Raw genomic sequence first — 71,279 nt, 5'->3', positions numbered from 1 at the left:
GACTGCCGTAAATACGGCCGTAAAGCGCGACTGCCGTAAATACGGCCGTAAAGCGCGACTGTCGTAAATACGGCCGTAAAGCGCGACTGTCGTAATACGGCCGTAAGCGCGACTGCCGTAAATACGGCCGTAAAGCGCGAGTGCCGTAAATACGGCCGTAAAGCGCGACTGTCGTAAATACGGCCGTAAAGCGCGACTGTCGTAAATACGGCCGTAAAGCGCGACTGTCGTAAATACGGCCGTAAAGCGCGACTGCCGTAAATACGGCCGTAAATCGCGACTGGCGTAAATACGGCCGTAAAGCGCGACTGCCGTAAATACGGCCGTAAAGCGCGACTGCCGTAAATACGGCCGTAAAGCGCGACTGTCGTAAATACGGCCGTAAATCCCGACTGTCGTAAATACGGCCGTAAAGCGCGACTGTCGTAAATACGGCCGTAAAGCGCGACTGTCGTAAATACGGCCGTAAAGCGCGACTGCCGTAAATAGGGCCGTAAAGCGCGACTGCCGTAAATACGGCCGTAAAGCGCGACTGCCGTAAATACGGCCGTAAAGCGCGACTGTCGTAAATACGGCCGAAAAGCGCGACTGTCGTAAATACGGCCGTAAAGCGCGACTGCCGTAAATACGGCCGTAAAGCGCGACTGTCGTAAATACGGCCGTAAAGCGCGACTGCCGTAAATACGGCCGTAAAGCGCGACTGTCGTAAATACGGCCGTAAAGCGCGACTGTCGTAAATACGGCCGTAAATCGCGACTGTCGTAAATACGGCCGTAAAGCGCGACTGCCGTAAATACGGCCGTAAAGCGCGACTGCCGTAAATACGGCCGTAAAAGCGCGACTGCCGTAAATACGGCCGTAAAGCGCGACTGCCGTAAATACGGCCGTAAATCGCGACTGCCGTAAATACGGCCGTAAAGCGCGACTGCCGTAAATACGGCGTAAAGCGCGACTGTCGTAAATACGGCCGTAAATCGCGACTGTCGTAAATACGGCCGTAATCGCGACTGTCGTAAATACGGCCGTAAAGCGCGACTGCCGTAAATACGGCCCGTAAAGCGCGACTGCCGTAAATACGGCCGTAAAGCGCGACTGCCGTAAATACGGCCGTGAAGCGCGACTGTCGTAAATACGGCCGTAAAGCGCGACTGCCGTAAATACGGCCGTAAATCGCGACTGTCGTAAATACGGCCGTAAAGCGCGACTGTCGTAAATACGGCCGTAAAGCGCGACTGCCGTAAATACGGCCGTAAAGCGCGACTGTCGTAAATACGGCCGTAAAGCGCGACTGTCGTAAATACGGCCGTAAAGCGCGACTGTCGTAAATACGGCCGTAAAGCGCGACTGCCGTAAATACGGCCGTAAAGCGCGACTGCCGTAAATACGGCCGTAAAGCGCGACTGTCGTAAATACGGCCGTAAAGCGCGACTGCCGTAAATACGGCCGTAAAGCGCGACTGCCGTAAATACGGCCGTAAAGCTCGACTGCCGTAAATACGGCCGTAAAGCGCGACTGTCGTAAATACGGCCGTAAATCGCGACTGTCGTAAATACGGCCGTAAAGCGCGACTGTCGTAAATACGGCCGTAAATAGCGACTGCGTAAATACGGCCGTAAAGCGCGACTGCCGTAAATACGGCCGTAAAGCGCGACTGCCGTAAATACGGCCGTAAATCGCGACTGCCGTAAATACGGCCGTAAAGCGCGACTGTCGTAAATACGGCCGTAAAGCGCGACTGCCGTAAATACGGCCGAAAAGCGCGACTGCCGTAAATACGGCCGTAAAGCGCGACTGTCGTAAATACGGCCGTAAATCCCGACTGTCGTAAATACGGCCGTAAAGCGCGACTGTCGTAAATACGGCCGTTAAAGCGCGACTGCCGTAAATACGGCCGTAAAGCGCGACTGCCGTAAATACGGCCGTAAAGCGCGACTGCCGTAAATACGGCCGTAAAGCGCGACTGCCGTAAATACGGCCGAAAAGCGCGACTGTCGTAAATACGGCCGTAAAGCGCGACTGCCGTAAATACGGCCGTAAAGCGCGACTGTCGTAAATACGGCCGTAAAGCGCGACTGCCGTAAATACGGCCGTAAAGCGCGACTGTCGTAAATACGGCCGTAAAGCGCGACTGCCGTAAATACGGCCGTAAATCGCGACTGCCGTAAATACGGCCGTTAAAGCGCGACTGCCGTAAATACGGCCGTAAAGCGCGACTGCCGTAAATACGGCGTAAAGCGCGACTGCCGTAAATACGGCCGTAAAGCGCGACTGCCGTAAATACGGCCGTAAAGCGCGACTGTCGTAAATACGGCCGTAAAGCGCGACTGTCGTAAATACGGCCGTAAAGCGCGACTGCCGTAAATACGGCCGTAAAGCGCGACTGTCGTAAATACGGCCGTAAAGCGCGACTGTCGTAAATACGGCCGTAAAGCGCGACTGCCGTAAATACGGCCGTAAAGCGCGACTGTCGTAAATACGGCCGTAAATCCCGACTGTCGTAAATACGGCCGTAAAGCGCGACTGTCGTAACTACGGCCGTAAAGCGCGACTGTCGTAAATACGGCCGTAAAGCGCGACTGTCGTAAATACGGCCGTAAAGCGCGACTGCCGTAAATACGGCCGTAATGCGCGACTGCCGTAAATACGGCCGGTAAAGCGCGACTGCCGTAAATACGGCCGTAAAGCGCGACTGCCGTAAATACGGCCGAAAAGCGCGACTGCCGTAAATACGGCCGTAAAGCGCGACTGCCGTAAATACGGCCGTAAAGCGCGACTGTCGTAAATACGGCCGTAAAGCGCGACTGCCGTAAATACGGCCGTAAAGCGCGACTGCCGTAAATACGGCCGTAAAGCGCGACTGTCGTAAATACGGCCGTAAAGCGCGACTGCCGTAAATACGGCCGTAAAGCGCGACTGCCGTAAATACGGCCGTAAAGCGCGACTGCCGTAAATACGGCCGTAAAGCGCGACTGCCGTAAATACGGCCGTAAATCGCGACTGTCGTAAATACGGCCGTAAAGCGCGACTGCCGTAAATACGGCCGTAAATCGCGACTGCCGTAAATACGGCCGTAAAGCGCGACTGCCGTAAATACGGCCGTAAAGCGCGACTGTCGTAAATACGGCCGTAAATCGCGACTGGCGTAAATACGGCCGTAAATCGCGACTGTCGTAAATACGGCCGTAAAGCGCGACTGCCGTAAATACGGCCGTAAAGCGCGACTGCCGTAAATACGGCCGTAAAGCGCGACTGTCGTAAATACGGCCGTAAAGCGCGACTGCCGTAGATACGGCCGTAAATCGCGACTGTCGTAAATACGGCCGTAAAGCGCGACTGTCGTAAATACGGCCGTAAAGCGCGACTGCCGTAAATACGGCCGTAAAGCGCGACTGCCGTAAATACGGCCGTAAAGCGCGACTGTCGTAAATACGGCCGTAAAGCGCGACTGCCGTAAATACGGCCGTAAAGCGCGACTGTCGTAAATACGGCCGTAAAGCGCGACTGCCGTAAATACGGCCGTAAAGCGCGACTGTCGTAAATACGGCCGTAAAGCGCGACTGCCGTAAATACGGCCGTAAATCGCGACTGTCGTAAATACGGCCGTAAAGCGCGACTGCCGTAAATACGGCCGTAAAGCGCGACTGTCGTAAATACGGCCGTAAAGCGCGACTGTCGTAAATACGGCCGTAAAGCGCGACTGCCGTAAATACGGCCGTAAAGCGCGACTGCCGTAAATACGGCCGTAAAGCGCGACTGCCGTAAATACGGCCGTAAAGCGCGACTGCCGTAAATACGGCCGTAAAGCGCGACTGTCGTAAATACGGCCGTAAAGCGCGACTGTCGTAAATACGGCCGTAAAGCGCGACTGCCGGAAATACGGCCGTAAAGCGCGACTGTCGTAAATACGGCCGTAAAGCGCGACTGTCGTAAATACGGCCGTAAAGCGCGACTGCCGTAAATACGGCCGTAAAGCGCGACTGTCGTAAATACGGCCGTAAATCCCGTCTGTCGTAAATACGGCCGTAAAGCGCGACTGTCGTAACTACGGCCGTAAAGCGCGACTGCCGTAAATACGGCCGTAAAGCGCGACTGTCGTAAATACGGCCGTAAAGCGCGACTGCCGTAAATACGGCCGTAAGCGCGACTGCCGTAAATACGGCCGTAAAGCGCGACTGTCGTAAATACGGCCGTAAATCCCGTCTGTCGTAAATACGGCCGTAAAGCGCGACTGTCGTAACTACGGCCGTAAAGCGCGACTGCCGTAAATACGGCCGTAAAGCGCGACTGCCGTAAATACGGCCGTAAAGCGCGACTGCCGTAAATACGGCCGTAAAGCGCGACTGCCGTAAATACGGCCGTAAATCGCGACTGCCGTAAATACGGCCGTAAAGCGCGACTGTCGTAAATACGGCCGTAAAGCGCGACTGCCGTAAATACGGCCGTAAAGCGCGACTGCCGTAAATACGGCCGTAAAGCGCGACTGCCGTAAATACGGCCGTAAAGCGCGACTGCCGTAAATACGGCCGTAAAGCGCGACTGCCGTAAATACGGCCGTAAATCGCGACTGCCGTAAATACGGCCGTAAAGCGCGACTGCCGTAAATACGGCCGTAAATCGCGACTGCCGTAAATACGGCCGTAAAGCGCGACTGCCGTAAATACGGCCGTAAAGCGCGACTGTCGTAAATACGGCCGTAAATCGCGACTGGCGTAAATACGGCCGTAAATCGCGACTGTCGTAAATACGGCCGTAAAGCGCGACTGCCGTAAATACGGCCGTAAAGCGCGACTGCCGTAAATACGCCGTAAAGCGCGACTGTCGTAAATACGGCCGTAAAGCGCGACTGCCGTAAATACGGCCGTAAAGCGCGACTGTCGTAAATACGGCCGTAAAGCGCGACTGTCGTAAATACGGCCGTAAAGCGCGACTGCGTAAATACGGCCGTAAAGCGCGACTGTCGTAAATACGGCCGTAAAGCGCGACTGTCGTAAATACGGCCGTAAAGCGCGACTGTCGTAAATACGGCCGTAAGCGCGACTGCCGTAAATACGGCCGTAAAGCGCGACTGCCGTAAATACGGCCGTAAAGCGCGACTGTCGTAAATACGGCCGTAAAGCGCGACTGCCGTAAATACGGCCGTAAAGCGCGACTGCCGTAAATACGGCCGTAAAGCGCGACTGTCGTAAATACGGCCGTAAATCGCGACTGTCGTAAATACGGCCGTAAAGCGCGACTGTCGTAAATACGGCCGTAAATAGCGACTGCCGTAAATACGGCCGTAAAGCGCGACTGCCGTAAATACGGCCGTAAAGCGCGACTGTCGTAAATACGGCCGTAAAGCGCGACTGCCGTAAATACGGCCGTAAAGCGCGACTGCCGTAAATACGGCCGTAAATCCCGACTGCCGTAAATACGGCCGTAAGCGCGACTGTCGTAAATACGGCCGTAAATCCCGACTGTCGTAAATACGGCCGTAAAGCGCGACTGTCGTAAATACGGCCGTAAAGCGCGACTGCCGTAACTACGGCCGTAAAGCGCGACTGCCGTAAATACGGCCGTAAAGCGCGACTGCCGTAAATACGGCCGTAAAGCGCGACTGCCGTAAATACGGCCGAAAAGCGCGACTGTCGTAAATACGGCCATAAAGCGCGACTGCCGTAAATACGGCCGTAAAGCGCGACTGTCGTAAATACGGCCGTAAAGCGCGACTGTCGTAAATACGGCCGTAAAGCGCGACTGTCGTAAATACGGCCGTAAGCGCGACTGCCGTAAATACGGCCGTAAAGCGCGACTGCCGTAAATACGGCCGTAAAGCGCGACTGCCGTAAATACGGCCGTAAAGCGCGACTGTCGTAAATACGGCCGTAAAGCGCGACTGTCGTAAATACGGCCGTAAAGCGCGACTGTCGTAAATACGGCCGTAAATAGCGACTGTCGTAAATACGGCCGTAAAGCGCGACTGCCGTAAATACGGCCGTAAAGCGCGACTGCCGTAAATACGGCCGTAAATCGCGACTGTCGTAAATACGGCCGTAAAGCGCGACTGTCGTAAATACGGATGTAAAGCGCGACTGCCGTAAATACGGCCGTAAAGCGCGACTGCCGTAAATACGGCCGTAAAGCGCGACTGTCGTAAATACGGCCGTAAAGCGCGACTGTCGTAAATACGGCCGTAAAGCGCGACTGTCGTAAATACGGCCGTAAATAGCGACTGTCGTAAATACGGCCGTAAAGCGCGACTGCCGTAAATACGGCCGTAAAGCGCGACTGTCGTAAATACGGCCGTAAAGCGCGACTGTCGTAAATACGGCCGTAAAGCGCGACTGTCGTAAATACGGCCGTAAAGCGCGACTGTCGTAAATACGGCGTAAAAGCGCGACTGTCGTAAATACGGCCGTAAAGCGCGACTGTCGTAAATACGGCCGAGATCGAAAGCGCGACTGCGTAAATACGGCCGTAAAGCGCGACTGCCGTAAATACGGCCGTAAAGCGCGACTGTCGTAAATACGGCCGTAAGCGCGACTGCGTAAATACGGCCGTAAAGCGCGACTGTCGTAAATACGGCCGAAAAGCGCGACTGCCGTAAATACGGCCGTAAAGCGCGACTGCCGTAAATACGGCCGTAAAGCGCGACTGTCGTAAATACGGCCGTAAAGCGCGACTGTCGTAAATACGGCCGTAAAGCGCGACTGCCGTAAATACGGCCGTAAAGCGCGACTGCCGTAAATACGGCCGTAAAGCGCGACTGTCGTAAATACGGCCGTAAAGCGCGACTGCCGTAAATACGGCCGTAAAGCGCGACTGCCGTAAATACGGCCGTAAATCGCGACTGCCGTAAATACGCCGTAAAGCGCGACTGTCGTAAATACGGCCGTAAGCGCGACTGCCGTAAATACGGCCGTAAAGCGCGGACTGCCGTAAATACGGCCGTAAAGCGCGACTGTCGTAAATACGCCGTAAAGCGCGACTGCCGTAAATACGGCCGTAAAGCGCGACTGTCGTAAATACGGCCGTAAAGCGCGACTGTCGTAAATACGGCCGTAAAGCGCGACTGCCGTAAATACGGCCGTAAAGCGCGACTGCCGTAAATACGGCCGTAAAGCGCGACTGCCGTAAATACGGCCGTAAAGCGCGACTGTCGTAAATACGGCCGTAAAGCGCGACTGCCGTAAATACGGCCGTAAAGCGCGACTGCCGTAAATACGGCCGTAAAGCGCGACTGTCGTAAATACGGCCGTAAAGCGCGACTGCCGTAAATACGGCCGTAAAGCGCGACTGTCGTAAATACGGCCGTAAAGCGCGACTGCCGTAAATACGGCCGTAAAGCGCGACTGTCGTAAATACGGCCGTAAAGCGCGACTGCCGTAAATACGGCCGTAAATCGCGACTGTCGTAAATACGGCCGTAAAGCGCGACTGCCGTAAATACGGCCGTAAAGCGCGACTGCCGTAAATACGGCCGTAAAGCGCGACTGTCGTAAATACGGCCGTAAAGCGCGACTGCCGTAAATACGGCCGTAAAGCGCGACTGCCGTAAATACGGCCGTAAAGCGCGACTGCCGTAAATACGGCCGTAAAGCGCGACTGCCGTAAATACGGCCGAAAAGCGCGACTGTCGTAAATACGGCCGTAAAGCGCGACTGCCGTAAATACGGCCGTAAAGCGCGACTGTCGTAAATACGGCCGAAAAGCGCGACTGTGGTAAATACGGCCGTAAAGCGCGACTGCCGTAAATACGGCCGTAAAGCGCGACTGCCGTAAATACGGCCGTAAAGCGCGACTGTCGTAAATACGGCCGTAAAGCGCGACTGTCGTAAATACGGCCGTAAATCGCGACTGTCGTAAATACGGCCGTAAAGCGCGACTGCCGTAAATACGGCCGTAAAGCGCGACTGCCGTAAATACGGCCGTAAAGCGCGACTGCCGTAAATACGGCCGTAAAGCGCGACTGTCGTAAATACGGCCGTAAAGCGCGACTGCCGTAAATACGGCCGTAAAGCGCGACTGCCGTAAATACGGCCGTAAAGCGCGACTGTCGTAAATACGGCCGTAAAGCGCGACTGCCGTAAATACGGCCGTAAAGCGCGACTGTCGTAAATACGGCCGTAAAGCGCGACTGCCGTAAATACGGCCGTAAAGCGCGACTGTCGTAAATACGGCCGTAAAGCGCGACTGCCGTAAATACGGCCGTAAATCGCGACTGTCGTAAATACGGCCGTAAAGCGCGACTGCCGTAAATACGGCCGTAAAGCGCGACTGCCGTAAATACGGCCGTAAAGCGCGACTGTCGTAAATACGGCCGTAAAGCGCGACTGCCGTAAATACGGCCGTAAAGCGCGACTGCCGTAAATACGGCCGTAAAGCGCGACTGCCGTAAATACGGCCGTAAAGCGCGACTGTCGTAAATACGGCCGTAAAGCGCGACTGTCGTAAATACGGCCGTAAAGCGCGACTGTCGTAAATACGGCCGTAAAGCGCGACTGCCGTAAATACGGCCGTAAATCGCGACTGTCGTAAATACGGCCGTAAAGCGCGACTGTCGTAAATACGGCCGTAAAGCGCGACTGCCGTAAATACGGCCGTAAAGCGCGACTGTCGTAAATACGGCCGTAAATCCCGACTGTCGTAAATACGGCCGTAAAGCGCGACTGTCGTAAATACGGCCGTAAAGCGCGACTGCCGTAAATACGGCCGTAAAGCGCGACTGCCGTAAATACGGCCGTAAAGCGCGACTGTCGTAAATACGGCCGTAAAGCGCGACTGTCGTAAATACGGCCGTAAAGCGCGACTGTCGTAAATACGGCCGTAAAGCGCGACTGCCGTAAATACGGCCGTAAATCGCGACTGGCGTAAATACGGCCGTAAGCGCGACTGCCGTAAATACGGCCGTAAAGCGCGACTGCCGTAAATACGGCCGTAAAGCGCGACTGTCGTAAATACGGCCGTAAATCCCGACTGTCGTAAATACGGCCGTAAAGCGCGACTGTCGTAACTACGGCCGTAAAGCGCGACTGCCGTAAATACGGCCGTAAAGCGCGACTGTCGTAAATACGGCCGTAAAGCGCGACTGCCGTAAATACGGCCGAAAAGCGCGACTGTCGTAAATACGGCCGTAAAGCGCGACTGCCGTAAATACGGCCGTAAAGCGCGACTGTCGTAAATACGGCCGTAAAGCGCGACTGCCGTAAATACGGCCGTAAAGCGCGACTGTCGTAAATACGGCCGTAAAGCGCGACTGTCGTAAATACGGCCGTAAATCGCGACTGTCGTAATACGGCCGTAAAGCGCGACTGCCGTAAATACGGCCGTAAAGCGCGACTGCCGTAAATACGGCCGTAAAGCGCGACTGTCGTAAATACGGCCGTAAATCGCGACTGCCGTAAATACGGCCGTAAAGCGCGACTGCCGTAAATACGGCCGTAAAGCGCGACTGTCGTAAATACGGCCGTAAATCGCGACTGTCGTAAATACGGCCGTAAATCGCGACTGCCGTAAATACGGCCGTAAAGCGCGACTGCCGTAAATACGGCCGTAAAGCGCGACTGCCGTAAATACGGCCGTAAAGCGCGACTGCCGTAAATACGGCCGTGAAGCGCGACTGTCGTAAATACGGCCGTAAAGCGCGACTGCCGTAAATACGGCCGTAAATCGCGACTGTCGTAAATACGGCCGTAAAGCGCGACTGTCGTAAATACGGCCGTAAAGCGCGACTGCCGTAAATACGGCCGTAAAGCGCGACTGTCGTAAATACGGCCGTAAAGCGCGACTGCCGTAAATACGGCCGTAAAGCGCGACTGCCGTAAATACGGCCGTAAAGCGCGACTGCCGTAAATACGGCCGTAAAGCGCGACTGCCGTAAATACGGCCGTAAAGCGCGACTGCCGTAAATACGGCCGTAAATCGCGACTGTCGTAAATACGGCCGTAAAGCGCGACTGTCGTAAATACGGCCGTAAATAGCGACTGCCGTAAATACGGCCGTAAAGCGCGACTGCCGTAAATACGGCCGTAAAGCGCGACTGCCGTAAATACGGCCGTAAATCGCGACTGCCCGTAAATACGGCCGTAAAGCGCGACTGTCGTAAATACGGCAGTAAAGCGCGACTGCCATAAATACGGCCGTAAAGCGCGACTGCCGTAAATACGGCCGTAAAGCGCGACTGTCGTAAATACGGCCGTAAATCCCGACTGTCGTAAATACGGCCGTAAAGCGCGACTGTCGTAAATACGGCCGTAAAGCGCGACTGCCGTAAATACGGCCGTAAAGCGCGACTGCCGTAAATACGGCCGTAAAGCGCGACTGCCGTAAATACGGCCGTAAAGCGCGACTGCCGTAAATACGGCCGAAAAGCGCGACTGTCGTAAATACGGCCGTAAAGCGCGACTGCCGTAAATACGGCCGTAAAGCGCGACTGTCGTAAATACGGCCGTAAAGCGCGACTGCCGTAAATACGGCCGTAAAGCGCGACTGTCGTAAATACGGCCGTAAAGCGCGACTGCCGTAAATACGGCCGTAAATCGCGACTGCCGTAAATACGGCCGTAAAGCGCGACTGCCGTAAATACGGCCGTAAAGCGCGACTGCCGTAAATACGGCCGTAAAGCGCGACTGCCGTAAATACGGCCGTAAAGCGCGACTGCCGTAAATACGGCCGTAAAGCGCGACTGTCGTAAATACGGCCGTAAATAGCGACTGTCGTAAATACGGCCGTAAAGCGCGACTGCCGTAAATACGGCCGTAAAGCGCGACTGCCGTAAATACGGCCGTAAAGCGCGACTGCCGTAAATACGGCCGTAAAGCGCGACTGCCGTAAATACGGCCGTAAAGCGCGACTGTCGTAAATACGGCCGTAAAGCGCGACTGCCGTAATACGGCCGTAAAGCGCGACTGTCGTAAATACGGCCGTAAAGCGCGACTGTCGTAAATACGGCCGTAAATCGCGACTGTCGTAAATACGGCCGTAAATCGCGACTGCCGTAAATACGGCCGTAAAGCGCGACTGCCGTAAATACGGCCGTAAAGCGCGACTGCCGTAAATACGGCCGTAAAGCGCGACTGTCGTAAATACGGCCGTAAAGCGCGACTGTCGTAAATAGGGCCGTAAATAGCGACTGTCGTAAATACGGCCGTAAAGCGCGACTGCCGTAAATATGGCCGTAAAGCGCGACTGTCGTAAATACGGCCGTAAATCGCGACTGTCGTAAATACGGCCGTAAAGCGCGACTGCCGTAAATACGGCCGTAAAGCGCGACTGCCGTAAATACGGCCGTAAAGCGCGACTGTCGTAAATACGGCCGTAAAGCGCGACTGCCGTAAATACGGCCGTAAAGCGCGACTGCCGTAAATACGGCCGTAAAGCGCGACTGTCGTAAATACGGCCGTAAAGCGCGACTGTCGTAAATACGGCCGTAAAGCGCGACTGTCGTAAATACGGCCGTAAAGCGCGACTGCCGTAAATACGGCCGTAAATCGCGACTGGCGTAAATACGGCCGTAAAGCGCGACTGCCGTAAATACGGCCGTAAAGCGCGACTGCCGTAAATACGGCCGTAAAGCGCGACTGTCGTAAATACGGCCGTAAATCCCGACTGTCGTAAATACGGCCGTAAAGCGCGACTGTCGTAACTACGGCCGTAAAGCGCGACTGTCGTAAATACGGCCGTAAAGCGCGACTGCCGTAAATACGGCCGAAAAGCGCGACTGTCGTAAATACGGCCGTAAAGCGCGACTGCCGTAAATACGGCCGTAAAGCGCGACTGCCGTAAATACGGCCGTAAAGCGCGACTGCCGTAAATACGGCCGTAAAGCGCGACTGTCGTAAATACGGCCGTAAATCCCGACTGTCGTAAATACGGCCGTAAAGCGCGACTGTCGTAAATACGGCCGTAAAACGCGACTGCCGTAAATACGGCCGTAAAGCGCGACTGCCGTAAATACGGCCGTAAAGCGCGACTGCCGTAAATACGGCCGTAAAGCGCGACTGCCGTAAATACGGCCGAAAAGCGCGACTGTCGTAAATACGGCCATAAAGCGCGACTGCCGTAAATACGGCCGTAAAGCGCGACTGTCGTAAATACGGCCGTAAAGCGCGACTGTCGTAAATACGGCCGTAAAGCGCGACTGTCGTAAATACGGCCGTAAAGCGCGACTGCCGTAAATACGGCCGTAAACCGCGACTGCCGTAAATACGGCCGTAAAGCGCGACTGCCGTAAATACGGCCGTAAAGCGCGACTGTCGTAAATACGGCCGTAAAGCGCGACTGTCGTAAATACGGCCGTAAATAGCGACTGTCGTAAATACGGCCGTAAAGCGCGACTGCCGTAAATACGGCCGTAAAGCGCGACTGCCGTAAATACGGCCGTAAATCGCGACTGTCGTAAATACGGCCGTAAAGCGCGACTGTCGTAAATACGGCCGTAAAGCGCGACTGCCGTAAATACGGCCGTAAAGCGCGACTGCCGTAAATACGGCCGTAAAGCGCGACTGTCGTAAATACGGCCGTAAAGCGCGACTGTCGTAAATACGGCGTAAAGCGCGACTGTCGTAAATACGGCCGTAAATAGCGACTGTCGTAAATACGGCCGTAAAGCGCGACTGCCGTAAATACGGCCGTAAAGCGCGACTGCCGTAAATACGGCCGTAAAGCGCGACTGTCGTAAATACGGCCGTAAAGCGCGACTGCCGTAAATACGGCCGTAAAGCGCGACTGTCGTAAATACGGCCGTAAAGCGCGACTGTCGTAAATACGGCCGTAAAGCGCGACTGTCGTAAATACGGCCGAAAAGCGCGACTGCCGTAAATACGGCCGTAAAGCGCGACTGTCGTAAATACGGCCGTAAAGCGCGACTGCCGTAAATACGGCCGTAAAGCGCGACTGTCGTAAATACGGCCGAAAAGCGCGACTGTGGTAAATACGGCCGTAAAGCGCGACTGCCGTAAATACGGCCGTAAAGCGCGACTGCCGTAAATACGGCCGTAAAGCGCGACTGTCGTAAATACGGCCGAAAAGCGCGACTGTCGTAAATACGGCGTAAAGCGCGACTGTCGTAAATACGGCCGTAAATCGCGACTGTCGTAAATACGGCCGTAAAGCGCGACTGCCGTAAATACGGCCGTAAAGCGCGTACTGCCGTAAATACGGCCGTAAAGCGCGACTGTCGTAAATACGGCCGTAAAGCGCGACTGCCGTAAATACGGCCGTAAATCGCGACTGCCGTAAATACGGCCGTAAAGCGCGACTGTCGTAAATACGGCCGTAAAGCGCGACTGCCGTAAATACGGCCGTAAAGCGCGACTGTCGTAAATACGGCCGTAAAGCGCGACTGCCGTAAATACGGCCGTAAGCGCGACTGTCGTAAATACGGCCGTAAAGCGCGACTGCCGTAAATACGGCCGTAAATCGCGACTGTCGTAAATACGGCCGTAAAGCGCGACTGCCGTAAATACGGCCGTAAAGCGCGACTGCCGTAAATACGGCCGTAAAGCGCGACTGTCGTAAATACGGCCGTAAAGCGCGACTGCCGTAAATACGGCCGTAAAGCGCGACTGCCGTAAATACGGCCGTAAAGCGCGACTGCCGTAAATACGGCCGTAAAGCGCGACTGCCGTAAATACGGCCGTAAAGCGCGACTGTCGTAAATACGGCCGTAAAGCGCGACTGTCGTAAATACGGCCGTAAAGCGCGACTGTCGTAAATACGGCCGTAAAGCGCGACTGCCGTAATACGGCCGTAAATCGCGACTGTCGTAAATACGGCCGTAAAGCGCGACTGTCGTAAATACGGCCGTAAAGCGCGACTGCCGTAAATACGGCCGTAAAGCGCGACTGTCGTAAATACGGCCGTAAATCCCCGACTGTCGTAAATACGGCCGTAAAGCGCGACTGTCGTAAATACGGCCGTAAAGCGCGACTGCCGTAAATACGGCCGTAAAGCGCGACTGCCGTAAATACGGCCGTAAAGCGCGACTGTCGTAAATACGGCCGTAAAGCGCGACTGTCGTAAATACGGCCGTAAAGCGCGACTGTCGTAAATACGGCCGTAAAGCGCGACTGCCGTATATACGGCCGTAAATCGCGACTGGCGTAAATACGGCCGTAAAGCGCGACTGCCGTAAATACGGCCGTAAAGCGCGACTGCCGTAAATACGGCCGTAAGCGCGACTGTCGTAAATACGGCCGTAAATCCCGACTGTCGTAAATACGGCCGTAAAGCGCGACTGTCGTAACTACGGCCGTAAGCGCGACTGCCGTAAATACGGCCGTAAAGCGCGACTGTCGTAAATACGGCCGTAAAGCGCGACTGCCGTAAATACGGCCGAAAAGCGCGACTGTCGTAAATACGGCCGTAAAGCGCGACTGCCGTAAATACGGCCGTAAAGCGCGACTGTCGTAAATACGGCCGTAAAGCGCGACTGCCGTAAATACGGCCGTAAAGCGCGACTGTCGTAAATACGGCCGTAAAGCGCGACTGTCGTAAATACGGCCGTAAATCGCGACTGTCGTAAATACGGCCGTAAAGCGCGACTGCCGTAAATACGGCCGTAAAGCGCGACTGCCGTAAATACGGCCGTAAAGCGCGACTGCCGTAAATACGGCCGTAAAGCGCGACTGCCGTAAATACGGCCGTAAAGCGCGACTGCCGTAAATACGGCCGTAAAGCGCGACTGTCGTAAATACGGCCGTAAATCGCGACTGTCGTAAATACGGCCGTAAATCGCGACTGCCGTAAATACGGCCGTAAAGCGCGACTGCCGTAAATACGGCCGTAAAGCGCGACTGCCGTAAATACGGCCGTAAAGCGCGACTGCCGTAAATACGGCCGTGAAGCGCGACTGTCGTAAATACGGCCGTAAAGCGCGACTGCCGTAAATACGGCCGTAAATCGCGACTGTCGTAAATACGGCCGTAAAGCGCGACTGTCGTAAATACGGCCGTAAAGCGCGACTGCCGTAAATACGGCCGTAAAGCGCGACTGTCGTAAATACGGCCGTAAAGCGCGACTGCCGTAAATACGGCCGTAAAGCGCGACTGCCGTAAATACGGCCGTAAAGCGCGACTGCCGTAAATACGGCCGTAAAGCGCGACTGCCGTAAATACGGCCGTAAATCGCGACTGTCGTAAATACGGCCGTAAAGCGCGACTGTCGTAAATACGGCCGTAAATAGCGACTGCCGTAAATACGGCCGTAAAGCGCGACTGCCGTAAATACGGCCGTAAAGCGCGACTGCCGTAAATACGGCCGTAAATCGCGACTGCCGTAAATACGGCCGTAAAGCGCGACTGTCGTAAATACGGCAGTAAAGCGCGACTGCCATAAATACGGCCGTAAAGCGCGACTGCCGTAAATACGGCCGTAAAGCGCGACTGTCGTAAATACGGCCGTAAATCCCGACTGTCGTAAATACGGCCGTAAAGCGCGACTGTCGTAAATACGGCCGTAAAGCGCGACTGCCGTAAATACGGCCGTAAAGCGCGACTGCCGTAAATACGGCCGTAAAGCGCGACTGCCGTAAATACGGCCGTAAAGCGCGACTGCCGTAAATACGGCCGAAAAGCGCGACTGTCGTAAATACGGCCGTAAAGCGCGACTGCCGTAAATACGGCCGTAAAGCGCGACTGCCGTAAATACGGCCGTAAAGCGCGACTGCCGTAAATACGGCCGTAAAGCGCGACTGCCGTAAATACGGCCGTAAAGCGCGACTGCCGTAAATACGGCCGTAAATCGCGACTGCCGTAAATACGGCCGTAAAGCGCGACTGCCGTAAATACGGCCGTAAAGCGCGACTGCCGTAAATACGGCCGTAAAGCGCGACTGCCGTAAATACGGCCGTAAAGCGCGACTGTCGTAAATACGGCCGTAAATAGCGACTGTCGTAATACGGCCGTAAAGCGCGACTGCCGTAAATACGGCCGTAAGCGCGACTGCCGTAAATACGGCCGTAAAGCGCGACTGCCGTAAATACGGCCGTAAAGCGCGACTGTCGTAAATACGGCCGTAAAGCGCGACTGCCGTAAATACGGCCCGTAAAGCGCGACTGTCGTAAATACGGCCGTAAAGCGCGACTGCCGTAAATACGGCCGTAAAGCGCGACTGTCGTAAATACGGCCGTAAAGCGCGACTGCCGTAAATACGGCCGTAAAGCGCGACTGCCGTAAATACGGCCGTAAAGCGCGACTGTCGTAAATACGGCCGTAAAGCGCGACTGCCGTAAATACGGCCGTAAATCGCGACTGCCGTAAATACGCCGTAAAGCGCGACTGTCGTAAATACGGCCGTAAAGCGCGGACTGCCGTAAATACGGCCGTAAAGCGCGACTGCCGTAAATACGGCCGTAAAGCGCGACTGTCGTAAATACGGCCGTAAAGCGCGACTGCCGTAAATACGGCCGTAAAGCGCGACTGTCGTAAATACGGCCGTAAGCGCGACTGCCGTAAATACGGCCGTAAAGCGCGACTGCCGTAAATACGGCCGTAAAGCGCGACTGCCGTAAATACGGCCGTAAAGCGCGACTGTCGTAAATACGGCCGTAAAGCGCGACTGCCGTAAATACGGCCGTAAAGCGCGACTGTCGTAAATACGGCCGTAAAGCGCGACTGCCGTAAATACGGCCGTAAAGCGCGACTGTCGTAAATACGGCCGTAAAGCGCGACTGCCGTAAATACGGCCGTAAATCGCGACTGTCGTAAATACGGCCGTAAAGCGCGACTGCCGTAAATACGGCCGTAAAGCGCGACTGCCGTAAATACGGCCGTAAAGCGCGACTGTCGTAAATACGGCCGTAAAGCGCGACTGCCGTAAATACGGCCGTAAAGCGCGACTGCCGTAAATACGGCCGTAAAGCGCGACTGCCGTAAATACGGCCGTAAAGCGCGACTGCCGTAAATACGGCCGTAAAGCGCGACTGTCGTAAATACGGCCGTAAAGCGCGACTGTCGTAAATACGGCCGTAAAGCGCGACTGTCGTAAATACGGCCGTAAAGCGCGACTGCCGTAAATACGGCCGTAAATCGCGACTGTCGTAAATACGGCCGTAAAGCGCGACTGTCGTAAATACGGCCGTAAAGCGCGACTGCCGTAAATACGGCCGTAAAGCGCGACTGTCGTAAATACGGCCGTAAATCCGACTGTCGTAAATACGGCCGTAAAGCGCGACTGTCGTAAATACGGCCGTAAAGCGCGACTGCCGTAAATACGGCCGTAAAGCGCGACTGCCGTAAATACGGCCGTAAAGCGCGACTGTCGTAAATACGGCCGTAAAGCGCGACTGTCGTAAATACGGCCGTAAAGCGCGACTGTCGTAAATACGGCCGTAAAGCGCGACTGCCGTATATACGGCCGTAAATCGCGACTGGCGTAAATACGGCCGTAAAGCGCGACTGCCGTAAATACGGCCGTAAAGCGCGACTGCCGTAAATACGGCCGTAAAGCGCGACTGTCGTAAATACGGCCGTAAATCCCGACTGTCGTAAATACGGCCGTAAAGCGCGACTGTCGTAACTACGGCCGTAAAGCGCGACTGCCGTAAATACGGCCGTAAAGCGCGACTGTCGTAAATACGGCCGTAAAGCGCGACTGCCGTAAATACGGCCGAAAAGCGCGACTGTCGTAAATACGGCCGTAAAGCGCGACTGCCGTAAATACGGCCGTAAAGCGCGACTGTCGTAAATACGGCCGTAAAGCGCGACTGCCGTAAATACGGCCGTAAAGCGCGACTGTCGTAAATACGGCCGTAAAGCGCGACTGTCGTAAATACGGCCGTAAATCGCGACTGTCGTAATACGGCCGTAAAGCGCGACTGCCGTAAATACGGCCGTAAAGCGCGACTGCCGTAAATACGGCCGTAAAGCGCGACTGCCGTAAATACGGCCGTAAAGCGCGACTGCCGTAAATACGGCCGTAAAGCGCGACTGCCGTAAATACGGCCGTAAAGCGCGACTGTCGTAAATACGGCCGTAAATCGCGACTGTCGTAAATACGGCCGTAAATCGCGACTGCCGTAAATACGGCCGTAAAGCGCGACTGCCGTAAATACGGCCGTAAAGCGCGACTGCCGTAAATACGGCCGTAAAGCGCGACTGCCGTAAATACGGCCGTGAAGCGCGACTGTCGTAAATACGGCCGTAAAGCGCGACTGCCGTAAATACGGCCGTAAATCGCGACTGTCGTAAATACGGCCGTAAAGCGCGACTGTCGTAAATACGGCCGTAAAGCGCGACTGCCGTAAATACGGCCGTAAAGCGCGACTGTCGTAAATACGGCCGTAAAGCGCGACTGCCGTAAATACGGCCGTAAAGCGCGACTGCCGTAAATACGGCCGTAAAGCGCGACTGCCGTAAATACGGCCGTAAAGCGCGACTGCCGTAAATACGGCCGTAAATCGCGACTGTCGTAAATACGGCCGTAAAGCGCGACTGTCGTAAATACGGCCGTAAATAGCGACTGCCGTAAATACGGCCGTAAAGCGCGACTGCCGTAAATACGGCCGTAAAGCGCGACTGCCGTAAATACGGCGTAAATCGCGACTGCCGTAAATACGGCCGTAAAGCGCGACTGTCGTAAATACGGCAGTAAAGCGCGACTGCCATAAATACGGCCGTAAAGCGCGGACCTGCCGTAAATACGGCCGTAAAGCGCGACTGTCGTAAATACGGCCGTAAATCCCGACTGTCGTAAATACGGCCGTAAAGCGCGACTGTCGTAAATACCGGCCGTAAAGCGCGACTGCCGTAAATACGGCCGTAAAGCGCGACTGCCGTAATACGGCCGTAAAGCGCGACTGCCGTAAATACGGCCGTAAAGCGCGACTGCCGTAAATACGGCCGAAAAGCGCGACTGTCGTAAATACGGCCGTAAAGCGCGACTGCCGTAAATACGGCCGTAAAGCGCGACTGCCGTAAATACGGCCGTAAAGCGCGACTGCCGTAAATACGGCCGTAAAGCGCGACTGCCGTAAATACGGCCGTAAAGCGCGACTGCCGTAAATACGGCCGTAAATCGCGACTGCCGTAAATACGGCCGTAAAGCGCGACTGCCGTAAATACGGCCGTAAAGCGCGACTGCCGTAAATACGGCCGTAAAGCGCGACTGCCGTAAATACGGCCGTAAAGCGCGACTGTCGTAAATACGGCCGTAAATAGCGACTGTCGTAAATACGGCGTAAAGCGCGACTGCCGTAAATACGGCCGTAAAGCGCGACTGCCGTAAATACGGCCGTAAAGCGCGACTGCCGTAAATACGGCCGTAAAGCGCGACTGTCGTAAATACGGCCGTAAAGCGCGACTGCCGTAAATACGGCCGTAAAGCGCGACTGTCGTAAATACGGCCGTAAAGCGCGACTGCCGTAAATACGGCCGTAAAGCGCGACTGTCGTAAATACGGCCGTAAAGCGCGACTGCCGTAAATACGGCCGTAAAGCGCGACTGCCGTAAATACGGCCGTAAAGCGCGACTGTCGTAAATACGGCCGTAAAGCGCGACTGCCGTAAATACGGCCGTAAATCGCGACTGCCGTAAATACGCCGTAAAGCGCGACTGTCGTAAATACGGCCGTAAAGCGCGACTGCCGTAAATACGGCCGTAAGCGCGACTGCCGTAAATACGGCCGTAAAGCGCGACTGTCGTAAATACGGCCGTAAAGCGCGACTGCCGTAAATACGGCCGTAAAGCGCGACTGTCGTAAATACGGCCGTAAAGCGCGACTGCCGTAAATACGGCCGTAAAGCGCGACTGCCGTAAATACGGCCGTAAAGCGCGACTGTCGTAAATACGGCCGTAAAGCGCGACTGTCGTAAATACGGCCGTAAATCGCGACTGTCGTAAATACGGCCGTAAAGCGCGACTGTCGTAAATACGGCCGTAAATCGCGACTGCCGTAAATACGGCCGTAAAGCGCGACTGCCGTAAATACGGCCGTAAAGCGCGACTGTCGTAAATACGGCCGTAAATCGCGACTGTCGTAAATACGGCCGTAAAGCGCGACTGCCGTAAATACGGCCGTAAAGCGCGACTGCCGTAAATACGGCCGTAAAGCGCGACTGCCGTAAATACGGCCGTAAAGCGCGACTGTCGTAAATACGGCCGTAAAGCGCGACTGTCGTAAATACGGCCGTAAAGCGCGACTGCCGTAAATACGGCCGTAAAGCGCGACTGCCGTAAATACGGCCGTAAAGCGCGACTGTCGTAAATACGGCCGTAAAGCGCGACTGCCGTAAATACGGCCGTAAAGCGCGACTGCCGTAAATACGGCCGTAAAGCGCGACTGTCGTAAATACGGCCGTAAAGCGCGACTGCCGTAAATACGGCCGTAAATCGCGACTGTCGTAAATACGGCCGTAAAGCGCGACTGCCGTAAATACGGCCGTAAAGCGCGACTGTCGTAAATACGGCCGTAAAGCGCGACTGCCGTAAATACGGCCGTAAAGCGCGACTGCCGTAAATACGGCCGTAAAGCGCGACTGCCGTAAATACGGCCGTAAAGCGCGACTGTCGTAAATACGGCCGTAAAGCGCGACTGTCGTAAATACGGCCGTAAAGCGCGACTGTCGTAAATACGGCCGTAAAGCGCGACTGCCGTAAATACGGCCGTAAATCGCGACTGTCGTAAATACGGCCGTAAAGCGCGACTGTCGTAAATACGGCCGTAAAGCGCGACTGCCGTAAATACGGCCGTAAAGCGCGACTGTCGTAAATACGGCCGTAAATCCCGACTGTCGTAAATACGGCCGTAAAGCGCGACTGTCGTAACTACGGCCGTAAGCGCGACTGTCGTAAATACGGCCGTAAAGCGCGACTGCCGTAAATACGGCCGTAAAGCGCGACTGCCGTAAATACGGCCGTAAAGCGCGACTGCCGTAAATACGGCCGAAAAGCGCGACTGCCGTAAATACGGCCGTAAAGCGCGACTGCCGTAAATACGGCCGTAAAGCGCGACTGCCGTTAATACGGCCGTAAAGCGCGACTGTCGTAAATACGGCCGTAAAGCGCGACTGCCGTAAATACGGCCGTAAAGCGCGACTGCCGTAAATACGGCCGTAAAGCGCGACTGCCGTAATACGGCCGTAAAGCGCGACTGTCGTAAATACGGCCGTAAAGCGCGACTGCCGTAAATACGGCCGTAAAGCGCGACTGCCGTAAATACGGCCGTAAATCGCGACTGCCGTAAATACGGCCGTAAAGCGCGACTGCCGTAAATACGGCCGTAAATCGCGACTGCCGTAAATACGGCCGTAAAGCGCGACTGCGTAAATACGGCCGTAAAGCGCGACTGTCGTAAATACGGCCGTAAATCGCGACTGGCGTAAATACGGCCGTAAATCGCGACTGTCGTAAATACGGCCGTAAAGCGCGACTGCCGTAAATACGGCCGTAAAGCGCGACTGCCGTAAATACGGCCGTAAAGCGCGACTGTCGTAAATACGGCCGTAAAGCGCGACTGCCGTAAATACGGCCGTAAATCGCGACTGTCGTAAATACGGCCGTAAAGCGCGACTGTCGTAAATACGGCCGTAAAGCGCGACTGCCGTAAATACGGCCGTAAAGCGCGACTGCCGTAAATACGGCCGTAAAGCGCGACTGTCGTAAATACGGCCGTAAAGCGCGACTGTCGTAAATACGGCCGTAAAGCGCGACTGTCGTAAATACGGCCGTAAAGCGCGACTGCCGTAAATACGGCCGTAAAGCGCGACTGCCGTAAATACGGCCGTAAAGCGCGACTGTCGTAAATACGGCCGTAAAGCGCGACTGCCGTAAATACGGCCGTAAAGCGCGACTGCCGTAAATACGGCCGTAAAGCGCGACTGTCGTAAATACGGCCGTAAATCGCGACTGTCGTAAATACGGCCGTAAAGCGCGAGTGTCGTAAATACGGCCGTAAATAGCGACTGCCGTAAATACGGCCGTAAAGCGCGACTGCCGTAAATACGGCCGTAAAGCGCGACTGTCGTAAATACGGCCGTAAAGCGCGACTGCCGTAAATACGGCCGTAAAGCGCGACTGCCGTAAATACGGCCGTAAAGCGCGACTGTCGTAAATACGGCCGTAAATCCCGACTGTCGTAAATACGGCCGTAAAGCGCGACTGTCGTAACTACGGCCGTAAAGCGCGACTGTCGTAAATACGGCCGTAAAGCGCGACTGCCGTAAATACGGCCGTAAAGCGCGACTGCCGTAAATACGGCCGTAAAGCGCGACTGCCGTAAATACGGCCGTAAAGCGCGACTGTCGTAAATACGGCCGAAAAGCGCGACTGTCGTAAATACGGCCGTAAAGCGCGACTGCCGTAAATACGGCCGTAAAGCGCGACTGTCGTAAATACGGCCGTAAAGCGCGACTGCCGTAAATACGGCCATAAAGCGCGACTGTCGTAAATACGGCCGTTAAAGCGCGACTGTCGTAAATACGGCCGTAAATCGCGACTGCCGTAAATACGGCCGTAAAGCGCGTCTGTCGTAAATACGGCCGTAAAGCGCGACTGCCGTAAATACGGCCGTAAAGCGCGACTGCCGTAAATACGGCCGTAAAGCGCGACTGCCGTAAATACGGCCGTAAAGCGCGACTGTCGTAAATACGGCCGTAAATCCCGACTGTCGTAAATACGGCCGTAAAGCGCGACTGTCGTAAATACGGCCGTAAAGCGCGACTGCCGTAAATACGGCCGTAAAGCGCGACTGCCGTAAATACGGCCGTAAAGCGCGACTGTCGTAAATACGGCCGAAAAGCGCGACTGTCGTAAATACGGCCGTAAAGCGCGACTGCCGTAAATACGGCCGTAAAGCGCGACCTAGCCGTAAATACGGCCGTAAAGCGCGACTGCCGTAAATACGGCCGTAAAGCGCGACTGTCGTAAATACGGCCGTAAAGCGCGACTGTCGTAAATACGGCCGTAAATCGCGACTGCCGTAAATACGGCCGTAAAGCGCGACTGTCGTAAATACGGCCGTAAAGCGCGACTGCCGTAAATACGGCCGTAAAGCGCGACTGCCGTAAATACGGCCGTAAAGCGCGACTGCCGTAAATACGGCCGTAAAGCGCGACTGCCGTAAATACGGCCGTAAAGCGCGACTGTCGTAAATACGGCCGTAAATAGCGACTGTCGTAAATACGGCCGTAAAGCGCGACTGCCGTAAATACGGCCGTAAAGCGCGACTGCCGTAAATACGGCCGTAAAGCGCGACTGTCGTAAATACGGCCGTAAAGCGCGACTGTCGTAAATACGGCCGTAAAGCGCGACTGCCGTAAATACGGCCGTAAAGCGCGACTGCCGTAAATACGGCCGTAAAGCGCGACTGCCGTAAATACGGCCGTGAAGCGCGACTGCCGTAAATACGGCCGTAAAGCGCGACTGCCGTAAATACGGCCGCAAAGTGCGACTGTCGTAAATACGGCCGTAAAGAGCGACTGTCGTAAATACGGCCGTAAAGCGCGACTGTCGTAAATACGGCCGTAAATAGCGACTGTCGTAAATACGGCCGTAAAGCGCGACTGCCGTAAATACGGCCGTAAAGCGCGACTGCCGTAAATACGGCCGTAAAGCGCGACTGCCGTAAATACGGCCGTAAAGCGCGACTGTCGTAAATACGGCCGTAAAGCGCGACTGCCGTAAATACGGCCGTAAAGCGCGACTGTCGTAAATACGGCCGTAAAGCGCGACTGTCGTAAATACGGCCGTAAATCGCGACTGCCGTAAGTACGGCCGTAAAGCGCGACTGTCGTAAATACGGCCGTAAAGCGCGACTGCCGTAAATACGGCCGTAAAGCGCGACTGCCGTAAATACGGCCGTAAAGCGCGACTGCCGTAAATACGGCCGTAAAGCGCGACTGTCGTAAATACGGCCGTAAAGCGCGACTGTCGTAAATACGGCCGTAAAGCGCGACTGCCGTAAATACGGCCGTAAAGCGCGACTGCCGTAAATACGGCCGTAAAGCGCGACTGCCGTAAATACGGCCGTAAATCGCGACTGTCGTAAATACGGCCGTAAAGCGCGACTGCCGTAAATACGGCCGTAAAGCGCGACTGCCGTAAATACGGCCGTAAAGCGCGACTGTCGTAAATACGTCCGTAAAGCGCGACTGCCGTAAATACGGCCGTAAAGCGCGACTGCCGTAAATACGGCCGTAAAGCGCGACTGTCGTAAATACGGCCGTAAAGCGCGACTGTCGTAAATACGGCCGTAAATAGCGACTGTCGTAAATACGGCCGTAAAGCGCGACTGCCGTAAATACGGCCGTAAAGCGCGACTGCCGTAAATACGGCCGTAAAGCGCGACTGCCGTAAATACGGCCGTAAAGCGCGACTGTCGTAAATACGGCCGTAAAGCGCGACTGCCGTAAATACGGCCGTAAAGCGCGACTGTCGTAAATACGGCCGTAAATCGCGACTGTCGTAAATACGGCCGAAAAGCGCGACTGCCGTAAATACGGCCGTAAAGCGCGACTGTCGTAAATACGGCCGTAAAGCGCGACTGTCGTAAATACGGCCGAAAAGCGCGACTGCCGTAAATACGGCCGTAAAGCGCGACTGTCGTAAATACGGCCGTAAAGCGCGACTGCCGTAAATACGGCCGTAAAGCGCGACTGTCGTAAATACGGCCGAAAAGCGCGACTGTCGTAAATACGGCCGTAAAGCGCGACTGCCGTAAATACGGCCGTAAAGCGCGACTGTCGTAAATACGGCCGTAAAGCGCGACTGTCGTAAATACGGCCGTAAAGCGCGACTGTCGTAAAAGGTGCCGTAAAGCGCGACTGTCGTAAATGCGGCCGTAAAGCGCGACTGTCGTAAATACGGCCGTAAAGCGCGACTGCCGTAAATACGGCCGTAAAGCGCGACTGTCGTAAATGCGGCCGTAAAGCGCGACTGTCGTAAATACGGCCGTAAAGCGCGACTGTCGTAAATACGGCCGTAAAGCGCGACTGTCGTAAAAGGTGCCGTAAAGCGCGACTGTCGTAAATACGGCCGTAAAGCACGACTGTCGTAAATACGGCCGTAAAGAAAAAACCAGGAGGGCACGGAGTAACCTAGGGGGTAAAAAAAGAAAAATAAAAGAAAGAAAATGCAACAAAAAACAAACCCACAGAAAAAACCTCGAGATGGGCGAGAAAACCGCCCCCCCCCCGAAAAAAACCCCAAGATGGGTAAGAAAAATCCCAGAAATACCTCAGGAAAAAAAAAAAAAAACAGGAAAAAAAACCCCAAAACCAAACAAACAAAAATCCCAAACAACAACAACAACAAAATGGGTAAGAAAACAACGCAGAAGAAAACCCCAAGATGGGCAAGAAAAAGCCCACAATAGAACCCCGAGATGGGCGAGAAAAATCCCAGAAAAAAAAAAATACGGACAAAAACCCTAAGAAAAACCCAGAAAAAAAAAACCAGAAAAGAACCCAAGATGGGCAAGAAAAATCCCCTGAAACTGACCAGGGAAAAACCCCAAGATGGGCAAGAAATAAAATCAGAACAAAATACTAAGATGGGGAAGAAAAATCCAGGAAAAAAAAAAAAAAAAAAACAAAATGGCAAATAAAAACCCAGAAAAAAAAATAAACAGAAAAAAAAATCCCAAGGGGCAAGGAAAAGCCAGAAAAAACACCAAAATGGGCAAGAAGAAACAAAGAAAAAACTCCAAGAAATGCCAGAAAAAAATCAAGGAAAAAGGGAGTAAAAGCCCGAAGAAACAAGGCAAGAAAGAGTGGCAATAAAGGCCACAAAAACTCAAGACAAAAAAAACCAAAAACAAGATATGCCAGAAAAAGGTACGAAAATGGTTGTGCCAGGTGCGATCAAGGTGAGCGGGTTCAGATTCAGGTCCAGGAGATGAACAAGTGTCAGATTAGCTTGGGGCACTGCTGTGCAATGCAGCTGTGACAGGATTTATGTTTAAATATAGTTTAAATAAATTGGGGATTGTTTGGCTTTTATAGGGGGATAGGCTGGAGATTTCATAAAAAATATAAAACTAGAAATCCAAATATATCATATATATGTCAATATCAATAAATATTTAATATATATAGATATAAGTAAAAGAAATATATTGTGTCAAAAGAATATATCTATTATTATATAAAAAGGTATTCTCTCCAATATATATAATATCTATAAATATAACAAATGGAAATTACAAATATAGATGTGAATAGAATTATGACAAACAAAATTATTTTTAAAATTTTAAATGTGTTTTAAAGAAAGGGGTGTCTTTGCTTTTTATTTCATTAGAGGCAGAGGTTTTATTTTAAATAATGTAAGTACTATAGAAATGTAAATCGACATACAGAAATATATAATAAATATATAGAGATATAAAGATATAATACCAAACTATGAATAGAAATAGAAATAGAAATCTATGTAAGTAACATAAAGAGATGCAATATATAATATAATTTTTATTATACAGTAATATAAATTCTAAATATACATGCGAATATAAATATGAAAAATATATGATGGGGGGCTCGGAGCAACCCAGGTGCGAGTGTGAGGATGATGGGGGCTCAGAGCAGCCCAGGTGTGAGTGTGAGGATGATGAGGGGCCGGCTCCTGCCGGGGCGAGGCTTTGCCTCAGCTCCCTTTTGCATGGAGCTGCTGAGTGAAGGGGTTTATGGGGCGCTCCCGGCGCTGTCTCATGGAAGGACTGCGGGAGCTTCCCACAGGGTCGGGGAAACGCCTGGATCCGCGCTTGGGTACGTGGAGCATCGCTTAAAGGAGGTGCCGAGGGATGAATCTTTGTGCCGGGGAGCAGCAGCCGAACAGGTGAGCCCGTGTGGGTTTGGAGCGGGGACTTTTCTCCTTCCCCTTTGCAATTTCATCTTGCCAGTCCCTCCCCGGTTCCCCAGGAACAAAAGTGGAGCTTATGAGGACAAAATGAATTACGGAGAAGGAAGCAGCTCCTCTTCTCTTATTGTCTGTGTTTGAACTGAGGGGATCCCTCTTCACTTGTGGTTTTAAGGGTGTTGATTGCAGGAAAAGCTGCCTTTTCCAGGCTGTTAGGGGTATCCCGGGGGTGACAGGGAATCCCTGCGTTCTATTTTAAGGGGAATGGGAAAAGTATTCTTGTGGTATTATGGGTTTGATTTGAAGGCAGCCCACCCCATTTTCATCACCCTAGGGTTTAAATGGAGGGGGCAGCCCTGGTGTCCTTCCTTTTCAAGGGTTTGAAATCGCCCTTTCCCATCAGACGAAGGCTTTCATTTGAGGAGCACCCCTTCTTTTCTGCTCTCCTAGGGGGTGAAATTGGAGGGGAGAACACATTTCTTTGCCCTTGTTGAAGTGAGGTGAGCCCCGCCTGCGGCGTAGGTTTCGGGGTTGGCTTGCGGGAAGCCGCAGCTCCGGCAGCGTTTGCAGGGCTGCAATGGGGCTGTGCCGCTGCATTGGAGGGCGCTCCTCGTGCCCGCGGCCCGGCCCGGAACGTTCCCGGCCCGGAACGTTCCCGCTCGGGAGTGCTGCTGGCACGGCCCGAGCAGCTGCCGGGGCGCACGGGGTTTTGGCGCGGCCAGGGCGGCAGTGGCGGAGCTGCGCCGGTGCGAGCCATGCGGAGCCGAGCGGAGCCAGGCCGGGCCGGCCAAGGGCGGCAGAGGCGGCGCGGGCGCTGCTGCACCGGCCCGGGCGGTGCTGGCCGCTCCGTCCGCTCCAGGCGCGGGGCTCGGGCGCCGCCGGTAGCCCCGGGCCCGGTGCCGGCCCCGCCGGGCAGGGGCAGCGGGCGGGGCTCCCCGGGACGGCGCCGGCCCCGCGTGCCGGAGCGGCCGCCGCAGGAGCCGCTTTCCTGCCGGGAGCCGCGCTCCGTCCGGGGCTGGCAGCGAGCGCGGGGTTTGGCCGCTCATAGTTCGGCGGTGCCGTGGCTCGGAGGCGCTTTGGAGGCGTTGATTGCATCGCTGTGTTCGGTTTGCAGCGGGTGTACGCTAAGGGATACGGTGTTCTTCCTGAGTGGGCACGGTTCTCGGTGCCGGTAGGGATGATAATGGTTTGTTTTGGATTGAGTTTTGTAGTCGGAGTTTTTTTTTTTTTCCCGGGGTATTATGTTTAGAAGGGCGTGCAATGATTTTTACGGGTCATAGCGTGAAGCAGCGGTTCGGATTTTAATTCTGTTGCGGTGGCTTTTATTAGCGTGAGTCTGTAGTGTTTGTTTTGGAGGGCTTGAGGTAGCGTCGTGTCGTTCATAGCAGCGGGTTTTTAATCTTTATAATTGCATGTGTGTTTATCGTCTTCCAGGGCTTTTATTTGGTTGGTTTATTTGATTGTAGTGTATGTTTTATGGTTACGGGTAATTTGGGGGACATTGTTTATGGTTACGTTTGTCTTTAGTCTTTGTGTTTGTTTCTAGGTGGTATTTTTATTTTGATAGCTTGAGGCACTATGGGTTTATTCAGTTGGGAATAATTTTTTTGTTGCAGTTTTAAGTTTATCTGGTTTTTGGTATTATTCTTGTTGGTTTCTTTATTTTCTTTTTTTTTGTTGTTGTTGTTGTTGTCTTTTAATTTTTTTGAGTATTGTTTATCAGGGTTTATTTTGGGAACATGGGTATTTATATGGTGGTTTTTAAAACTATTTATTTATTTGGGTAGTTAATTTCTTAGTTTTTAGTGGTTGAGATGTTTTTCCATTTTGTTAATTAGTTCAGGTTTTAAAGTTATTTTTACAGAGGATTGTTTATTCCTTGAGTTAGTGTAGAGGTAGAATTTTGTTGGTTTTTTCTTTTTTAGTAATGTCGTTCAGGGTGAGCGGCACTGGCTTGAGTTGAGTAGATTGGTTTGACTTTTTTTTAGTACTTTTTGTAATTTGCTGTGTGTGTTTCTATAGGATTTTCTTTTATTTTGGTTCCATTTTTCTGTCGTGATGAGAATTGGTATTGAAAAGAGTGTTCTTGGTTTTTTCGCTGACACTTGTTTGGCTGTTGGAGGTATCTTGATGTTTTTGGAAGATATTGGTGAGAATTTGATGCTGTTTGTTTTGTCATTTCATTTAGGAATTGGATTTTAAATATGCAATTATGACTCTAACTATATTGAAACAAAAGAAATAGATGTGTAGCAATGGGAATGAGCCAATTTTATTTTTATATATTCGGTCAATTTTTAAAATTTAACATGTAACATAAGTCATTATATGTTACAATAAGTTACTCTAATTTTAATAGAGTATTGTGTATGTTTATAGATATATGAATAGAGAATATAAATGTAAATACAAGCCAAGCAAAAATACAAATATATAAGTGTATTGCAACTATATGCAGATCTATAAAAAATTAATAATAAATTGTAAATGTAAAATAACATAAATTGATACAATATATAATACACGTAATACTGCATATATTTTATGAAAAATATTATAGGAAATGGATATAAAATAGATATAAATGCGGGTGTGATATATCTATCTACTTATATCTATCATTTGTTGTATATTATGATAAATATAAATATAAAAAAAATTTAGGTAGTTTAAAATAATGGATGGTTTTGTTTTTTCTTTGCCAAAGCAGGGGTTTTAGTGTAAAAATTACAAATACAAATAATATAAAGGTAGAAATATAAGTATAGAAATATATCATAAACACATTAAAGATTTATATAAAAATTAGAAATATAAGGAAAAATAAGTTGTAGCAGTAGATATGGTAAATAATTTAAAAAATAATTCCCGTATATTTTTTGAATAAGGTGCATATTATATGTAGTTATTAATATAATGCATCAACATAAACTATAAATATATATAAAATATCAACTATCTATAAGAAGGAATAAAAGCTCTGTGTCACATGCAGCAGTAGAAAATTTCAGGCTCCCAGGGAATAAATCATTTTCTTTAAAGCATTTTCGTTTTGGAGTTTTATTTTTACTCCCGGGTAGCCTGAAAGTTTCTACTGCTGCTTTTTTATTCTGAAGGTGGAAAAGTAAACCAAGATCAGAAATAGAAGAAAGGCAAAGGGAAGGGAAGGAAAGGAAAGGAAATGAAAGGAAGCAGGAGAGCAAGGGGGAAGGGAAGTGGTGAAAAAAAAAACAGAGTGAAAAAAGTAAAAAGAGTTGGAGGAAAAAAGAGAGGGCATCCGGGAGGAGCGGTGCTGCCTCAGGTCCTTCCCCGCCCTGGGGCGAAGGACCCGTTTGATGCCCAGGAGGGACTGCAGCTCCCGGTGGCGGGGGACGGAGCCGTGGCTGTCAGCCCGAGACTACAACTCCCGGCAGGCCCTGTTGCCGGCGCGGCGTGTGACGCAGCGGCTGACGCGGCACGTGAGTGGCTGTCAGCCCGAGACTCCAACTCCCGGCAGGCCCTGCTGCCGGCGCGGCGTGTGACGCAACGGCCGACGCGGCCCGGCATTTTTCTCTAAATCGGCAGTAAATACAGCTGAGTAAAATTAGCTTGGTTTTCTTCCTTCTTTTGTAACTGAACTGTTTTTATTAAAAATTCTATTTGAATATGTAGAAAAAGTGGGGATGTCCTGTAATATATCGTAGCTTTTCTTGTTTACAGGGTGCTCAGAAAGCATGCGTCCCTTAGAGTCCCACAGAAAGGTTCTCAGTGGGCTCTCTATCAAGGTATGTATTTACAAATAAGTGATCCCTTTAGATATTTGCCTGTGTACCTTTTCCTGTAATTCAGAGCTTGCGTTCTGTGGGTTGTATGATAAAGCTGTAAAACATGTAAGAATGGTTTTGCAAGTCTGAATCGTTGAAGGCAGCAATAAGTGGATTTAGAGCCTGTTCTTGAGCAGACAAAGGGAAAAAGTGTGACTCTGATGCTGAACTTGTCATTTTTCATTTGACTTGTCTTGAATGATTTAGGAATAGAGAGAACTAGAAAAAGAGAGAAATAGAATCGATTATTGAGCAGTCCTCAAATGCTCACCATAATTCAGTGTAGAGCCAAAGGGAAGGGTGATGGAACAGAGCTCTGTGCTTTGGAAGGAAATAAATTTAAACCTGATCTCCGCACAGAGTCTCACTAACTTCTGTGGTTTTAAAATACAAAATACGTTTAGGAAGTGTTGGAAGTTAGTATTTTGGGAAAGAAACGGCAGTTCCACAGAACATTCCATTTCACAGAGGCTCTAGGAAGGATTCATGTTGTAACTGCTGTCACTGCAATCAGTTGGTGGTTCAGCCTTGAAACGTGCACTTGGCCTTCTATAAAGCGCTGTTTTGTTTGCCTTTCATTGCTATGAGTCTTGATAAATTGGAGAAGAGCCCAAGAGAAATTTTTCATCCCTTGATATAAAAGGTAGGAAGTGACTTTTTTTGGTTTGGTTCTTTTTCTTTATTATTTCCTGGAAATAAAAGTAATTAAGTATAGGTACTACTGGTTTGTTTCTTCCAGTAGCAGATGATAACAATAGCAGTAGTAATAGTAAAAATAATAATAGCAATGTAATACTACCTAAACTGTCTTTATCCATTGGACTGGCCATTTCAAATCAAAACTTCTAAACACAAATCAAACCATCATCCTTGTAGAATCTTTCACAGCAGCGGGCTAAAGATCCTGGTTTTGTTGACAGGATTTATTGGTTCTGGAAGAGCAAGAGGGAAGTACAAGCCTAACTACTTCTAGCTCACAGACCCGTCCAGTGAACCCAGCTTTGTGTTTTGGTGGGCTTTTGATGACTTTGAAATCAATTGCTCATTCCAGTAAAAAAAATTCATGTTTTTTTGAACGTGACAGCAGAAATAACTTTAAGCACCAACTTAATAATAATAGATCACCAGTTTAAGTTAAAAATTCATGCTATACTAACAAAGTTCAAAGGTAAATTATTACCTATTAGGAGATGGTATAAAGTGTATGTTCTAATGTGTAATGCAAAGATACATACATACCAGATAGTCCTTAGAGGAAACAAATTTTTTTGACTGCTGTTTGATTGTTTACCATACGATATTTGGTTTTATTTCCCAGGGATCGGTGAATTTTAACTTTGGAGTCCTCTATGCTAAGGATGCTCAGCTTACAGATGATGAAATGTTCAGTAATGGTGAGTTTTTCACGTTCTCTTTAATTGCTGTGCTGATCTGAATAAGAAAAAAACAAAAGCAAGAGGGAAAAAAAAGGATGGTTTATTATTTTTTACGCTGTTATGTTTGTTTCCTCAGTATTTGCTGCAGCTCTGCTTACCCAAGCTTTGTGTTCCTTCTGTCCCACTGGGAGTTGCCCAGTTTGGTTGCATCTGGTGAAATTCACCCTGAGACCTTACACAACTAGCTCAAACTACGTGAGAGCCATTTGCAGTTCTCTCCAGACACCTGGAGAATGGGTGACGTTTCTGAGGGTCTGGCAAGTGTACTTCTATCAAAACTCAGTCTGTGAAGTTTCTGGGGAAAACCCTTCTGTGTCCTGAAGGGTTCAAACTCCTGTGAGGATCCATTTATCAGGTGCTCACCTGGATGGTTCCAGCTCTTAAAGTGAACACTTGTACTCTTACCCTGTAGTTTACATCTATTGTATTTTTGTTATTTTGCAAGATTTTTTGTCTTTGCAAAATATTGTGCATTTCACTCTTTGGAACCTCTCAGATGGTTCTTTGGTGCAGCACCACCCCATGGGACACTTGGCTGCTGTCCTGAAGGGGATGGTCGCTAGAATTGTAAATTCTGGAGAGTTTATAAGTCTTCTGTCCCCAGGGAGGTACCATGCTTTGTTTACTTTTGTTCTGTTTGTTAGGCGCTGCTTCTCGTTGCAAGTATGAATTTCAAACTGCCCTGTTCTTATTTTAACTGTTTTCCTGGTTCTCTCCGTCCGACAGGGAAAGACTCTCATATCCTCGTCGTCGGGCTCGGTGCTGTCCAAGAAGATACAGAGACTAAAAAAATCATAAGAAGCAAAATACGACTGCAGGGAAAAGAAGCTGGAGAGAACAGAAGGTGATATTGTTATCCTTACCCTGTATTAGAAACATCCGCTGTGCTTTGATGCTGGCAGCTGCCAGGGGCTTGTTAGCTCTTTGTAGGCAGGTGTAGGTGTTCACTTGTAGGTTTTTTCTCTGGACAAGTCAATTCAAACTTTGCTAAGCTTATATATGCAAATTACTCTCTAGCACAGTCCAGCATGACATTTTTGAATGTTGTAAAAATACCATGTTACTTGGAAATTGCTAATGATGAGAAGCTTTAGGGGAAAATAAGATGTCAGTGTTGGGAGATGTGAGAAGAATTTTGAGGGGATGTTAGACTGAAATAAAGCACACTTGAAGCTGGACTGGCATGCTGGCAGATCCCCTATTAAACAGTAGTGCTGAGATTAGCCTGGGGGTTGCCCATTGTTTCTGTAGAAATAAATGTTTTCTGGTCTTCAGAAGTAAGCTGCTTTGAAAAGCTGGAAGGCGCAGCATAGTGACAATCCGTGTGCTTCGCATTAAAAATAGATTTCAGAAGGGTCCTAGGCTTTTGTCTTTTCCTAGAAGTCGATGTAATCCTGTCGAGGAGTTTTTAATTCTGTGCTGCCATGTCATCAATCAGGGCCCTGTCGTACTAATCATCATCCAGATGCAAAACAAAAAATCAGACCCCATCCCAAGCACTTAGAGCCCAGAATACGATTTCCTCAGGCTGCCATTTGTGTGCCATCGGTACTCACCATGGAAGCGAGCTGGGGATTGTTGCACCCGTTGGGAACAAACCGCTTCTTGTCACACAGAAATGGAATTGGGACGACGCCTCGGCCAGCCCCTCTCTGCCATCGTCTCCTGAATCTGCAGCAGAGCAGTTCCAGTCCATCCGGGCACGTGCAATCCAGTTCCTGATGATCTGAGCACACGGAGCAGCGCTCAGCTGCTGTGGGGGGCTCAGGGAAGGCAGTGTGTGCATTGTCATCTTCCTGAACCTACAGACAAATCAAAGTGAGAAGCCACAGGGTGGAAATCAGTTGCATATATGCTAAACAAAACTTGCAGGTTGTTTTTAAGAATTGTTTTTGCTTGTTCTTTGTTGTGCTTCTGTGCTTAGAAAACCTCCCTTTAAAATCAGTTCAGTTCATCAGTTGAACCTTTGTTTGCAGACCCTCAGTGAGCAGAATTTGTTGCAGACTCAGTGCACGCTGTGCCGGCCTCCCGGGAGTGTGAGGAGCTCATGTGTGCTACTTTTTGCTTTAGGACGCTCTGAGGTATTTATTCCTTTTGGGATACGTGATGAGAATTCCCAAGAGAGGTAGTTATAAGGTATGACATTGGGAAAAAGCCTGTGTGGTTGGAATGTTGTTGCTGTCAAAAGTTAATTTTTCCTTCATTCTTAGCCAGTAGTTAGCTTTTTGCTTTATTTTTGTGGTATCAGTATTTTATTGTTTAAAAAATTCCTTCAAAATAACTTCAGTGGTCGCCCACCAGTACCTTGTTCAGATTTGCCTATTTGCTTGTAGCTGAAATGTTCACATCTTGATTATCATTCTATTTAAGAAACTGCTGCCCAGCCAACTAATAACTGAATATCCATCTGTCTAGGACACGGGGAGAGGATTTAGGTAATGTCTTTGTTTCCAGAAAAAAGTTCCAGTGTACTTTCTAAACAGAGGAGAAGGGGGTGAAGACTCTGGGCTCTGATGCCGTTGGGGCACCCCAAGGTCCCCAGGAGAGGGAGCCCCACTGCGGTGCAGGAGCAGGTGTGTTCTCATCTAATATTGAACAAATTATAAATATGAAAATTATAAACATGAAAATATTTTTAAAATACTTAAATAAAGCAGGTTTTCTTTATTGGTCAATAGGCAGGGTTTTGATTGTAAAAATTATAAATACAAATAATATAAAGGTAGAAATCTAAGTTTAGAAATATATAATAAATACATACAGATAAATATAAAAATTAAAAATATAAGAAAAAATTAGTTGTAGCAGTAGATATTATACATAATTTAAATACTAATTTAAATCTATTTTAAAATTGTATATATATATCATAATTAATGTAATACATCCAAAGAAACGATAAATTAAAATATGAATGTATAATTATACAAAGTATAAATAAAAAATATTTCAATATCCTTTAAAAGAAGGGGTTTTTTTATATATTTGGTTAGAGACGGGGTTTTTATTTGGAATAATGGAAGTATTATAGAAGTATAAAACTAAATATAGAATTATACAGTCAATATAGAAAGATATTTATAAAAACACGAGCGAACAACGCCTCCTTCGGCCGAATGGAACGAGCTCAGCCGAACCAAGGCGAGACCGGCCGAACCTGACGGCCTCGAGCGAACCGAGGCCAGGCTTGCGAGGCTGCCTGAACCGAGCCGAGCTCAGCCGAACCGAGCCCGCTGCTCTCGTGAGCGCTAATTAGCGCGAGTGCGGTCACAGCCCAATGAGCTCCTGTGCCACGCCGCGCTCCCGATCGTGTCCGTGCGATGGCCGGGCCGCCCGCGGGACGCGGCAGCAGGAGAGCCCCGAGCCGGGCGAGTTTAACGCGAGGCGCCGCCGCTTGCCCGCCCTCAGGGAGCCGAGCTCAGCCGAACGCGCAGAGAGCGGCTCCGAGTTGGGCCGAAGCGAGCCGGGCCGCGCCGAGCGCAGAGAGCGGCTCCGAGTTCGGCCGAAGCGAGCCGAGCCGCGCCGAGCGCAGAGAGCGGCTCCGAGTTCGGCCGAAGCGAGCCGAGCCGCACCGAGCGCACGGAGAGGCTCCGAGTTTGGCCGAAGCGAGCCGAGCCGCGCCGAGCGCGGAGAGCGGCTCCGAGTTCGGCCGAAGCGAGCCGAGCCGCACCGAGCGCACGGAGAGGCTCCGAGTTCGGCCGAAGCGAGGCGAGCCGAGGCGCGCCGAGCGCAGAGAGCGGCTCCGAGTTGGGCCGAAGCGAGCCGGGCCGCGCCGAGCGCACAGAGCGGTACCGAGTTCGGCCGAAGCGAGCCGAGGTGGCCCGAGCGCAGAGAGCGGCTCCGAGTTCGGCCGAAGCGAGCCGAGCCGCGCCGAGCGCACTGAGCGGCTCCGAGTTCGGCCGAAGCGAGCCGAGCTGTGCCGAAGGGTCGAGTCTGGCCGAATGCAGATGACAGTGGCCGAGTTTAGCCGATTACAGCCGAGTTTAGCCGAGCAGCTGTGAGCCTTGAGGTGAGCGTGCATCATTGCCGGCTTGGGATTGAGTGAAATGCACTAAGGAAACCAGCTTTGGGGAGGGAGGCAGGGAAATCCTCTCCTAACGTTTACCAATTCTTCCGTCAAACTCATCACGGCAGCACAGCGTGAAGACTGAAAGTGTAAGAAGATGTGGAGAGAAACAGAGAATCTGACAGGAGCATCGAACGCACAAGTGCACGAATTTTGCTTTTTGCTTGGATGGAAACTCAGAAGTTGTAAGGAATTTGGGAAGCTTTTGTTCTAGCTAATAAAAGAAGTTAGTTTAAATTAAAAAAAAAAAAAGTGGTTTCTTTTTTCTTCACTATTATATTCTTTGCTGGTATATGGTGTGTTGTTTTATTTCTTGGTGTTATTAGCTCTGTGTAAATTGTTTTTTGAGTGAAGCTAACTTTGCATCGGTTGTTTTGTATTTGAGGTAGGATCAATTTCAATAGATTTCTTTCACAGACTTCTGATAGGTATTACTGGGATTTTGGTTTTGTTTACTGTATGCATAAACATAGAGATTTGGTAGGGCCAGCTGGGCTGCTGGAGTTTTGGGTGTGAATTTATTAGATGGCTTTTGTTAAACACAGAATAATTATGTAAGGTAACAGCAAATTACTCAATTACCCAATTTATCCAGCTATGTAACCTTACCACAAAGTTTTATATCTTGCCAGTTTTCTGTTCTTCTGCTCCAGGTAGTTGTTGCAAAAAAGAAAGTACTGCTATTCTTCTGAAGAACTTTCTTCTATGACAAGCCCTTTACTGCCCTTGAATGTGAGTCAGAGGAGCCAAACAGCTGCAGCTGCTCTGAGGGCTTGGTGGGATTGCCCCCTCCCTTTTCCTGGGTGCCATGGGAACGAGAGGCGGGGCACAATCAGGGGTTATTAACCCCAGCCGTGGCTGAGGGGCTTCATACCCTCTCTGGGATGTGCTGGGGCAAGAGCTCTCCTCATTTTAGGGAAGAGGCTCTTTCAGCTCATCTCAGCTTGTTTTCAGCAAGTGTTTCTGGGCATCTGAAGCACAGAGGCTTGGAAGATTCTGTGAAGAAAACAGCATAGAACACAGGGAATGTTTAGGTTTGTGATTTTGGGTTTTGTGTTTAGGGGTGGTAAAGTGCCTTTGTAATTTTTGGTTTTGCTCTGTTTTTTTTTTTTTTTTTTTTTTTGTTGTTGGATTTTTTTTTGGTGGAAATTTTGGTTTCTTAGGTTTTCTTTTTGGGGTTTTTGGTTGGTTTTCGTTGCTTTCTTTGATTTTTTGGTGGTTTCTGTATTTTTTTTTTTATTTTTTGTGGGGATTTAGGTGTTTTGGGTTTTTTATTTTTGTTTTCTGGTTTAGTTTTTTTTTTTTTTTTTTTTTTTTTTTTTTTTTTGTTTTTTTTTTTTTTTGTTAAATTGAGGAGTGAGACTCCCTGAAATTCCAAGCTGTGTCAAGCACAACAAATTCTCAGCAGATTCATCATGTCTTCAGAGGGATCTGCCCAGTGTCCAAGATGATGTTTGAGACTCAGGCTTCTGATGAGTTGAGGATTGTGACTGGGAGAGGGAGGGTGATCAGGTATCCAGTTAGGAGTTATTGTGGAAGGGGGGAGGTTTGCAGGCAGCAGGGTGAGAAAGGGTGTTTATTTGTTTATTTGAGGGCCCTCCCACACAAGGCTGTTCAGAAGCCTAGCAGAGGCATTCCCATACAGCACACAAGATCAGCCACTGCACTCACAGCAATGCCATTTAACTTTGCCTTTCTCTTACCCAGCTGCCACCCCTAATGAAGGCCACAGCCTTGGAATCAGGATGAAGCTGGAGCCTGAGGCAGCCAGGCATACTCAGGAAAAAGCAAGTAGCTGCCTTGGTGGGATTTGGCCCACATAACTCTGGACTCACACTTTGGTTTTGGTTTTCTTTATTGTAGCTGACACCTGAGAGACACCAGCCCAGTGCCAGCAGGACCTTCCCAGGTGACGAGGTGGCCTTTCTATGCACCTGACACAGACTGACATCCCCTGATGTCTGAGAGATAAGTAGAGGGCTGTGACCCACAGAGGGGATGAAGGCATGGTGCTGGTTTGGGAACTACTGGGAGGGGTTTTTGAGTCCAATTTGGAGGTAGGGGGTGTTCATGAAGTGGCCCCTTAGGCCCCATAACAGCCACGTCTCACTTTTGATCCCAGTGCTGAGGTGTGCAGGGCAGAGCAGTCCCGGTGTGTCTCGTGTCCTTTGTCTGTTGTGCATTATGTGTTGTTTGTGTATGCCATGTCTTTTACCTTAGGGGGGCCTGTCAGAAACCTTGGCATCATTGTTAGCATCTGTGATCTCTGCATTCCTTGGCCTGGCACCCAGGCCATAGAACTTTTGACTGGGGAGCTCAGACAGGCATCAGACTCTCTTCTCTCTTTGGAAGCATCCAGTCAGGTGTCTTGTCAGGTCTTGTTCTGAGCTGTCTGGACAGCTATGCCCCACCTGGATCCATTATGGTGGATTAGGACTTGTAAGAATGTGAGGGCAGGCAGAGGATTCTGAGCATAGGATTCCTAGGCATCGATCTTTGCTGTTCTTGGAATAAATCCTTCAGTTAGCATCTTCTTCCTCCAGGGTTCTCTGAGCCTCATCAGCTGACCGTCAGTTTGAACTCAGTCATCTCTCTTAGCATTCTCTCAGTCCTTGCAGCCATTTTCCTTGCCAAGAGATTTCTGTTCCTGTTGTGTCCCCGTTGTCTGTCCTGTCCTGTCCTGTCTGTCCTGTGTCACGGGTGTCAGCACACGTATGTGCCGGAGCTGCTCTGCCCTGCCGCACAGCCTGGTGCGATAGGAGAAGTCCCAGGGACTTGCAATGTGTAATGTGGGGTGTAGTTGGACTCTAGGTGGGATTTGTAGATGGACACAGGATATCTGGAGCTCCTCAGTTATCCTGCAACTGTTTGACTCTTGTCCTAATTTTTTCCTCAGGTTGAGATGGATTAAATCTGTGCCAGAGGGCCCCATCCCGGGTGAGGGGATTGCCCCGAGCAGGTGAGGCCCCGTGAGTCTCTGCAGCAGAAGTGTGTATGGTGACTGTGTTACAGCACTGTTCTTTGTCTTTCTTTTTAGGAAATCAATCTGGATACCAGCAGCCAAGGTGAGCAGCGGAGAGAAGTGGTTGTTATTGCTCAGCTCTCAAGCACAACAATTTTTCAGAAGATTCATCGTGTCGCAAGAGAGATCTGCCCAGTGTCAAGGATGATGTTTGAGATTGAGGCTTCAGGTGATTCAGGATTGTGACTGGGAGAGGGAGGGTGATCAGGTATCCAGTTAGGAGTTCTTGGGAGGGGGTTTGCAGGCAGCAGGGTGAGAAAGGGTGTTTATTTGTTTATTTGAGGGCCCTCCCACACAAGGCTGTTCAGAAGCCTAGCAGAGGCATTCCCATACAGCACACAAGGTCATCCACTGCACTCACAGCAATGCCATTTAACTTTGCCTTTCTCTTACCCAGCTGCCACCCCTAATGAAGGCCACAGCCTTGGAATCAGGATGAAGCTGGAGCCTGAGGCAGCCAGGCATACTCAGGAAAAAGCAAGTAGCTGCCTTGGTGGGATTTGGCCAACATAACTCTGGACTCACACTTTGGTTTTGGTTTTCTTTATTGTAGCTGACACCTGAGAGACACCAGCCCAGTGCCAGCAGGACCTTCCCAGGTGACGAGGTGGCCTTTCTATGCACCTGACACAGACTGACATCCCCTGATGTCTGAGAGATAAGTAGAGGGCTGTGACCCACAGAGGGGATGAAGGCATGGTGCTGGTTTGGGAACTACTGGGAGGGGTTTTTGAGTCCAATTTGGAGGTAGGGGGTGTTCATGAAGTGGCCCCTTAGGCCCCATAACAGCCACGTCTCACTTTTGATCCCAGTGCTGAGGTGTGCAGGGCAGAGCAGTCCCGGTGTGTCTCGTGTCCTTTGTCTGTTGTACATTATGTGTTGTTTGTGTATGCCATGTCTTTTACCTTAGGGGGGCCTGTCAGAAACCTTGGCATCATTGTTAGCATCTGTGATCTCTGCATTCCTTGGCCTGGCACCCAGGCCATAGAACTTTTGACTGGGGAGCTCAGACAGGCATCAGACTCTCTTCTCTCTTTGGAAGCATCCAGTCAGGTGTCTTGTCAGGTCTTGTTCTGAGCTGTCTGGACAGCTATGCCCCACCTGGATCCATTATGGTGGATTAGGACTTGTAAGAATGTGAGGGCAGGCAGAGGATTCTGACCATAGGATTCCTAGGCATCGATCTTTGCTGTTCTTGGAATAAATCATTCAGTTAGCATCTTCTTCCTCCAGGGTTCTCTGAGCCTCATCAGCTGACCGTCAGTTTGAACTCAGTCATCTCTCTTAGCATTCTCTCAGTCCTTGCAGCCATTTTCCTTGCCAAGAGATTTCTGTTCCTGTTGTGTCCCTGTTGTCTGTCCTGTCCTGTCCTGTCTGTCCTGTGTCACGGGTGTCAGCACACGTATGTGCCGGAGCTGCTCTGCCCTGCCGCACAGCCTGGTGCGATAGGAGAAGTCCCAGGGACTTGCAATGTGTAATGTGGGGTGTAGTTGGACTCTAGGTGGGATTTGTAGATGGACACAGGATATCTGGAGCTCCTCAGTTATCCTGCAACTGTTTGACTCTTGTCCTAATTTTTTCCTCAGGTTGAGATGGATTAAATCTGTGCCAGAGGGCCCCATCCCGGGTGAGGGGATTGCCCCGAGCAGGTGAGGCCCCGTGTGTCTCTGCAGCAGAAGTGTGTATGGTGACTGTGTTACAGCACTGTTCTTTGTCTTTCTTTTTAGGAAATCAATCTGGATACCAGCAGCCAAGGTGAGCAGCGGAGAGAAGTGGTTGTTATTGCTCAGCTCTCAAGCACAACAATTTTTCAGAAGATTCATCGTGTCGCAAGAGAGATCTGCCCAGTGTCAAGGATGATGTTTGAGATTGAGGCTTCAGGTGATTCAGGATTGTGACTGGGAGAGGGAGGGTGATCAGGTATCCAGTTAGGAGTTCTTGGGAGGGGGTTTGCAGGCAGCAGGGTGAGAAAGGGTGTTTATTTGTTTATTTGAGGGCCCTCCCACACAAGGCTGTTCAGAAGCCTAGCAGAGGCATTCCCATGTCTTGCAGCACACAAGGTCATCCACTGCACTCACAGCAATGCCATTTAACTTTGCCTTTCTCTTACCCAGGTACCAACCCTAATGAAGGCCACAGCCTTGGAATCAGGATGAAGCTGGAGCCTGAGGGAGCCAGGCACGCTCAGGAAAGGGCAAGTAGCTGACTTGCAGGGATTTGGCCCACATAACTCTGGACTCACACTTTGGTTTTGGTTTTCTTTATTGTAGCTGACCAAGAGGCTCATAGGCGCTCACGAGGCCCTCCGAGGCAGACGCATTTCAGGTGCAAAGTGGTTCCACATCGCCGATCATCCAAAAGATAAGTTGAGGGCCCCGGCCTGGAGATGAGAGAATAGTGGGTTGGGAGTTCTTGGGGCAGATTTAGAAATTAGCAAAGGGAAAAGCATTCTTCTCCAAGTGCCTCTTAGGACAGCTAAAGGGAGAGGCTCTACTTTTGATGGCAGCTTTCAGGTGGGCAGTGCAGAACAGCTCCGGTGTGTGCCGTCTTCCCTAGTGTGTCTTTGGGGTGCCTTTTGCCCTCTTCCCTCGAGACCCTCACCCACAAGCATGATGTGTCGTGTTTCATGTCCCCCTGTTTGTCACGTTCTGTGTCACGGGTGTCTGCAGGTATTTTTGCCGGAGCTGTTCTGCCCTGCTGCATGGCGTGCTTCAGTAGGACAAACCATGGGGAGTTGGAATTTGTGGCGTGGGCTGTACTTGGGCTCTAGCTGCTCTTCCTAGATTGACATAAGGTGTTCGCAGCTTTTGAGTTATCCTGGTGTTGTTTGACATATGTTCTAACTTTCTTTCAGGTGCAGATGCATTCCATGTGTGGCAGAGGGTCAGGGTTAGGAGGTGCCGGGCCTTCTTAGGAGCACTGTGAGTAGCAGAGTGGTGGGGTTTTGACCGATGCGGTGCCAAGGTCAGGCACTGATGTTTGGTTCTCTTTAATCCAGCTGTCTGAGAGACCCCAGCCCGGTGCCAGCAGGACCTTCCCAGGTGACGAGGTGGCCTTTCTTTGCACCTGACACAGACTGGCATCCCCTGATGTCTGAGAGATAAGTAGAGGGCTGTGACCCACAGAGGAGATGAACGTGGGGTGCTGGGTCAGGACTCCCTGAGGTGGGGGTCTGAGTTGGCTCTGGCAATGAGGGTAGCCAAGATGTGGCCCTTAGGCCCCATAAAAGCAACATCTCCCTTTTGATCACAGTGCTGAGGTGCGCAGCAGGGCAGAGCAGTCCCGGTGTGTCTCGTGTCACTTGTCTTTTGTGTATTGTGTGTTGTCTGGATATCTCATGTCTCTTATCTTAGCCCTGTGAGGAGCCTCTCAGAAACCTTTCCTAGCATCCGTGATCTCAGTGTTCCTCGCCCTGGCACCCGTGCCATAGAACTTTTGACTGGGGAGCTCACACAGGCATCAGAAATGCATCTCTCTTTAGAAGCGTCCAGTCAGATGTCTTGTCATGTCTTGTTCTGAGCTGTACGGACAGCCATGCTGTGCAATGATCCATTATAGCAGACTAGGACTTGTAAGGATGTGAGGTTAGGGAGAGGATTCTGACTGTAGGATTCCCGAGCCACCATCTTTGCAGTTTTTGGAATAAATCATTCCGTTTGCATCTTCTTCCTCCAGGGTTCTCTGAGCCTCATCAGCTGACCGTCAGCTTCAACTCTTCTTCTTTTGCGTTCTCTCAGTCCTTGCAGCCATTTTCCTTGCTAAGAGATTTCTGTTCCTGTTGTGTCCCCAGTGTTTGTCCTGTCCTGTCCTGTCCTGTCTGTCCTGTGTCACGGGTGTCAGCACACGTATGTGCCGGAGCTGCTCTGCCCTGCCACACAGCCTGGTGCGATAGGAGAAGTCCCAGGGACTTGGAATGTGTAATGTGGGGTGTAGTTGGACTCTAGGTGGGATTTGTAGATGGACACAGGATATCTGGAGCTCCTCAGTTATCCTGCAACTGTTTGACTCTTGTCCTAATTTTTTCTTCAGATTGAGATGGATTAAATCTGTGCCAGAGGGCCCCGTCCCGGGTGAGGGGATTGCCCCGAGCAGGTGAGGCCCCATTTGTCTCTGCAGCAGAAGTGTGTATGGTGACTGTGTTACAGCACTGTTCTTTGTCTTTCTTTTTAGGACGTCAGTCAAGGTGAGCAGTGGAGAGAAGTGGTTGTTATTGCTCAGCTCTCAAGCACAACAATTTTTCAGTAGATTCATCGTGTTGCAAGAGAGATCTTCCCAGTGTCAAGGATGATGTTTGAGATTGAGGCTTCAGGTGAGTTGAGGATTGTGACTGGGAGAGGGAGGGTGATCAGGTATCCAGTTAGGAGTTCTTGGGAGGGGGTTTGCAGGCAGCAGGGTGAGAAAGGGTGTTTATTTGTTTATTTGAGCGCCCCCCCCCCCCCACAAGGCTGTTCAGAAGCCTAGCAGAGGCATTCCCATGTCTTGCAGCACACAAGGTCATCCACTGCACTCACAGCAATGCCATTTAACTTTGCCTTTCTCTTACCCAGGTGCCACCCCTAATGAAGGCCACAGCCTTGGAATCAGGATGAAGCTGGAGCCTGAGGGAGCCAGGCACGCTCAGGAAAGGGCAAGTAGCTGCCTTGGTGGGATTTGGCCCACGTAACTCTGGACTCACACTTTGGTTTTGGTTTTCTTTATTGCAGCTGACCGAGAGGCTCATAGGCCATCCCAGAGCCCTCCGAGGCAGACTCATTTCAGGTGCAGCGTGGATTCCCATCACCGATCATCCAAAAGATAAGTTGAGGGCCACGGCCTGGAGATGAGAGAATAGTGGGTTGGGAGTTCTTGGGGCAGATTTAGAAATTAGCAAAGGGAAAAGCATTCTTCTCCAAAGGCCTCTTAGGACAGCTAAAGGGAGAGGCTCTACTTTTGATGGCAGCTTTCAGGCAGGCAGTGCAGAACAGCTCCGGTGTTTGTCGTGTTGTCCGGTGTGCTGTGTTCCCTAGTGTGTCTTTGGGGTCCCTTTTGCCTTTTCCCCTCAAACCCCTCAGCACAAGCATGATGTGTCGTGTTTCATGTCCCCCTGTTTGTCACGTTCTGTTTCACGGGTGTGTGCACACATTTGTGCCGGAGCTGTTCTGCCCTGCCGCATGGCCTGCTGCAGTAGGACAAGCCTGGGGAGTTGGAATTTGTAATGTGGTCTGTACTTGGGCTCTAGATGCTGTTCCTAGATTGACATAAGGTGTTTGCAGCTTGTGATTTACCCTGGTGGTGTTTGACATATGTTCTAACTTTCTTTCAGGTGCAGATGCATTCCAGGTGTGGCAGAGGGTCAGGGTTAGGAGGTGCCGGGCCTTCTTAGGAGCGTGGTGAGTAGCAGAGTGGTGGGGTTTTGGCCGATGCGGTGCCAAGGTCAGGCATTGATGTTTGGTTCTCTTTAATCTAGCTGTCTGAGAGACCCCAGCCCCGGTGCCAGTAGGACCTTCCCAGCTGACGAGGTGGCCTTTCTTTGCACCTGACAGGGACCAGCATCTCCAGATGTCTGAGAGATAAGAGGGCTGTGACCCACAGAGGGGATGAAGGCATGGTGCTGGTTTGGGAATTACTGGGAGGGGTTTTTGAGTCCAATTTGGAGTTGGGGGGTGTCCATGAAGTGGCCCCATAGGCCCCATAAAAGCCACGTCTCACTTTTGATCCCAGTGCTGAGGTGTGCAGGGCAGAGCAGTCCCGGTGTGTCTCATGTCACTTGTCTATTGTGCATTGTGTGTTGTTTGTGTATCCTGTTTCTTTTACGTTAGCCTTTGGGGGGCCTGTCAGACACCCAGGCATCATTGTTGGCATCTGTGATCTCTGCATTCCTAGGCCTGGCACCCAGGCCATAGATGCGAATCTGACACCTGTCTGAGCTCTCCAGTCAGAAGTTCTCTCTTTGGAAGCATCCAGTCAGATGTCTTGTCAGGTCTTGTTCTGAGCTGTAGGGACAGCCATGCCCCACCTGGATCCATTTTGGTGGATTAGGACTTGAAAGAATGTGAGGGCAGGCAGAGGCTTCTGACCATAGGATTCCTGGGCATCGATCTTTGCTGTTCTTGGAATAAATCCTTCAGTTAGCATCTTCTTCCTTCAGGGTTCTCTGAGCCTCATCATCTGACTGTCAGTTTGAACTCAGTCATCTCCTTTTGCATTCTCTCAGTCCTTGCAGCCATTTTCCTTGCCAAGAGATTTTTGTTCCTGTTGTGTCCCTGTTGTCTGTCCTGTCCTGTCCTGTCTGTCCTGTGTCACGGGTGTCAGCACACGTATGTGCCGGAGCTGCTCTGCCCTGCCGCATAGCCAGCTGCAATAGGAGAGGGCCCGGGGACCTGGAATGTGTAATGTGGTGTGTAGTTGGACTCTAGATGGGATTTGTAGATGGACACAGGATATATGGAGCCCCTCAGTTATCCTGCAACAGTTTGACTCTTGTCCTATTTTTTTTTTTCAGATTGAGATGGATTAAATCTGTGCCAGAGGGCCCCATCCCGTTGAGGGGGTTGCCCCGAGCAGGTGAGGCCCCATTTGTCTCTGCAGCAGAAGTGTGTATGGTGACTGTGTTACAGCACTGTTCTTTGTCTTTCTTTTAGGAAGTCAATCTGGATACCAGCAGCCAAGGTGAGCAGCGGAGAGAAGTGGTTGTTATTGCTCAGCTCTCAAGCACAACAATTTTTCAGCAGATTCATTGTGTCCCAAGAGGGATCTTCCCAGTGTCAAGGATGATGTTTGAGATTGAGGCTTCAGGTGAGTTGGGGATTGTGACTGGGAGAGGGAGGGTGAGCAGGTATCCAGTTAGGAGTTATTGGCGGGGGGTTTGCAGGCAGCAGGGTGAGTAAGGGTGTTTATTTGAGGGCCCCCCCACACAAGGCTGTTCAGAAGCCTAGCAGAGGCATTGCCATGTCTTAGAGCACACAAGGTCATCCAGTGCACTCACAGGAATGCCATTTAACTTTGCCTTTCTCTAACCCAGGTGCCACCCCTAATGAAGGCCACAGGCTTGGAATCAGGATGAAGCTGGAGCCTGAGGGAGCCAGGCACGCTCAGGAAAGGGCAAGTAGCTGACTTGCAGGGATTTGGCCCACATAACTCTGGACTCATACTTTGGATTTGGTTTTCTTTATTGCAGCTGACCGAGAGGCTCACAGGCCATCACGAGGCCCTCCAAGGCAGACTCATTTCAGGTGCAGCGTGGATTCTCATGACTGATCATCCAAAAGATAAGTCGGGGGCCACGGCCTGGAGATGGCGGAGTAGCAGGTTGGGAATCCCTGGGACAGATTTACAAATGAGCAGAGGGGAAAGCAATCTCTTCTGCAAGGGCCTCTTAGGACAGCTGAAGGGAGAGAGGCTCTGCTTTTGATGGCAGCTTTCAGGCGGGCAGTGCAGAACAGCTCCGGTGTGTGTCGTGTTCCCTGGTGTGTCTTTGGGATCCCTTTTGCCTTTTCCCCTCGAGGCCCTCACCACAAGCATGATGTGTCGTGTTTCATGTCCCCCTGTTTGTCACGTTCTGTGTCACGGGTGTCTGCAGGTATTTTTGCCGGAGCTGTTCTGCCCTGCCGCATGGCGTGCTTCAGTAGGACAAACCATGGGGAGTTGGAATTTGTGGCGTGGGCTGTACTTGGGCTCTAGATGCTGTTCCTAGATTGACATAGGGCGTTTGAAGCTTGTGAGTTATTGTGGAGGTGTTTGACATATGTTCTAACTTTCTTTCAGGTGTGCATGCAGAGGGTCAGGGTTAGGAGGTGCCGGGCCTTCTTAGGAGCACTGTGAGTAGCAGAGTGGTGGGGTTTTGACCGATGCGGTGCCAAGGTCAGGCACTGATGTTTGGTTCTCTTTAATCCAGCTGTCTGAGAGACCCCAGCCCGGTGCCAGCAGGACCTTCCCAGGTGACGAGGTGGCCTTCCTTCACACCTGACAGGGACCAGCATCCCCAGATGTCTGAGAGATAAGTAGAGGGCTGTGACCCACAGAGGAGATGAACGTGGGGTGCTTGGTCAGGACTCCCTGAGTTGGGGGTCTGAGTTGGCTCTGGCAATGAGGGTAGCCAAGATGTTGCCCCTTAGGCCCTATAAAAGCAAAGTCTCCCTTTTGATCACAGTGCTGAGGTGCGCAGCAGGGCAGAGCAGTCCCGGTGTGTCTCGTGTCACTTGTCTTTTGTGTATTGTGTGTTGTCTGGATATCTCATGTCTCTTATCTTAGCCCTGCGAGGGGCCTCTCAGAAACCTTTCCTAGTATCCGTGATCTCAGTGTTCCTCGCCCTGGCACCCGTGCCATAGAACTTTTGACTGGGGAGCTCACACAGGCATCAGAAATGCATCTCTCTTTAGAAGCATCCAGTCAGATGTCTTGTCAGGTCTTGTTCTGAGCTGTACGGACAGCCATGCTGTGCAATGATCCATTATAGCAGACTGGGACTTGTAAGGATGTGATGTTAGGGAGAGGGTTCTGACTGTAGGATTCTCGAGCATCCATCTTTGCAGTTTTTGGAATAAATCATTCCGTTTGCATCTTCTTCCTCCAGGGTTCTCTGAGCCTCATCAGCTCGCCGTCATCTTCAACTCTTCTTCTTTTGCGTTCTCTCAGTCCTTGCAGCCATTTTCCTTGCTAAGAGATTTCTATTCCTGTTGTGTCCCCGGTGTTTGTCATGTCTTGTGTGTCCTGTGTCACGGGTGTCTGCACGCATTTGGGACGGGGCTGCTCTGCCCTGCCGCATAGCCAGCTGCAATAGGAGAGGGCCCGGGGACCTGGAATGTGTAATGTGGGGTGTAGTTGGACTCTAGATGGGATTTGTAGATGGACTCATCATATCTGGAGCTCATCAGTTATCCTGCAACAGTTTGACTCTTGTCCTAACTTTCTTTTCAGATTGAGATGGATTAAATCTGTGCCAGAGGGCCCCATCCCAGGTGAGGGGATTGCCCCGAGCAGGTGAGGCCCCATTTGTCTCTGCAGCAGAAGTGTGTATGGTGACTGTGTTACAGCACTGTTCTTTGTCTTTCTTTTAGGAAGTCAATCTGGATACCAGCAGCCAAGGTGAGCAGCGGAGAGAAGTGGTTGTTATTGCTCAGCTCTCAAGCACAACAATTTTTCAGCAGATTCATTGTGTCCCAAGAGGGATCTTCCCAGTGTCAAGGATGATGTTTGAGATTGAGGCTTCAGGTGAGTTGGGGATTGTGACTGGGAGAGGGAGGGTGAGCAGGTATCCAGTTAGGAGTTATTGGCGGGGGGTTTGCAGGCAGCAGGGTGAGTAAGGGTGTTTATTTGAGGGCCCCCCCACACAAGGCTGTTCAGAAGCCTAGCAGAGGCATTGCCATGTCTTAGAGCACACAAGGTCATCCAGTGCACTCACAGGAATGCCATTTAACTTTGCCTTTCTCTAACCCAGGTGCCACCCCTAATGAAGGCCACAGGCTTGGAATCAGGATGAAGCTGGAGCCTGAGGGAGCCAGGCACGCTCAGGAAAGGGCAAGTAGCTGACTTGCAGGGATTTGGCCCACATAACTCTGGACTCATACTTTGGATTTGGTTTTCTTTATTGCAGCTGACCGAGAGGCTCACAGGCCATCACGAGGCCCTCCAAGGCAGACTCATTTCAGGTGCAGCGTGGATTCTCATGACTGATCATCCAAAAGATAAGTCGGGGGCCACGGCCTGGAGATGGCGGAGTAGCAGGTTGGGAATCCCTGGGACAGATTTACAAATGAGCAGAGGGGAAAGCAATCTCTTCTGCAAGGGCCTCTTAGGACAGCTGAAGGGAGAGAGGCTCTGCTTTTGATGGCAGCTTTCAGGCGGGCAGTGCAGAACAGCTCCGGTGTGTGTCGTGTTCCCTGGTGTGTCTTTGGGATCCCTTTTGCCTTTTCCCCTCGAGGCCCTCACCACAAGCATGATGTGTCGTGTTTCATGTCCCCCTGTTTGTCACGTTCTGTGTCACGGGTGTCTGCAGGTATTTTTGCCGGAGCTGTTCTGCCCTGCCGCATGGCGTGCTTCAGTAGGACAAACCATGGGGAGTTGGAATTTGTGGCGTGGGCTGTACTTGGGCTCTAGATGCTGTTCCTAGATTGACATAGGGCGTTTGAAGCTTGTGAGTTATTGTGGAGGTGTTTGACATATGTTCTAACTTTCTTTCAGGTGTGCATGCAGAGGGTCAGGGTTAGGAGGTGCCGGGCCTTCTTAGGAGCACTGTGAGTAGCAGAGTGGTGGGGTTTTGACCGATGCGGTGCCAAGGTCAGGCACTGATGTTTGGTTCTCTTTAATCCAGCTGTCTGAGAGACCCCAGCCCGGTGCCAGCAGGACCTTCCCAGGTGACGAGGTGGCCTTCCTTCACACCTGACAGGGACCAGCATCCCCAGATGTCTGAGAGATAAGTAGAGGGCTGTGACCCACAGAGGAGATGAACGTGGGGTGCTTGGTCAGGACTCCCTGAGTTGGGGGTCTGAGTTGGCTCTGGCAATGAGGGTAGCCAAGATGTTGCCCCTTAGGCCCTATAAAAGCAAAGTCTCCCTTTTGATCACAGTGCTGAGGTGCGCAGCAGGGCAGAGCAGTCCCGGTGTGTCTCGTGTCACTTGTCTTTTGTGTATTGTGTGTTGTCTGGATATCTCATGTCTCTTATCTTAGCCCTGCGAGGGGCCTCTCAGAAACCTTTCCTAGTATCCGTGATCTCAGTGTTCCTCGCCCTGGCACCCGTGCCATAGAACTTTTGACTGGGGAGCTCACACAGGCATCAGAAATGCATCTCTCTTTAGAAGCATCCAGTCAGATGTCTTGTCAGGTCTTGTTCTGAGCTGTACGGACAGCCATGCTGTGCAATGATCCATTATAGCAGACTGGGACTTGTAAGGATGTGATGTTAGGGAGAGGGTTCTGACTGTAGGATTCTCGAGCATCCATCTTTGCAGTTTTTGGAATAAATCATTCCGTTTGCATCTTCTTCCTCCAGGGTTCTCTGAGCCTCATCAGCTCGCCGTCATCTTCAACTCTTCTTCTTTTGCGTTCTCTCAGTCCTTGCAGCCATTTTCCTTGCTAAGAGATTTCTATTCCTGTTGTGTCCCCGGTGTTTGTCATGTCTTGTGTGTCCTGTGTCACGGGTGTCTGCACGCATTTGGGACGGGGCTGCTCTGCCCTGCCGCATAGCCAGCTGCAATAGGAGAGGGCCCGGGGACCTGGAATGTGTAATGTGGGGTGTAGTTGGACTCTAGATGGGTTTTGTAGATGGACTCATCATATCTGGAGCTCATCAGTTATCCTGCAACAGTTTGACTCTTGTCCTAACTTTCTTTTCAGATTGAGATGGATTAAATCTGTGCCAGAGGGCCCCATCCCAGGTGAGGGGGTTGCCCCGAGCAGGTGAGGCCCCATTTGTCTCTGCAGCAGAAGTGTGTATGGTGACTGTGTTACAGCACTGTTCTTTGTCTTTCTTTTAGGAAGTCAATCTGGATACCAGCAGCCAAGGTGAGCAGCGGAGAGAAGTGGTTGTTATTGCTCAGCTCTCAAGCACAACAATTTTTCAGCAGATTCATTGTGTCCCAAGAGGGATCTTCCCAGTGTCAAGGATGATGTTTGAGATTGAGGCTTCAGGTGAGTTGGGGATTGTGACTGGGAGAGGGAGGGTGAGCAGGTATCCAGTTAGGAGTTATTGGCGGGGGGTTTGCAGGCAGCAGGGTGAGTAAGGGTGTTTATTTGAGGGCCCCCCCACACAAGGCTGTTCAGAAGCCTAGCAGAGGCATTGCCATGTCTTAGAGCACACAAGGTCATCCAGTGCACTCACAGGAATGCCATTTAACTTTGCCTTTCTCTAACCCAGGTGCCACCCCTAATGAAGGCCACAGGCTTGGAATCAGGATGAAGCTGGAGCCTGAGGGAGCCAGGCACGCTCAGGAAAGGGCAAGTAGCTGACTTGCAGGGATTTGGCCCACATAACTCTGGACTCATACTTTGGATTTGGTTTTCTTTATTGCAGCTGACCGAGAGGCTCACAGGCCATCACGAGGCCCTCCAAGGCAGACTCATTTCAGGTGCAGCGTGGATTCTCATGACTGATCATCCAAAAGATAAGTCGGGGGCCACGGCCTGGAGATGGCGGAGTAGCAGGTTGGGAATCCCTGGGACAGATTTACAAATGAGCAGAGGGGAAAGCAATCTCTTCTGCAAGGGCCTCTTAGGACAGCTGAAGGGAGAGAGGCTCTGCTTTTGATGGCAGCTTTCAGGCGGGCAGTGCAGAACAGCTCCGGTGTGTGTCGTGTTCCCTGGTGTGTCTTTGGGATCCCTTTTGCCTTTTCCCCTCGAGGCCCTCACCACAAGCATGATGTGTCGTGTTTCATGTCCCCCTGTTTGTCACGTTCTGTGTCACGGGTGTCTGCAGGTATTTTTGCCGGAGCTGTTCTGCCCTGCCGCATGGCGTGCTTCAGTAGGACAAACCATGGGGAGTTGGAATTTGTGGCGTGGGCTGTACTTGGGCTCTAGATGCTGTTCCTAGATTGACATAGGGCGTTTGAAGCTTGTGAGTTATTGTGGAGGTGTTTGACATATGTTCTAACTTTCTTTCAGGTGTGCATGCAGAGGGTCAGGGTTAGGAGGTGCCGGGCCTTCTTAGGAGCACTGTGAGTAGCAGAGTGGTGGGGTTTTGACCGATGCGGTGCCAAGGTCAGGCACTGATGTTTGGTTCTCTTTAATCCAGCTGTCTGAGAGACCCCAGCCCGGTGCCAGCAGGACCTTCCCAGGTGACGAGGTGGCCTTCCTTCACACCTGACAGGGACCAGCATCCCCAGATGTCTGAGAGATAAGTAGAGGGCTGTGACCCACAGAGGAGATGAACGTGGGGTGCTTGGTCAGGACTCCCTGAGTTGGGGGTCTGAGTTGGCTCTGGCAATGAGGGTAGCCAAGATGTTGCCCCTTAGGCCCTATAAAAGCAAAGTCTCCCTTTTGATCACAGTGCTGAGGTGCGCAGCAGGGCAGAGCAGTCCCGGTGTGTCTCGTGTCACTTGTCTTTTGTGTATTGTGTGTTGTCTGGATATCTCATGTCTCTTATCTTAGCCCTGCGAGGGGCCTCTCAGAAACCTTTCCTAGTATCCGTGATCTCAGTGTTCCTCGCCCTGGCACCCGTGCCATAGAACTTTTGACTGGGGAGCTCACACAGGCATCAGAAATGCATCTCTCTTTAGAAGCATCCAGTCAGATGTCTTGTCAGGTCTTGTTCTGAGCTGTACGGACAGCCATGCTGTGCAATGATCCATTATAGCAGACTGGGACTTGTAAGGATGTGATGTTAGGGAGAGGGTTCTGACTGTAGGATTCTCGAGCATCCATCTTTGCAGTTTTTGGAATAAATCATTCCGTTTGCATCTTCTTCCTCCAGGGTTCTCTGAGCCTCATCAGCTCGCCGTCATCTTCAACTCTTCTTCTTTTGCGTTCTCTCAGTCCTTGCAGCCATTTTCCTTGCTAAGAGATTTCTATTCCTGTTGTGTCCCCGGTGTTTGTCATGTCTTGTGTGTCCTGTGTCACGGGTGTCTGCACGCATTTGGGACGGGGCTGCTCTGCCCTGCCGCATAGCCAGCTGCAATAGGAGAGGGCCCGGGGACCTGGAATGTGTAATGTGGGGTGTAGTTGGACTCTAGATGGGTTTTGTAGATGGACTCATCATATCTGGAGCTCATCAGTTATCCTGCAACAGTTTGACTCTTGTCCTAACTTTCTTTTCAGATTGAGATGGATTAAATCTGTGCCAGAGGGCCCCATCCCAGGTGAGGGGATTGCCCCGAGCAGGTGAGGCCCCATTTGTCTCTGCAGCAGAAGTGTGTATGGTGACTGTGTTACAGCACTGTTCTTTGTCTTTCTTTTAGGAAGTCAATCTGGATACCAGCAGCCAAGGTGAGCAGCGGAGAGAAGTGGTTGTTATTGCTCAGCTCTCAAGCACAACAATTTTTCAGCAGATTCATTGTGTCCCAAGAGGGATCTTCCCAGTGTCAAGGATGATGTTTGAGATTGAGGCTTCAGGTGAGTTGGGGATTGTGACTGGGAGAGGGAGGGTGAGCAGGTATCCAGTTAGGAGTTATTGGCGGGGGGTTTGCAGGCAGCAGGGTGAGTAAGGGTGTTTATTTGAGGGCCCCCCCACACAAGGCTGTTCAGAAGCCTAGCAGAGGCATTGCCATGTCTTAGAGCACACAAGGTCATCCAGTGCACTCACAGGAATGCCATTTAACTTTGCCTTTCTCTAACCCAGGTGCCACCCCTAATGAAGGCCACAGCCTTGGAATCAGGATGAAGCTGGAGCCTGAGGGAGCCAGGCACGCTCAGGAAAGGGCAAGTAGCTGACTTGCAGGGATTTGGCCCACATAACTCTGGACTCATACTTTGGATTTGGTTTTCTTTATTGCAGCTGACCGAGAGGCTCACAGGCCATCACGAGGCCCTCCAAGGCAGACTCATTTCAGGTGCAGCGTGGATTCTCATGACTGATCATCCAAAAGATAAGTCGGGGGCCACGGCCTGGAGATGGCGGAGTAGCAGGTTGGGAATCCCTGGGACAGATTTACAAATGAGCAGAGGGGAAAGCAATCTCTTCTGCAAGGGCCTCTTAGGACAGCTGAAGGGAGAGAGGCTCTGCTTTTGATGGCAGCTTTCAGGCGGGCAGTGCAGAACAGCTCCGGTGTGTGTCGTGTTCCCTGGTGTGTCTTTGGGATCCCTTTTGCCTTTTCCCCTCGAGGCCCTCACCACAAGCATGATGTGTCGTGTTTCATGTCCCCCTGTTTGTCACGTTCTGTGTCACGGGTGTCTGCAGGTATTTTTGCCGGAGCTGTTCTGCCCTGCCGCATGGCGTGCTTCAGTAGGACAAACCATGGGGAGTTGGAATTTGTGGCGTGGGCTGTACTTGGGCTCTAGATGCTGTTCCTAGATTGACATAGGGCGTTTGAAGCTTGTGAGTTATTGTGGAGGTGTTTGACATATGTTCTAACTTTCTTTCAGGTGTGCATGCAGAGGGTCAGGGTTAGGAGGTGCCGGGCCTTCTTAGGAGCACTGTGAGTAGCAGAGTGGTGGGGTTTTGACCGATGCGGTGCCAAGGTCAGGCACTGATGTTTGGTTCTCTTTAATCCAGCTGTCTGAGAGACCCCAGCCCGGTGCCAGCAGGACCTTCCCAGGTGACGAGGTGGCCTTCCTTCACACCTGACAGGGACCAGCATCCCCAGATGTCTGAGAGATAAGTAGAGGGCTGTGACCCACAGAGGAGATGAACGTGGGGTGCTTGGTCAGGACTCCCTGAGTTGGGGGTCTGAGTTGGCTCTGGCAATGAGGGTAGCCAAGATGTTGCCCCTTAGGCCCTATAAAAGCAAAGTCTCCCTTTTGATCACAGTGCTGAGGTGCGCAGCAGGGCAGAGCAGTCCCGGTGTGTCTCGTGTCACTTGTCTTTTGTGTATTGTGTGTTGTCTGGATATCTCATGTCTCTTATCTTAGCCCTGTGAGGGGCCTCTCAGAAACCTTTCCTAGTATCCGTGATCTCAGTGTTCCTCGCCCTGGCACCCGTGCCATAGAACTTTTGACTGGGGAGCTCACACAGGCATCAGAAATGCATCTCTCTTTAGAAGCATCCAGTCAGATGTCTTGTCAGGTCTTGTTCTGAGCTGTACGGACAGCCATGCTGTGCAATGATCCATTATAGCAGACTGGGACTTGTAAGGATGTGATGTTAGGGAGAGGGTTCTGACTGTAGGATTCTCGAGCATCCATCTTTGCAGTTTTTGGAATAAATCATTCCGTTTGCATCTTCTTCCTCCAGGGTTCTCTGAGCCTCATCAGCTCGCCGTCATCTTCAACTCTTCTTCTTTTGCGTTCTCTCAGTCCTTGCAGCCATTTTCCTTGCTAAGAGATTTCTATTCCTGTTGTGTCCCCGGTGTTTGTCATGTCTTGTGTGTCCTGTGTCACGGGTGTCTGCACGCATTTGGGACGGGGCTGCTCTGCCCTGCCGCATAGCCAGCTGCAATAGGAGAGGGCCCGGGGACCTGGAATGTGTAATGTGGGGTGTAGTTGGACTCTAGATGGGATTTGTAGATGGACACAGGATATATGGAGCTCATCAGTTATCCTGCAACAGTTTGACTCTTGTCCTAACTTTCTTTTCAGATTGAGATGGATTAAATCTGTGCCAGAGGGCCCCATCCCAGGTGAGGGGATTGCCCCGAGCAGGTGAGGCCCCATTTGTCTCTGCAGCAGAAGTGTGTATGGTGACTGTGTTACAGCACTGTTCTTTGTCTTTCTTTTAGGAAGTCAATCTGGATACCAGCAGCCAAGGTGAGCAGCGGAGAGAAGTGGTTGTTATTGCTCAGCTCTCAAGCACAACAATTTTTCAGCAGATTCATTGTGTCCCAAGAGGGATCTTCCCAGTGTCAAGGATGATGTTTGAGATTGAGGCTTCAGGTGAGTTGGGGATTGTGACTGGGAGAGGGAGGGTGAGCAGGTATCCAGTTAGGAGTTATTGGCGGGGGGTTTGCAGGCAGCAGGGTGAGTAAGGGTGTTTATTTGAGGGCCCCCCCACACAAGGCTGTTCAGAAGCCTAGCAGAGGCATTGCCATGTCTTAGAGCACACAAGGTCATCCAGTGCACTCACAGGAATGCCATTTAACTTTGCCTTTCTCTAACCCAGGTGCCACCCCTAATGAAGGCCACAGCCTTGGAATCAGGATGAAGCTGGAGCCTGAGGGAGCCAGGCACGCTCAGGAAAGGGCAAGTAGCTGACTTGCAGGGATTTGGCCCACATAACTCTGGACTCATACTTTGGGTTTGGTTTTCTTTATTGCAGCTGACCGAGAGGCTCACAGGCCATCACGAGGCCCTCCAAGGCAGACTCATTTCAGGTGCAGCGTGGATTCTCATGACTGATCATCCAAAAGATAAGTCGGGGGCCACGGCCTGGAGATGGCGGAGTAGCAGGTTGGGAATCCCTGGGACAGATTTACAAATGAGCAGAGGGGAAAGCAATCTCTTCTGCAAGGGCCTCTTAGGACAGCTGAAGGGAGAGAGGCTCTGCTTTTGATGGCAGCTTTCAGGCGGGCAGTGCAGAACAGCTCCGGTGTGTGTCGTGTTCCCTGGTGTGTCTTTGGGATCCCTTTTGCCTTTTCCCCTCGAGGCCCTCACCACAAGCATGATGTGTCGTGTTTCATGTCCCCCTGTTTGTCACGTTCTGTGTCACGGGTGTCTGCAGGTATTTTTGCCGGAGCTGTTCTGCCCTGCCGCATGGCGTGCTTCAGTAGGACAAACCATGGGGAGTTGGAATTTGTGGCGTGGGCTGTACTTGGGCTCTAGATGCTGTTCCTAGATTGACATAGGGCGTTTGAAGCTTGTGAGTTATTGTGGAGGTGTTTGACATATGTTCTAACTTTCTTTCAGGTGTGCATGCAGAGGGTCAGGGTTAGGAGGTGCCGGGCCTTCTTAGGAGCACTGTGAGTAGCAGAGTGGTGGGGTTTTGACCGATGCGGTGCCAAGGTCAGGCACTGATGTTTGGTTCTCTTTAATCCAGCTGTCTGAGAGACCCCAGCCCGGTGCCAGCAGGACCTTCCCAGGTGACGAGGTGGCCTTCCTTCACACCTGACAGGGACCAGCATCCCCAGATGTCTGAGAGATAAGTAGAGGGCTGTGACCCACAGAGGAGATGAACGTGGGGTGCTTGGTCAGGACTCCCTGAGTTGGGGGTCTGAGTTGGCTCTGGCAATGAGGGTAGCCAAGATGTTGCCCCTTAGGCCCTATAAAAGCAAAGTCTCCCTTTTGATCACAGTGCTGAGGTGCGCAGCAGGGCAGAGCAGTCCCGGTGTGTCTCGTGTCACTTGTCTTTTGTGTATTGTGTGTTGTCTGGATATCTCATGTCTCTTATCTTAGCCCTGCGAGGGGCCTCTCAGAAACCTTTCCTAGTATCCGTGATCTCAGTGTTCCTCGCCCTGGCACCCGTGCCATAGAACTTTTGACTGGGGAGCTCACACAGGCATCAGAAATGCATCTCTCTTTAGAAGCATCCAGTCAGATGTCTTGTCAGGTCTTGTTCTGAGCTGTACGGACAGCCATGCTGTGCAATGATCCATTATAGCAGACTGGGACTTGTAAGGATGTGATGTTAGGGAGAGGGTTCTGACTGTAGGATTCTCGAGCATCCATCTTTGCAGTTTTTGGAATAAATCATTCCGTTTGCATCTTCTTCCTCCAGGGTTCTCTGAGCCTCATCAGCTCGCCGTCATCTTCAACTCTTCTTCTTTTGCGTTCTCTCAGTCCTTGCAGCCATTTTCCTTGCTAAGAGATTTCTATTCCTGTTGTGTCCCCGGTGTTTGTCATGTCTTGTGTGTCCTGTGTCACGGGTGTCTGCACGCATTTGGGACGGGGCTGCTCTGCACTGCCGCATAGCCAGCTGCAATAGGAGAGGGCCCGGGGACCTGGAATGTGTAATGTGGGGTGTAGTTGGACTCTAGATGGGTTTTGTAGATGGACTCATCATATCTGGAGCTCATCAGTTATCCTGCAACAGTTTGACTCTTGTCCTAACTTTCTTTTCAGATTGAGATGGATTAAATCTGTGCCAGAGGGCCCCATCCCAGGTGAGGGGATTGCCCCGAGCAGGTGAGGCCCCATTTGTCTCTGCAGCAGAAGTGTGTATGGTGACTGTGTTACAGCACTGTTCTTTGTCTTTCTTTTAGGAAGTCAATCTGGATACCAGCAGCCAAGGTGAGCAGCGGAGAGAAGTGGTTGTTATTGCTCAGCTCTCAAGCACAACAATTTTTCAGCAGATTCATTGTGTCCCAAGAGGGATCTTCCCAGTGTCAAGGATGATGTTTGAGATTGAGGCTTCAGGTGAGTTGGGGATTGTGACTGGGAGAGGGAGGGTGAGCAGGTATCCAGTTAGGAGTTATTGGCGGGGGGTTTGCAGGCAGCAGGGTGAGTAAGGGTGTTTATTTGAGGGCCCCCCCACACAAGGCTGTTCAGAAGCCTAGCAGAGGCATTGCCATGTCTTAGAGCACACAAGGTCATCCAGTGCACTCACAGGAATGCCATTTAACTTTGCCTTTCTCTAACCCAGGTGCCACCCCTAATGAAGGCCACAGCCTTGGAATCAGGATGAAGCTGGAGCCTGAGGGAGCCAGGCACGCTCAGGAAAGGGCAAGTAGCTGACTTGCAGGGATTTGGCCCACATAACTCTGGACTCATACTTTGGGTTTGGTTTTCTTTATTGCAGCTGACCGAGAGGCTCACAGGCCATCACGAGGCCCTCCAAGGCAGACTCATTTCAGGTGCAGCGTGGATTCTCATGACTGATCATCCAAAAGATAAGTCGGGGGCCACGGCCTGGAGATGGCGGAGTAGCAGGTTGGGAATCCCTGGGACAGATTTACAAATGAGCAGAGGGGAAAGCAATCTCTTCTGCAAGGGCCTCTTAGGACAGCTGAAGGGAGAGAGGCTCTGCTTTTGATGGCAGCTTTCAGGCGGGCAGTGCAGAACAGCTCCGGTGTGTGTCGTGTTCCCTGGTGTGTCTTTGGGATCCCTTTTGCCTTTTCCCCTCGAGGCCCTCACCACAAGCATGATGTGTCGTGTTTCATGTCCCCCTGTTTGTCACGTTCTGTGTCACGGGTGTCTGCAGGTATTTTTGCCGGAGCTGTTCTGCCCTGCCGCATGGCGTGCTTCAGTAGGACAAACCATGGGGAGTTGGAATTTGTGGCGTGGGCTGTACTTGGGCTCTAGATGCTGTTCCTAGATTGACATAGGGCGTTTGAAGCTTGTGAGTTATTGTGGAGGTGTTTGACATATGTTCTAACTTTCTTTCAGGTGTGCATGCAGAGGGTCAGGGTTAGGAGGTGCCGGGCCTTCTTAGGAGCACTGTGAGTAGCAGAGTGGTGGGGTTTTGACCGATGCGGTGCCAAGGTCAGGCACTGATGTTTGGTTCTCTTTAATCCAGCTGTCTGAGAGACCCCAGCCCGGTGCCAGCAGGACCTTCCCAGGTGACGAGGTGGCCTTCCTTCACACCTGACAGGGACCAGCATCCCCAGATGTCTGAGAGATAAGTAGAGGGCTGTGACCCACAGAGGAGATGAACGTGGGGTGCTTGGTCAGGACTCCCTGAGTTGGGGGTCTGAGTTGGCTCTGGCAATGAGGGTAGCCAAGATGTTGCCCCTTAGGCCCTATAAAAGCAAAGTCTCCCTTTTGATCACAGTGCTGAGGTGCGCAGCAGGGCAGAGCAGTCCCGGTGTGTCTCGTGTCACTTGTCTTTTGTGTATTGTGTGTTGTCTGGATATCTCATGTCTCTTATCTTAGCCCTGCGAGGGGCCTCTCAGAAACCTTTCCTAGTATCCGTGATCTCAGTGTTCCTCGCCCTGGCACCCGTGCCATAGAACTTTTGACTGGGGAGCTCACACAGGCATCAGAAATGCATCTCTCTTTAGAAGCATCCAGTCAGATGTCTTGTCAGGTCTTGTTCTGAGCTGTACGGACAGCCATGCTGTGCAATGATCCATTATAGCAGACTGGGACTTGTAAGGATGTGATGTTAGGGAGAGGGTTCTGACTGTAGGATTCTCGAGCATCCATCTTTGCAGTTTTTGGAATAAATCATTCCGTTTGCATCTTCTTCCTCCAGGGTTCTCTGAGCCTCATCAGCTCGCCGTCATCTTCAACTCTTCTTCTTTTGCGTTCTCTCAGTCCTTGCAGCCATTTTCCTTGCTAAGAGATTTCTATTCCTGTTGTGTCCCCGGTGTTTGTCATGTCTTGTGTGTCCTGTGTCACGGGTGTCTGCACGCATTTGGGACGGGGCTGCTCTGCCCTGCCGCATAGCCAGCTGCAATAGGAGAGGGCCCGGGGACCTGGAATGTGTAATGTGGGGTGTAGTTGGACTCTAGATGGGATTTGTAGATGGACTCATCATATCTGGAGCTCATCAGTTATCCTGCAACAGTTTGACTCTTGTCCTAACTTTCTTTTCAGATTGAGATGGATTAAATCTGTGCCAGAGGGCCCCATCCCAGGTGAGGGGATTGCCCCGAGCAGGTGAGGCCCCATTTGTCTCTGCAGCAGAAGTGTGTATGGTGACTGTGTTACAGCACTGTTCTTTGTCTTTCTTTTAGGAAGTCAATCTGGATACCAGCAGCCAAGGTGAGCAGCGGAGAGAAGTGGTTGTTATTGCTCAGCTCTCAAGCACAACAATTTTTCAGCAGATTCATTGTGTCCCAAGAGGGATCTTCCCAGTGTCAAGGATGATGTTTGAGATTGAGGCTTCAGGTGAGTTGGGGATTGTGACTGGGAGAGGGAGGGTGAGCAGGTATCCAGTTAGGAGTTATTGGCGGGGGGTTTGCAGGCAGCAGGGTGAGTAAGGGTGTTTATTTGAGGGCCCCCCCACACAAGGCTGTTCAGAAGCCTAGCAGAGGCATTGCCATGTCTTAGAGCACACAAGGTCATCCAGTGCACTCACAGGAATGCCATTTAACTTTGCCTTTCTCTAACCCAGGTGCCACCCCTAATGAAGGCCACAGGCTTGGAATCAGGATGAAGCTGGAGCCTGAGGGAGCCAGGCACGCTCAGGAAAGGGCAAGTAGCTGACTTGCAGGGATTTGGCCCACATAACTCTGGACTCATACTTTGGATTTGGTTTTCTTTATTGCAGCTGACCGAGAGGCTCACAGGCCATCACGAGGCCCTCCAAGGCAGACTCATTTCAGGTGCAGCGTGGATTCTCATGACTGATCATCCAAAAGATAAGTCGGGGGCCACGGCCTGGAGATGGCGGAGTAGCAGGTTGGGAATCCCTGGGACAGATTTACAAATGAGCAGAGGGGAAAGCAATCTCTTCTGCAAGGGCCTCTTAGGACAGCTGAAGGGAGAGAGGCTCTGCTTTTGATGGCAGCTTTCAGGCGGGCAGTGCAGAACAGCTCCGGTGTGTGTCGTGTTCCCTGGTGTGTCTTTGGGATCCCTTTTGCCTTTTCCCCTCGAGGCCCTCACCACAAGCATGATGTGTCGTGTTTCATGTCCCCCTGTTTGTCACGTTCTGTGTCACGGGTGTCTGCAGGTATTTTTGCCGGAGCTGTTCTGCCCTGCCGCATGGCGTGCTTCAGTAGGACAAACCATGGGGAGTTGGAATTTGTGGCGTGGGCTGTACTTGGGCTCTAGATGCTGTTCCTAGATTGACATAGGGCGTTTGAAGCTTGTGAGTTATTGTGGAGGTGTTTGACATATGTTCTAACTTTCTTTCAGGTGTGCATGCAGAGGGTCAGGGTTAGGAGGTGCCGGGCCTTCTTAGGAGCACTGTGAGTAGCAGAGTGGTGGGGTTTTGACCGATGCGGTGCCAAGGTCAGGCACTGATGTTTGGTTCTCTTTAATCCAGCTGTCTGAGAGACCCCAGCCCGGTGCCAGCAGGACCTTCCCAGGTGACGAGGTGGCCTTCCTTCACACCTGACAGGGACCAGCATCCCCAGATGTCTGAGAGATAAGTAGAGGGCTGTGACCCACAGAGGAGATGAACGTGGGGTGCTTGGTCAGGACTCCCTGAGTTGGGGGTCTGAGTTGGCTCTGGCAATGAGGGTAGCCAAGATGTTGCCCCTTAGGCCCTATAAAAGCAAAGTCTCCCTTTTGATCACAGTGCTGAGGTGCGCAGCAGGGCAGAGCAGTCCCGGTGTGTCTCGTGTCACTTGTCTTTTGTGTATTGTGTGTTGTCTGGATATCTCATGTCTCTTATCTTAGCCCTGCGAGGGGCCTCTCAGAAACCTTTCCTAGTATCCGTGATCTCAGTGTTCCTCGCCCTGGCACCCGTGCCATAGAACTTTTGACTGGGGAGCTCACACAGGCATCAGAAATGCATCTCTCTTTAGAAGCATCCAGTCAGATGTCTTGTCAGGTCTTGTTCTGAGCTGTACGGACAGCCATGCTGTGCAATGATCCATTATAGCAGACTGGGACTTGTAAGGATGTGATGTTAGGGAGAGGGTTCTGACTGTAGGATTCTCGAGCATCCATCTTTGCAGTTTTTGGAATAAATCATTCCGTTTGCATCTTCTTCCTCCAGGGTTCTCTGAGCCTCATCAGCTCGCCGTCATCTTCAACTCTTCTTCTTTTGCGTTCTCTCAGTCCTTGCAGCCATTTTCCTTGCTAAGAGATTTCTATTCCTGTTGTGTCCCCGGTGTTTGTCATGTCTTGTGTGTCCTGTGTCACGGGTGTCTGCACGCATTTGGGACGGGGCTGCTCTGCCCTGCCGCATAGCCAGCTGCAATAGGAGAGGGCCCGGGGACCTGGAATGTGTAATGTGGGGTGTAGTTGGACTCTAGATGGGTTTTGTAGATGGACTCATCATATCTGGAGCTCATCAGTTATCCTGCAACAGTTTGACTCTTGTCCTAACTTTCTTTTCAGATTGAGATGGATTAAATCTGTGCCAGAGGGCCCCATCCCAGGTGAGGGGGTTGCCCCGAGCAGGTGAGGCCCCATTTGTCTCTGCAGCAGAAGTGTGTATGGTGACTGTGTTACAGCACTGTTCTTTGTCTTTCTTTTAGGAAGTCAATCTGGATACCAGCAGCCAAGGTGAGCAGCGGAGAGAAGTGGTTGTTATTGCTCAGCTCTCAAGCACAACAATTTTTCAGCAGATTCATTGTGTCCCAAGAGGGATCTTCCCAGTGTCAAGGATGATGTTTGAGATTGAGGCTTCAGGTGAGTTGGGGATTGTGACTGGGAGAGGGAGGGTGAGCAGGTATCCAGTTAGGAGTTATTGGCGGGGGGTTTGCAGGCAGCAGGGTGAGTAAGGGTGTTTATTTGAGGGCCCCCCCACACAAGGCTGTTCAGAAGCCTAGCAGAGGCATTGCCATGTCTTAGAGCACACAAGGTCATCCAGTGCACTCACAGGAATGCCATTTAACTTTGCCTTTCTCTAACCCAGGTGCCACCCCTAATGAAGGCCACAGGCTTGGAATCAGGATGAAGCTGGAGCCTGAGGGAGCCAGGCACGCTCAGGAAAGGGCAAGTAGCTGACTTGCAGGGATTTGGCCCACATAACTCTGGACTCATACTTTGGATTTGGTTTTCTTTATTGCAGCTGACCGAGAGGCTCACAGGCCATCACGAGGCCCTCCAAGGCAGACTCATTTCAGGTGCAGCGTGGATTCTCATGACTGATCATCCAAAAGATAAGTCGGGGGCCACGGCCTGGAGATGGCGGAGTAGCAGGTTGGGAATCCCTGGGACAGATTTACAAATGAGCAGAGGGGAAAGCAATCTCTTCTGCAAGGGCCTCTTAGGACAGCTGAAGGGAGAGAGGCTCTGCTTTTGATGGCAGCTTTCAGGCGGGCAGTGCAGAACAGCTCCGGTGTGTGTCGTGTTCCCTGGTGTGTCTTTGGGATCCCTTTTGCCTTTTCCCCTCGAGGCCCTCACCACAAGCATGATGTGTCGTGTTTCATGTCCCCCTGTTTGTCACGTTCTGTGTCACGGGTGTCTGCAGGTATTTTTGCCGGAGCTGTTCTGCCCTGCCGCATGGCGTGCTTCAGTAGGACAAACCATGGGGAGTTGGAATTTGTGGCGTGGGCTGTACTTGGGCTCTAGATGCTGTTCCTAGATTGACATAGGGCGTTTGAAGCTTGTGAGTTATTGTGGAGGTGTTTGACATATGTTCTAACTTTCTTTCAGGTGTGCATGCAGAGGGTCAGGGTTAGGAGGTGCCGGGCCTTCTTAGGAGCACTGTGAGTAGCAGAGTGGTGGGGTTTTGACCGATGCGGTGCCAAGGTCAGGCACTGATGTTTGGTTCTCTTTAATCCAGCTGTCTGAGAGACCCCAGCCCGGTGCCAGCAGGACCTTCCCAGGTGACGAGGTGGCCTTCCTTCACACCTGACAGGGACCAGCATCCCCAGATGTCTGAGAGATAAGTAGAGGGCTGTGACCCACAGAGGAGATGAACGTGGGGTGCTTGGTCAGGACTCCCTGAGTTGGGGGTCTGAGTTGGCTCTGGCAATGAGGGTAGCCAAGATGTTGCCCCTTAGGCCCTATAAAAGCAAAGTCTCCCTTTTGATCACAGTGCTGAGGTGCGCAGCAGGGCAGAGCAGTCCCGGTGTGTCTCGTGTCACTTGTCTTTTGTGTATTGTGTGTTGTCTGGATATCTCATGTCTCTTATCTTAGCCCTGCGAGGGGCCTCTCAGAAACCTTTCCTAGTATCCGTGATCTCAGTGTTCCTCGCCCTGGCACCCGTGCCATAGAACTTTTGACTGGGGAGCTCACACAGGCATCAGAAATGCATCTCTCTTTAGAAGCATCCAGTCAGATGTCTTGTCAGGTCTTGTTCTGAGCTGTACGGACAGCCATGCTGTGCAATGATCCATTATAGCAGACTGGGACTTGTAAGGATGTGATGTTAGGGAGAGGGTTCTGACTGTAGGATTCTCGAGCATCCATCTTTGCAGTTTTTGGAATAAATCATTCCGTTTGCATCTTCTTCCTCCAGGGTTCTCTGAGCCTCATCAGCTCGCCGTCATCTTCAACTCTTCTTCTTTTGCGTTCTCTCAGTCCTTGCAGCCATTTTCCTTGCTAAGAGATTTCTATTCCTGTTGTGTCCCCGGTGTTTGTCATGTCTTGTGTGTCCTGTGTCACGGGTGTCTGCACGCATTTGGGACGGGGCTGCTCTGCCCTGCCGCATAGCCAGCTGCAATAGGAGAGGGCCCGGGGACCTGGAATGTGTAATGTGGGGTGTAGTTGGACTCTAGATGGGTTTTGTAGATGGACTCATCATATCTGGAGCTCATCAGTTATCCTGCAACAGTTTGACTCTTGTCCTAACTTTCTTTTCAGATTGAGATGGATTAAATCTGTGCCAGAGGGCCCCATCCCAGGTGAGGGGATTGCCCCGAGCAGGTGAGGCCCCATTTGTCTCTGCAGCAGAAGTGTGTATGGTGACTGTGTTACAGCACTGTTCTTTGTCTTTCTTTTAGGAAGTCAATCTGGATACCAGCAGCCAAGGTGAGCAGCGGAGAGAAGTGGTTGTTATTGCTCAGCTCTCAAGCACAACAATTTTTCAGCAGATTCATTGTGTCCCAAGAGGGATCTTCCCAGTGTCAAGGATGATGTTTGAGATTGAGGCTTCAGGTGAGTTGGGGATTGTGACTGGGAGAGGGAGGGTGAGCAGGTATCCAGTTAGGAGTTATTGGCGGGGGGTTTGCAGGCAGCAGGGTGAGTAAGGGTGTTTATTTGAGGGCCCCCCCACACAAGGCTGTTCAGAAGCCTAGCAGAGGCATTGCCATGTCTTAGAGCACACAAGGTCATCCAGTGCACTCACAGGAATGCCATTTAACTTTGCCTTTCTCTAACCCAGGTGCCACCCCTAATGAAGGCCACAGCCTTGGAATCAGGATGAAGCTGGAGCCTGAGGGAGCCAGGCACGCTCAGGAAAGGGCAAGTAGCTGACTTGCAGGGATTTGGCCCACATAACTCTGGACTCATACTTTGGGTTTGGTTTTCTTTATTGCAGCTGACCGAGAGGCTCACAGGCCATCACGAGGCCCTCCAAGGCAGACTCATTTCAGGTGCAGCGTGGATTCTCATGACTGATCATCCAAAAGATAAGTCGGGGGCCACGGCCTGGAGATGGCGGAGTAGCAGGTTGGGAATCCCTGGGACAGATTTACAAATGAGCAGAGGGGAAAGCAATCTCTTCTGCAAGGGCCTCTTAGGACAGCTGAAGGGAGAGAGGCTCTGCTTTTGATGGCAGCTTTCAGGCGGGCAGTGCAGAACAGCTCTGGTCTCTGTCGTGTTGTCCGGTGTGCCATGTTCCCTAGTGTGTCTTTGGGGTCCCTTTTGCCTTCCCACCTCAATCCCCTCAGCACAAGCATGATGTGTTGTGTTTTATGTCCCCCTGTTTGTCACGTTCTGTGTCACGGGTGTGTGCACACATTTGTGCTGGAGCTGTTCTGCCCTGCCGCATGGCCTGCTGCCGTAGTAAAAATTCCAGAAGTAGAAATCTTGACGCAGAAATATTTAATCAAATATAAAAAAATATGAATAAAAAGATATAAAAATTATGAAAAACTACTCGCATCAGATCTAATATAGAATATAAATTTAGTTTTAAATAGACATTGGTAAAGATAAATGTGTAAGTAAGCAATATACATTAAATATACATTATAAATACAAATATGAATATAAAAATTGAACATTAGGATAAAACCTATTTAAATTTTGTTTAAAATAAAGGGTTGGGGTCTTTTTTAGTCGTATTGTGTTAGAGGCAGGGTTTTTATTTTAAATAATATGAGTGTAGATATTATTGTCATATATTTCTAAATATTGAGATATACAAACAAGATATAAATATATATAAACACAAAATACAAAGAAACACAAATAACAGGAAGAGATGTAATGAAGAATACAAATAACAGTATACATAAGTATACATTTTAAATGTACATGTGAATATGGACCTGAAAAATAGAATTTTAAAAAATATTTAAATACACTTTAGAAAAAAGGGGTTCTTTTTGGCTTTAATTTGGATGGAGGTAAAGGTTTTATTTTAAATAATCCAAGTGTTACAGAAGTAAAAATCGTAACAGAAATATATACTTACTATGTAAAAATATGTATAAAAATACAAAAATACGTTTAAGTTTTAGGGATATATGCAATATGGAATAGAAATGTATTTATAAAAAGAAATGTATAAATGGACAGTGTACATCAATATACATTGTAAATAGAAATGTGAATGTTAATATGAAAAAATATTTAAAAAAAAACTTAAGTATTTTTAAAATAAATTGATGTCTTTTTGTGGTTTTTTTTTTTTTTTTTTTTCTTGTGTAGTGTTTTTGTTTTGTCTTTTATCCTATTAGATTAGAGGCAGATGGTTTTTTTTCCCTCTTCCCGGTTGTTTTGGGGCATTTATTTCAGAGCAGTTTTCGGCAGGGGTCGCCCCTGTTCTTTATTGCCGCCTTCGCTTCTGCAGCCCCGAGGCGCGCTGCGCCCCCGGCTGGGGCGGGCGGCAGTGCTGCCGCCTTGTGGGCAGAGCGCGGTACTGCAGCCGTGCACCGAGAGGCCGCCAGCTTGGGAGTGGCGCGTGGCTGATGTCACGGAGTTTTGGTTGACCTTCTCAAGATGGCGGTGAAAAGGGCGGGGAAGTGGAGGACTGGGTGGGTGTAGCTGGACTGCCTGCACGGAATACCGACGTCATTGCGGCCCCGACGGATTTTTTTGTGGCGTTTCATGTGTACTCAAGACATGCTGTGGGCTCAGGGGCGCCGCGGGCAAGCGTATTTTGGCGGGTTTGTTACAGGCATCTGGGTAAATGCCTCGCTGTGCTGGGGTCCTCTCGCGTCCACTTTCCTGCCCTGAGGCAGCCGAGCCGGGCTGAATTGTTCCGAAGAGCCGAGTGTGGCCAGAAACAGCCTACTTGAACCGAAGAGCCGAGCGTGGCCGGAAACAGCCAACTTGAACCGAAGAGCCGAGCGTGGCCGGAAACAGCCAACTTGAACCGAAGAGCCGAGCGTGGCCGGAAACAGCCAACTTGAACCGAAGAGCCCAGTGCAGCCGAAAATAGCCGAGTTTACACGAAGAGCCGATGATAGACGACTGGAACCGATAGCAGACTGTAGCCGACTTGAGCCGCATTTAGACAACGTGCCGAATACGACCGAATTTAGCCGAAGAGCTGAACTGAAACGAGTTTAGACCAAGAGCCGAACCAAGCCGCATTCAGCCGAGTTTAAACAGAACTGAATGACGGCGAAGTGCTGTGCCTGCAGTGCGCCGGTGCAGACGGCAGGGGGCGCTGTATAAAGTATAAAATATCAACTATCGATAAGAAGGGATAAAAGCTCTCTGTCAAGTGCAGCAGTAGAAAATTTCAGGCTCCCAGGGAATGAATAGTTTTCTTTAAATCATTTTCGTTTAAGAGTTTTTTTTACTCCCAGGTAGCCTGAAAGTTACTACTGCTGCTTTTTTATTCTAAAGCTAGAAAGGAAAACCAAGATTAGAAATGCAGAGAGAGAAAGAGAGAGAGAAAGAAAGAAAGAAAGAAAGAAAGACAGACAGACAAAAAAACCCAAAAACTAGAAGGGCAAGGAGAAACCTAGGAAAAAGAAAAACAAAAGAAAAAAAAACCAAAAAAAAACCCACAGAAAAAAACCTCGGGATGGGTGAGGAAACCCCCCCCCCCCCCCCCCGAAAAATCCAAGATGGGCAAGAAAAATCCCAGAAATACCACAGAAAAAAAAACAGGAAAAAAACAAAATAAAGACAAAACCAAAAATACCCATAAAACAACATCAAGGGCAAGAAAAAAACACAGAAGAAAACCTCAAGATGGGCATGAAAAAGCCCAGAAAAAAAAAAAAAACAAAAAAAACCAGAAAAATATGTAAGAAAGGCAGAGGAAAAAAAAAAACACAGAAAAAAACCAAGAGGGGCAAGAAAAATCCCTGAAAACAGACCAGAGAAAAATCCCAAGATGGGTAAGAAAAAAAATCACAACAAAAAACCAAGATGGGGAAGAAAAAATCCAGAAAAGAAAAACCCAGGAAAAAAAAAAACAAAAAAACTGAAAAAAAAAACTCAAGGGGGCAAGGAAAAACCAGAAAAAACACCAAGATCGGCAAGAAGAATCCCAGGAAAAAAATGCTGAATGGACCAGAAAAAACCCCGGGAAAACCAGGAAAAAAAAAAACAGGGAAAAAAACAAGAAAAAAAACCCCAAGATGGGCAAGAAAAAACCCAGAAAACACCCACAGAAAACCAAGGAAAAAACCCCAAGATGGGCGAGAAAACTCCCAGGAAAAAAAAACAAGATAGCCCAGAGAAAAACCTTAAAAAACCAAGAAAAAAAAAAAAAAAAAAAACAGAAAAAAAAACTGGAAAAAAACCCAAGGATGGGCAAGAGCAATCCAGGAAAAAACTCAGAAAAAATCCCCCAAGATGGGCAAGAAGCAATCTGGAAATAACCCCCCAAGACTGGCAAGAAAAAAAAAACAGAAAAAACGCCAAGATGGGCAAGAAAAAACTGTCGTAAAAGGTGCCGTAAAGCGCGACTGTCGTAAAAGGTGCCGTAAAGCGCGACTGTCGTAAAAGGTGCCGTAAAGCGCGACTGTCGTAAAGAGTGCCGTAAAGCGCGACTGTCGTAAAAGGTGCCGTAAAGCGCGACTGTCGTAAAGACTGCCGTAAAGCGCGACTGTCGTAAAGGGTGCCGTAAAGCAAAGCTGTTGCAAAGACTGCTGTGAAGCGCGACTGTCGCAAAAGGTGCCGTAAAGCGCGACTGTCGCAAAAGGTGCCGTAAAGCGCGACTGCCGTAAAGACTGCCGTAAAGCGCGACTGTCGTAAAAGGCGACGCCGCAGCGCTGTGCCTGCAGTGCGCCTGTGCAGACGGCAGGGAGCGCTGTGCCTGCAGTGCGCCCATGCACACGGCAGGGGGCGCTGTATAAAGTATAAAATATCAACTATCTATAAGAAGGAATAAAAGCTCTATATCAGGGTCAGCAGTAGAAAATTTCAGGCTCCCAGGGAATAACTCGTTTTCTTTAAATCATTTTCGTTTTGGAGTTTTTTTAATCCCAGGTAGCTTGAAAGTTACTACTGCTGCTCTTTTATTCTAAAGCTAGAAAGGAAAACCAAGATTAGAAATGCAGGGAAAGAAAGAAAGAAAAAGAATAAAAGAAAATAAGGAAAGGAAATGAAATGAAAGGAAGAAAGAAGGAAGGACAGGAAGGGAGGAAGGAAGACAGACAAAAAACCCAAAAACGAGGAGGGCAAGGAGAAACCTAGGGGAAAAAAAAACAAAACAAAAAAGAAAACGAAAAAGAAAAAAAAAAAAAAAACAACAAAAAACAAACCCACATAAAAAAAAAACTCGAGATGGGTGAGAAACCTCCCCTCCCCGAAAAATCCAAGATGGGCAAGAAAAATCCCAGAAATACCACAGAAAAAAAAAAAAAACAGGAAAAAAACAAAATAAAGAAAACAAAAAAAAAAAAAAACAAAAAAAAACCAAAAACAAGAACAAGATGGGCAAGAAAAAAACGCAGAAGAAAACCCCAAGATGGGCATGAAAAAGTCCAGAATAAACCCCCAAGATGGGGGAGAAAAATCCCAGGAAAAAAAAAAATAAAAAGAAACAGAAAAAACCGTAAGAAAGGCAGAGAAAAAAAAAAAAAAACCCACAAAAGAACCCAAGATGGGCAAGAAAAATCCCTGAAAACAGACCAGAGAAAAACCCCAAAGTGGGCAAGAAATAAAATCAGAACAAAAAACCAAGATGGGGAAGAAAAAATCCAGAAAAGAAAAAAAAAAAGGCCAAGAAAAACCCAGGGAAAAAAAAAAAAAACAACAAAAAACAAAAAACACCTGAAAAAAAAAACCCAAAGGGGGGCAAGGAAAAACCAAAAAAAACCCCAACAAGATGGGCAAGAAGAAATGAAGAAAAAACCCCAAGAAATGCCAGAAAAAAATCAAGGAAAAAGGGAGTAAAAGCCCCAAGAAACAAGGCAAGAAAGAGTGGCAATAAAGGCCACAAAAACTCAAGACAAAAAAAACCAAAAACAAGATATGCCAGAAAAAGGTACGAAAATGGTTCTGCCAGGTGCGATCAAGGTGAGCGGGTTCAGTTTCAGGTCCAGGAGATGAGCAAGTGTCAGATTAGTTTGGGGCACTGCTGTGCAATGCAGCCATGACAGGATTTATGTTTAAATATAGTTTAAATAAATTGGGGATTGTTTGGCTTTTGTTGGGGTATGGGCTGGAGATTTCATAAAAAATATAAAACTAGAAATCCAAATATACCATATATATATGTCGATATCAATAAATATTTAATACATATAAATATAAGTAAAAGAAATCTATTGTGTCAAAAGAAAATATCTATTATTATATAAAAAGGTATTCTCTCCAATATATATAATATCTATAAATATAACAAATGAAAATTACAAATATAGATGTGAATAGAATTATGACAAACAAAATTATTTTTAAACTTTTAAATGTGTTTTAAATAAAGGGGTGTCTTTGCTTTTTATTTCATTAGAGGCAGGGTTTTATTTTAAATAATATAAGTACTATAGAAATGTAAATTGACACACAGAAATATATAATAAATATATAGAGATACAAAAATATAATACCAAACTATGAATAGAAATAGAAATCTATGTAACTAACATGAAGAGATGCAATATATAATATA

At 50.2% G+C, this 71,279-nt stretch overlaps 1 long non-coding RNA gene across 1 annotated transcript; it reads left to right on the top strand.

Moving 5' to 3' along the window:
* The first annotated feature begins 31,967 nt into the window (after nt 1-31,967).
* On the top strand, nt 31,968-34,625 carry LOC134433601 (uncharacterized). The gene is made up of 3 exons (XR_010031655.1): nt 31,968-32,853; nt 33,626-33,827; nt 33,986-34,625. It is a non-coding gene; the product is annotated as an uncharacterized LOC134433601 (long non-coding RNA).
* Nucleotides 34,626-71,279: the final 36,654 nt, after the last annotated feature.

This window comes from Melospiza melodia, unplaced genomic scaffold, assembly GCF_035770615.1.
Source record: "Melospiza melodia melodia isolate bMelMel2 unplaced genomic scaffold, bMelMel2.pri scaffold_212, whole genome shotgun sequence".
In the NCBI taxonomy this organism is placed as follows: Eukaryota; Metazoa; Chordata; class Aves; order Passeriformes; family Passerellidae; genus Melospiza; species Melospiza melodia.
The sequence above is the reverse complement of the archived record's forward strand: the minus strand, read 5'-3'. Positions and strand labels throughout refer to the sequence as shown.